This window comes from Corylus avellana, chromosome 6 (genome assembly GCF_965113065.1).
Source record: "Corylus avellana chromosome 6, dhCorAvel1.hap1.2, whole genome shotgun sequence".
In the NCBI taxonomy this organism is placed as follows: domain Eukaryota; kingdom Viridiplantae; phylum Streptophyta; class Magnoliopsida; order Fagales; family Betulaceae; genus Corylus; species Corylus avellana.
In genome coordinates, this window is record NC_142495.1 from 14,621,689 (window position 1) to 14,693,777 (window position 72,089).

Sequence of the window (72,089 nt, forward strand, 5' to 3'; positions counted from 1 at the left end):
TTTTTTAGTGATACGAGAGAAACATGAATAATGATACAAGGAAGACTAGAGTCTTTATAGCGTCTTTCAAAATGTGATGTAACATTTGAAATTACCGATAGATCAAAATTCAATAATGATCATCTCAAATTTAATGGTGATTTTAAAAACCACATCACATTTCCTAGAGTCCTCCTTATATCATTACTCGAGAAATACAATAGCAACTTCTAAAATTATTGTTTTACCGAGTAATGATACAAGTCCCTCTTATGTCACTCTTGTATTCTTCCAAGAATGATGTGTCTCTTAAAATCACTATTGATCTTGTGATTGATCATTATTAGATTTTGATTAAATGATAATTTTAAGAACCATATCAATTTTGGAGGGACATAAGAAAAACTTATAGAATTACTCGATTTTACCTTGTCGTCCCAGCACCTGAAAGGGTCTATAAACGAAATATTAGTGAAACCCAGGGGCATTTCTACAGCACTCCTCACTTTCGGGATCTGTATAATTTCTTACCAGCCACCGCTCTGATTCCTCGCACTTGCACCCAACGGAAGCGAAAGAGAAATATAATTGGCAACCGTAACCAGGAGGGAAACACTCAAAAGGACTGCGAAGTTGAAGAAAAAACCTCAAATGAGACTCGCACAATGGCTCTAATGGCAACGAGAACGCAGCTCCCCAGGCTTCTCTTTTCTGGTCTCGGTCCCCGTTGTCTGGGAGGCTCGGGGCCATGCGTTCTTCTTGCGATCTTTCAATTGTTTTTCGAAACCAGTTGTTCTGTGTGTGAGAGAGATTGAAAGGATGTCAAAATCTTTGTTTCTTGAAATTGCCTCAAATACACTCTTGGAAATTCTGTAAGTTCAACTCATCTCTGTTTTAGCTTTCCTTGTTGTCCTTCAAAGCTTCTTCCCATTCTGGAGTTAAATAACAAAGAAGTAGGGTGAGAGGAAGAACGAATGTGAAAGTTCTGAGGGAAAAAGATTCATTTATGATTTCCAGGGAAAAAAATATTATAAGATAGAACATGCTATTCAGGAATTTTGAGGAAATGTCCTTAACCCAAAAATGTATATAAAAAAAAGGAGGAAATGATCTTTATGTAAATGGGAAAATTGCTTTGAAATGCAGTAACTATGTGCATTTGTGCAGATCTAGTGTGTCTTAGCAGAAACATGGGCTGGAAATTTTATTTTATTTTCTCTCCTTATAATTGAAATAACAAATGAAAATTACTTTTCAAAGCCTGTTTACTGTTATGGATTTCCTTCAAACTTCCGATCACGTCATTGCGTCGTTCAAAGTGTGCTTACGGTTTCATCCATATTTTCTTGATGCAGGTTGCTCAGAGGATAAGGGTTCGGATTTAAAAGAAGCAAATGTTCTGAAGCGAGTTCAAGCTTGATTGAAGGATGCTCTAGATATGTACAGGTTTATTTTAGCTTTGTGTAAGAGGTGTATATATTCTTCTGTGGTGTAGTATGTGTAAGAGATGTGCGTGGCAGGGAGTGCTCTTCTAACAAAGTAGATAAATAATAGTGAGACGATTTTGTCCTTTCCATGAAATCCCTGTATCCAGAGTTTTTTTTCTTTTTGCCTGGGCAACGATTAGAAAGCTAACAAAGAATTTCCTATAAAATAATAATCAACTCTTTTTTTTTTTTTTTTTTTTTTTTTCCTTGCAACTGCAATCTTCATCCGGCACCCAAAAATTGGTATGGAACTGTTGAACGATTTTGAGGCCTAACGTAAGACATTTTTTATATTTAAATATTAATTAAATAACAATTATTTTAGCTTTTATATTATAATTTTGAGTAAAGTTCACTTAACCTTTTATATTACCACATCAATGACAATTTACCCTCAAACTATCAATTATGACAATTTATTTCCCAAACTACCAAAACAATGACAATGTACCCCTCAATGTTAGCAAAATAATGAAATTACCCCTATAAAATTCTCAATAAGACAAAAATACCTTTAAAATTTGAAAAAAAAAAATAGAATTTAGAATTTTTATTTTTATTTTAGTAAGGGTAATTTTGTCATTTTTTTAAAATTTGGGGTACATTGTCATTGTTTTGGTAGTTTGTGGGGTAAATTGTTGCAATTGATAGTTTAAGAGTAGATTGTTATTGAGGTGGTAGTTTGAAAGGGTTAAATGGACTTTACCTTATAATTTTTAATTTAATAATTCTTTTTTTGTTTTTGGGATGCAATTACTAATTAAGTTTTTTCCAACACCTTTTTTTTCAATTAATAATATGGCTAATCTACATTAAAATAATAATAATAATAATAATGTCTAGGGTTCTCAACTTCAGGAAAATTATCGTCTCTAATTCAACCATTTTATATACTAATAAATCTCTTATACATATTCATTGACCTGAGTCGGAAATATTTGTATGAATAGAAATAGATACGTCGTTAGCTTTTTTATTTTCTTCTAAATTTTCCTCGAGTTCTTCATTAAGAATTGTTAAATTGCATATTTTAGCACGATTATGAGTTTTTTTTTTAGGTACCATTATGATTATTTTCACTGTCATCTTTATATATATATATAACTAATATAAGTAATATTTTCATTGTCGTCTTTTTGTTGCATTATTTCATTATTTTCTAACTTTTTTTTTTTTTTTTTTTGGATGAATCTCGTGTTCATTTGTGAAATTTTCACCTAAATTATCTCTTATATTTTTATTTATTGTTAGTATAAGATTTATCTAACATATTTTTTCAGTTTCAATTAAATTTTTTTATTCCTCTATTTTTATATATTAAACACGCAAAATGTAAACATTGCAACTGCACGTACTTTTTGAAGTGGTTGAGATGAAGAACGGTCCAAATAATATTAAAACGTTCTTGAAAACTCGCTTCTCCACTTGGCAACCAGCACCTCTATGGTCAAATCGCTTCCTAAACCTAAAATATAATGTCACTTGTCACAATTTTAGCCTATTCTCTTAAAGATTATATGATATATGATTATCTAAAAAAAGGGACACCAAATTCAAGTAATTAATGATTTTTTTTTTAAAAAAAAAAAATAAACATTAGATATGCATAGGAAAATATTTGGCTTTAGATCCATTAATTACAATTCTAATGAATTGAGGTCCATTGCAATTTCTTTTACTCAAGCCGTTCATTCAAAATGAAGGGCTTAGATTAAATTACATAATTATTTAACATAATAATAATTTTTTTTTTAAAAAAAGTAAAATATGTTTCTTCTTTTTTTGATATGTCCGCACAAGAGGGGGGAGAGAGATTTAAACTAATGACCTCCGCTTCATTAGACTTGATCCAAGCTGATTGAACTATCTCTCGAAAACAAAAGTAAAAGATGTTAAGTGTGGCCAAAGGTGTACATACAGTTGCGATTGTGTACAATTATGTCACATCTATGAGTAATGAACAAAAGCTCTATCAAATACTCTCACAACCATAAAACAGTGCACTACAACCTAAGTTCCATATAAATCGATTCTTAACCTGAAATATTATCCTCGGAAATGAAATAAAAGGTAGGTCAATATAACAAATTATAAAGAATTGATAAAACAACTCTTAAGCCCATATAAGATAACTCTTTCAATTTATCTCACAAACGAGTCCTCTAGACTTCAATCTCTAACATCATTTGTAGAAAATGATATTTTTGATTCAAGACTTGTTGCATCTCAAACTTTAAATTCCCTCTATCTTCGAATATTAAAAGCTTTTATCTAAAGATCGTTATCTTCAACATTCTTACAAGAAGCGCTCACGGTTAACAAAATAGCATAGGAGTTGGTATTAAAAACCAAAACGACGTCATTTTCTATATTATTATATTTAATTATATATAATATATATAATAGTAGGCGGTTAACTGTTATTAATCGTTTTCACCTACCCTTAAAATTGCTAACCGCAATTGCTCTAAGCAGTTATGCGGTTATTAATCACTAATAACCACCCTGCTTAGGGGTGTTAAAAAATACTGGGAAACTGGGACCGGAACCGGTTCCGGTTCCAATTGGAAAAAACCGATAACTGGGTACCTCATTTCCGGTTTCGGTTTTTGGCATCCGGTTATAATCGAGTAATTGTGTAACACTCCTATCCCATATTGGGAAGTTCAGAAGAAGACCATATAGAGTGAGTGATTTATAAAGATAGTTATGAGTGCTAAGTCTCACATTACTTAGTTTTTAGATGAAACTAGGCTTTATATTGAATTCTAGGGAAGCTTCAACTTGACTAGTCTTTTTTGGATAATAACGCAGATGTAACTAACGCTTTTATTATATATATATATATATATAATATAAAAATGGAACCCTCCAATCCCACATATTTTTAATATATTCCAAGAGGGACCCATGCTAAGGAAAACGTGAGTGGTGAAGTGACTTTAGATAGGGCTGGCAAAACAGGTATCTGACACGACCCGATTACGACCCACGAGTACCCGTTACATGATTAGCCTATACATGAACACGACCCGTTTAGCTAAACGGGTAACCAGGTTTGACACGATTATGACACAAAAATAACCGGGTAACCCTACACGACTCATTTAACCCGTTTACAATAAGCGGGTCATATCGGGTAGACACGACCCGACATGACCTGTTCTCTTAATACGTAACCCGACCTGACCCGCTAAAAACCCTAAACCCTATTTTTATTTTTTATTTTATTTTAATTTGTAATAATAAAACATGAATACCAATACAATTGTTAATAAAAACATTCACAAAATTTGCAATTTTCAACTCTATACATATTAGAATATTATATAGTCCATTTTCATAATTCCATGTAATGCAATAATGATTTTAGTTTCTCTTTAAGGAGACTCATTTGCTATGATGACCAGTCAAGATGTTCTTTGTTTTACTGTTCATATTAAATTTCACACACACACACACACATATTTATAATGGTGTATATATGAAATGAATATGGATCAAATTAGATTTCCCACGACATGCATTTCCATCATAGAAATAAAGAAAAAGATAATAATAATAATAATAATAATAATAATAATAATAAAAGCTAACAAAAACAAAATAATAAAGAAAAAAAAAAACAAAACTCAAAACTACATCATCATTAGATTAATTACAAATTAGGTTCTCATAGGCCATTATGCCCGGTGTTATCTACTTGAAGTCTTGAAGGATCCATGATCCATCCCATGTAATCAAAGATATGAATTATGAAACACTACAAATATACTCATTTTTTGACTTTTTTTTTTTTTTTTAATCGGGTTTGGTGGGTACCCGTCAGACCCGGTTAGTACCCGCCAGACTTGCTGGGTAGACCCGTCGAACACGAAATTAACCGGGTCTTAAACAGGTAGACCCGATTAAGACCCGAACCCGATAAGGCCAAACCTAATACCTGTTTTTTCGTGTCGTGTTCATGTTGGGTTCACGGGTCGTGTCAAAATTGCCAGCCCTAACTTTAGATAATGAAAGTGGGACAAAAAAAGCCACTGACAAATGAAAATAATGAGGAGCTTTCTGGGCATGATACACATATATAACCAACCCATCCTGCCTCAACCAAGAAATATTCCAGAATTCAAAAAGAGATCCTTGCTGCTGAAAACCTACTTGGCAATGAAGTTTGTTCATCACAGGATGATATAGAGCTGGAAAGCATCGTGTCCAATGTGCTAGACCCTGGACCAAACTCAGAAAAAGAAAAACGAAAGTCGAATATATAACAAACAACAAGTTCAGTTGCAGTGGCTTTATCAGAGGTCCATGTGAAGGGTTGAGCCCAAGGGCTGGGAAGGATGCAACCAGTAGATGCGGGATTGACATCAGTAAAATAGACGACGAAAAGCCTTAAAAAGGAAGCATATCCTTTTTACTTTATAAATGGAACCCTCCAATCCCACATATTAATATAAAACTGTCCCACATTGCTAAAAAGATGGAACCGTCCAAACTTGCTTTTCTATAAAAAGGAGGCATATCCTTCCTTTTAAATCCAAGCTAGCTTGTTGAGCCCAAAAAGTTTTTTAAAAATTGGTTACCTGGTCTAAATAATTGGGTACAAACCGGAACCGGCTGGTTAATCGGAAACTAGTTATCCAGTTCCGGTTTCCCAAACTCAATAATTGGGGTATCCTAGTTCCGATTCCTGATTTTGGCCAATAACTGAAAATCGGGATCAGGTTGACACTCCTAGCCTTGCTTGTACACTCTTAATGGCAAAGTCATTATTTAAATTGATTAGTCACCCTTTTGAAGAGGTAGCCGACCACCCACCTTGGATTGGTTGACTGATGTAGCGTGAAGTCAGCAAGAAAGAAGCAATCATTCTAAAAAACGTTGAGTCTATCAAGGATCTAATGAATTATTCTCAAAACATAGAGTTTATCTAGTATTTGAGGATAAAATATAGAAGAAACTCAAACTCTAAGCTTTCTTATTAAAAATTTGACAAAATACATAAAAGCTATGTTCTTGAGGGTATAAACATGTATTTATAGGCTCTCAAACTCTTAACCCTAATAGCAATACGAAATAAGTCGGCTTTAACAATTATGCGCTGCCCGTTCGGACGAAACATTTCCCTGTTTGGACAGCAATAAAACAAAACTAAAAAAAAACATGAATTTTATTCTCCGTTTGTGTGCTCGTTCAAACGGAGGTTTCGGGACGTCTTTTAGATAGCTTGTTTGACCTAGTAAACATTGGAATTAGCTAACTCTCATGAAAATGATTTTGTAGATATTTGAGTTAGCTTTCCAATGCCGCAACTAGCTCCAATCCAAGGTCTGAAACTCTAGATATGACATTCTTAGTAAAATTCGCTAGGTGCGAATTTCTCCTTACATCATCCTCTTCAAGTTGGTGAGAATTCGCTCTCGAATTTGCCTTCTCGTCGGAAGAGTCGCCAATGAACAAAACTCGAACTATGACCTTTTTGGTAAAGCTCGTCATGGGTAAATTCCACCCTACATCAGTTGACCACACATGCACCCTCAACGACCTCAATTCAAAGATTAATGATAAGACATGTGCTGTTTATAACTTAGGGATGGGTGGTAGTGGCACCACTGGCACGCATCCGTAGAAACCAAAATGACAAATTCTAGAAAATTGGCTTTTTTTCCTGTACGTTAGTTGATGTAAAAAGAATTTATACTTTATTTTTAATTTTAGCTCATAACTATCTTACAGTAACAAATTAGAGTCTTAACCAATTTTATTTTATTCTTTTAATTTTTATTTTAACAAAGACGGATATAATAGTATAAATCAGCATTATAGTATAAAAATGTAGTTTCTAAATTATATTATACAAAAAAAGTCCTGCTTATTATCAAACGAAAAGGCTATTTAAGTAATCCGACAGTCCCACACTGTTAGTCAGTCCTCGAGGCGGGAAAACAAAATCATTCGGCATTTGCAAATTGCAGGTGCCCTCATTCACACTGCGCTGCACTCAGAGAAACTTGAGTGAGTGAGTGAGTGAGAATGGAGAGAATACACGTGGCCGTACGCGCGAGGCCGCTCTCAGCAGAGGAGGCCAAGACCAGCCCTTGGCGAATCTCCGGGAACTCCATTCTTATCCCCAACAACTCCTTCAAGTTCGAATTCCGTAAAATCCACGCATTATTTCCCTCTCAATTTTCCCTTTTCCCTTCAGACCTAACATTCTTTTTCTAAAACTACTCAAATTTCTGGTTCTTAGATTGGATTTTCGGTGAAGATTGCAAGACTGTCGAGGTCTATCAGGCTCGAACTAAAGAAATAGTCGCCGCAGCAGTTCGCGGCTTCAACGGTACGCCGAGTAATCTCTATCTAGTTTGGAACAACAATTTCTGCTCCGTTGGCTGTGATTTGTTTTTTTTATTTTGTTTAATTTTATGATTGGCATTATTTTATCATTTATATATGTTTGTTTTGTTGTAGGAACTGTGTTTGCTTATGGGCAAACCAACAGTGGAAAACGCATACAATGAGAGGCTTGGCCACGGAGCCGGGAGTCATTCCTCTTTCTGTCCATGAATTGTTCGAAACCATTCAACAGGTACTTAAGGCAAGACTTATTTTTGAAGTTCCGAAACGTATTTGACAAGATTCGTTTTTGGCTACCCAATCACCTTGGAAATGGGTATTGATTCTAATGTGACAAATTTCCATTGGATAATTTCTTAGGGATGTATTGGTACGATGTATATAGGTGATTGGTCTGGTGCTTGTTCTTACTACATTGCTTCAAATAATGAACTCTTCCTGTTCCACTTAAAACTTTCATTTGTTGAGTTGTTAGATCTTGCCTCGAGGAAAGCAATGATATTTTTAGATCATTTTATACCATAGGTATTGTGAACTTGAAGGCAACTTTTCTGTGATGCTACCTAATGATCTTGATTTCTAGCGCTTTGGATTTTTAATTTTGTTCAACTGTTTTTCCACATTGGGATATGCGGCTAAGTAAATGTTATAAATCTGTTTTGTACATTAGGATGTGGATCGAGAATTTCTTTTACGGATGTCGTATATGGAGATCTACAATGAGGAAATAAATGATTTGTTGGCTCCTGAGCACCGAAAATTGCAGATTCATGAAAGTCTTGAGGTACTGTGCTATTTACTATAATAAATTTATGGTAACTTGCTGTTACTAACTTACTGTTTATTCTGTTCCCCTCATGTTTGTAGCGGGGGATACACGTTGCTGGTTTGCGAGAAGAAATTGTTGCCTCTCCCAAGCAAGTCCTTGATTTCATGGAGTTTGGAGAATGTAATTTTTACTCTTTATATTATCTTACATATTTTTTTCTACATTTAAATAGTGCTCAAAAGCACTATTTTCACTTCTGTAATGCTGCCTATGTGGATTACATCCCTCCTCTTGATACTTTTCGAGTAACATGTTACGTAGCTTAAAATAATATGGGTGCTTAAGTTCAATACTTGACTTTTAAAGGCTCCCATTTCTGAGCTTTTTCTTTTTTATATCTTCACCTATTTGAACATTGATTAACTCAGTCGTCAAATATCTATAATCTTTCTCTCCCTGTTTCAAATCCCTTATACTGATGTCCCTTGCCATAAAATATACTGGCCAAGGGGGTTGCTTATTTTATATTTTTTTGACTTTAATTTCAGCTCATCGGCATATTGGAGAGACAAATATGAATCTGTACAGTAGTCGGTCACACACTATCTTTCGCATGGTATAGTTATTCATCCTTCCCTTCGTACTCGTTATAGGGTTAAATATGTTCATCTTCATTATCACTTATTTGAATAGATAATAGAGAGTCGGGACAAAAGTGAAGATGAAGATATTGTCAGTTCTTGTGATGCTGTCCGTGTATCAGTTTTGGTAGGTGATTACTGAAACTATCATTTATTTTCCTTTTTTTATTTTATTTATTTTTCTTATTTGGTGCCTTCTTTTTTATTTGTTTTTGTGTTGATGGTTTGTTTTGATTGCGCTTGGCATGATGGATGCTTTTGTTATGTTATTCACTTTCTTCCTAATTGCTTATTCTTTCCTCCAGAATTTAGTGGACCTTGCTGGTTCAGAACGTGCTGCAAAAACTGGAGCAGAAGGTGTTCGGCTTAAAGAGGGTTCCCACATTAATAAAAGCTTGATGACACTAGGAACTGTGATTAAAAAATTGAGTGAAGGTGCTGAGAGTCAAGGGTAGGTTCCTTGATTGCTTAAGAATGTTATCTCTTTCCATATGTAATTGAACTTATTCAATATTTGTTGCAGGGGTCATGTTCCATATCGAGATAGCAAACTTACACGCATTTTGCAACCTGCCTTGGGTGGAAATTCAAATACAGCTATAATATGCAATATCACGCTTGCACAGGTTCATAGAGTCATTTCATGCTTCATTGAGATTGTTGTGTAAAGTTTATTAAGCTTTACAACTCCTTTTATGAATCATTTACTAGAAGTCTTTCATTCATATAAGCGGTAAGTGTAGAACATTGCTTTTAGGATTCCAACATGTTTTGAAGACTTGACTTTTGCAACCTGCCTTGGGTGGAAATTCAAATACAGCTAGAATATGCAATATCATGCTTGCACAAGTTGATATTCATAGTCATTTCATGCTTCATTGAGATTGTTGTGTAAAGTTTATTAAGCTTTGCAACTCCCTTTATGAATCATTTACTAGAAGTCTTTCATTCATATAAACGTCAAGTGTAGAGCATTGCTTTTAGGATTCCAACAGGTTTTGAAGACTTGACTTTTCAAAGGATTTTATCATGCATGTGTATGTGTTGCATGAACTTGTTATACATCTTTTCTCTGGGACTAATTGGTTTCTGACTCATTGGTAAGTCACAAAAACTATTTGTTTCAATGTAAAATATTTTTCATGGAAAAATATTTTTTACAAAAATCACTGATTTTCTGCGGTTTGGGTGAAACCTTGAAAATGATTCTGAAAGTATTTTTACTGTTTAATTTGCTTTGAACATTAATCTTGAGTTCTTCTCCATGTTCTCTTATCTGCCAACGAATCTAACATCTTGCTCCAGACATGTGACTATGCAAGTGTCCACTTGCGCACTCCCCTGTTACCCTCTTCGCCTTCTGCCAAGACCCACTCAGCCATGTCATGGTCCTTTTCTGACTCCAATTCCATTGCCTCCTTTTTGCCCTAAGCCCTCCTGCTGCATCCAAACACCACCAACACCATTGTTGACATGAGCATAGGGATGCTACTCGCCTTCATGATCGTCAGATCAAACCCTTTACTTGGATGGATGAACCATCAGGACCCCCTTTTATCGAATTATCCCACAAGTTGTTGGAAAGTCTGCATCATCCATCCTTTTGCTAGCATAGGATGATGTCGCCTTTGGGGACATGATTGGGAAGAAATTTGTGGTGTTGTTGTAGCTCCCCTAGTGTTGGGGAGATAGTCTCCATGGAGATGGGGAGGTTGGAACAAGAGGTTAAGAGCTGGGCTGGAAGAGGAGGAGATGAGGGTGTTGTTAGTAGAGGGACGTGGTAAATTTGTTAAATTTAATCTTAATCTTCACTAACTCAACAAACAACCGAACCATGCAATCCTCAACGAAACATGCCGGAACGTGCCCTCACGCGCAGATAACACTCACGGGAATGGATAGGTGCACTTGAGTGCAAAGACCAAATAGTTGACATTATGTAGTTATATAGTGTTAATTTGATTATTACTTCCATGCAAAAGAAGGATGGCAAAGCCAAAAGAAAGCTTGTAGAAGAAAATGGAGAGGGAATGAATCTCAATGAAAAAACAATAAAAGCTGTTCTATTAGAAAAATGAAATACATTGATAGGACTATTACTTTCCTCGTACCTAGTTTGGATCCCCTTTGTTAGTGGAGCATCTAGATTGCTTAATTTTTGTGGTACTCTATTCCGCTTTAGGCCTTTTGTGTTTTTCTTTCCTTTTCTGGAACTGGTCATGGATTTGATCAATGCTGATGATTAGGGACGAAACCAGGAATTCTTTTTCGAGGGGGGCCAAAACATAAAGACATTAACTTTGTAACCTAGAGTCTTGTAGTAGTGAAGCTTATCTTCTTTGTGTATTATTTTTTTTCTCAATTTTTCAGTGTTTCTCGGTTGTCCGAATTTTCCTTTCTCAATTTTTGTCTTTTTAATTTCTTTTTTGTTATTGTTTATTAGGAACTAAAAACTATTATAGTTATTAAATAACAATTAGATATATTGAAGTATGCAATCAATTAACTTAAGACCTGTTTAATTTTTTTGGTTTATTTTAAGTTATTTTATTTTGGTTGTTTTAGTGCCTTAACTTAGTTGATACCCATATGATAATATATTTCACATTGTAGAATCATTTATTGACTTAAGACCCCGTTTGATTTTTGTAGAAAACTTATTTAAATTGAAAAAATCTTTCGGTGTAAAAAGTAAAAGCTTATGCTTTTCCGGAACTACCTCAATATGATATGTTTATTGGAGATTCTAAAATTTCAGCTTGTAATAATTCATTAACACTTCAATATCAATAGAATTCCTCAAGGCTATTAAGTTCTTCATGTCAAAAACAAACAATTAAACAAAAAAAGGGGGGGAAAGAACCATGCAATTATCCTATCTCAATATGCAAATAATAGCGTATGAAATTTTCATTCCTTGATGTGTTGCTAAAGCGGCTAAGATTGGGTCTTTTTATGAGTTTTTAAATGAAATTTGGGTATTTATAATTGGTCATAAAAAGGTTCAGTTCATAAGGGCCAAACTTAAATTTCTATCCCCAATATAATATATATTTCTCACTATATATATATATATATATATATATATATATATATACACACACATAAAAGTTTTGACTTTTACATCAAATACTTTTATTTATCAAAAAAAAAAAAAAAGTTTTGACTTAAAAAAAAAAGGTTTTGAGAATTTGGGTTGGCCATGGCCCCTACGGGCCACCCCTGTTTCCGTCCCTATTGATAATGATCTTGCGTTTGTTGTTTTTATTAATTTTTATTTGAATTCTCTTGAAGCTACTGAAGCATTTGTCATTTTAATTCTTTACTATTGCTATAAAACCTGGTCAAATCTTCATATATCCGGAATGCTGGGGTTCATTTATTTAAAAATGCTTGGTGGCATTGTTGATGAAAAACCAAAACCACTTTCAACTTAATGATTCTGGTATGTGGATAGATATCTCTATGTTCTTGATAAAAGCCATTGAGTTTATAAATGATAAATATGATCAAATTTATAGTTACTATCACTATAGTGAGGATTTGACTGAGATCTAGGCAAGTGTCTTGATTTGGTATTCTGATTGCCATCTGTTCGCACCAATTTGTTTTTGTTGTATATTTTTTTTATTTGGAGCAAGTCAAACATGTACATGGTGAGGTGACAACTTTGGAACGCTCATCCACTTGCTCTACGGACTTCCCAAGCATTTGTTTTCTTGAAAAATGTATCCACTTATTCGAACCATGTTATGTACATTTCATTTTTCTCAAAGTTCTCCGAGAAGGAATTTCATTAAATGCCAAAAGTTAGATTTTACAACTATCCGACTACTTTGGCACCATATGGGCACAGAAAAATTACTTTCTTTTGTGATTTATAACAAAATTGTAAAGAAAGAAAGAAATTGAAGATAAAACTGTTCTCATTAACTTGCCAAAATACATAGCAATACATGAGTTTATATACTCTGTTTTACAACTCAACTAACAGAGTATAGACTAACAACATAACTATCATAACAGTTTCAACTTACATAACTAACTAGCTGATATAACAAACTAAACTAACTTATATACACATATGTAAGATAAGAAAGAGTAATCTGTTGATGATGAGCTGCTGTTAATTTATTCTTTGCTTGGGTATTTGTGTCTTCTGCATCGTGTGCTGTTGTTTTGAGATGTACTCCCTATCTTGATTGCTTACCACCTTTTGTTTGGTGGCAGATTCATGCAGATGAGACTAAAAGCAGTCTCCAGTTTGCAAGCAGAGCTTTACGTGTTACAAACTGTGCTCATGTGAATGAGGTTTTGCGCTAATTTTGTTTGCATGCTGCCATGATCTCTTTCATTTGCATTCTTTCTTGCAGTCAAGTTCAAATTTCCTTCAAGATGTTTTATAATACGGACTTACTTTGGGCTTTTGGCTAGTCTTTGCATGTTATACGTTGCTTTTTCTCTACTTTTATTTCAACTTAGTTCATTGTTTCATGCCAGATTTTAACAGATGCTGCTTTGCTAAAGCGTCAAAGGAAAGAAATTGAGGAGCTTCGAGCCAAACTGCAGGTTTGTCCAATTGTTATTATAGTTATTATAGGTTCTGGTATTTGAAGGAAGTTACTTATGAAATGTTGGCCAGTTTAACATTTGCCTTGTTTTTGTTGTTCTTTTTTTTTTTTTCTTTTTCTTATTTTTTTTTGGGCTTCTGTGTTTTAGGGTTCTCATTCAGAGCATTTAGAAGATGAGATCCTCAATCTGCGGAACACATTGCTACAGGTTTGACAATGTCCATTTTATGATTTTTTATATCATTAGAATATGTGTCTCTTCTAAAAGCTGTGATGCTGGCCTGGCAGACTGAATTGGAGAGGGAGCGAATAGCTTTGGAATTGGTGGAGGAAAAGAAAGCCCAAGCTGAATGGGAGAAGAGGGTACAAGAGCAAGCCAAGAAAATTGAAAACTTAAGCTCAATGGTTTTGTATTCAACTAGGGATGAGAATCGTGACCGTAATAAAAAGGTTTGTACCATGATAAATTTTATGCATAGTTACATTTGTTCTATTGAAATATAAATAAATTACTGGTATTAGAAGTCATTTTGCCTTGTTATGCAGGCCATCAATTTTGAAGTTTTGATTTGTAGGCAATATAATTGAAAAATAATCCTTCTTCTCCCTAAACTCTCTCCTCTTGCCCTTGCTCTACTTTTTCTCTTTCCTCTAGCGGCGGCGCGTGTAGGCGCGTCCAGCTAGGGTTCGCCTTCCATTCGTCTTACCTGAGTGCGAGGTGGTGTGTTTTTGGCGTATTTTGGTTTAGTTCGGTCTTTTTCTGGTGAGCTCTGGTTTGGTTTTGGTTTTTCATTGCTGATTTCGCCTGGTGTTAGTCTCTGACCGTTGGTGGAGTGCCGATGTGGTGTTTTCTCTTGAGACTTGTTATGCGTTGCTGTTATGGAGCGCCGATTCTCCGTGGAAGCGAAAGCTTTCTTCTTTTCGGTGAAAGAAGGCAAGTTAGAGCTCCATTTGGAGGAAAGGAGGAAGGGTTTTGTTCAGTTTGTGTTTGTAGGGTTTCATTGTTCTGCCTGGTTGGTGGCTCCAGTGGAGGAGGCGTTGAAGTCTCCGGGGAAGGAGGATTTTGTCAAGTCTTTCCGGGAGGACGTGAAGGTGTTGTTTGTCCGTGGTGGCAGTAACAAGGCCGCCCGGTTTTTGGAGGTGGCTGTCTATGCAAAGGGTGGCGGAAAGGGATGATTTGGCTCCCTGAGGGTCGTGAAGGGCGGGGATGGAGGCGAGTAGCAGGTGAGCTTAGCAAGTTGGTGGCCTTTCTTGAACATTCGTCTGAATCGAAGGCTGCTGTTGAGGGTTCTTCCGTGGGGAAGGAAGTGCAGATTTTTTCTGGTGGGCATTTTTTTGGGTCTAATCGTGCTGTGGGTGGGGATTCTCTGTCCTTCGCAAAGGCAGTGTGCGAGGTCTACGTTCATGATGTCAAGCCTTATGGGTCCCCGGTTCTGAAGGTTGAGCTGTGGGGGCTGGATCTGCTTCCAGTGGCATTGTGTAGAGATGTGGAAGATGGGAGAATGGTGGTGAACTGCTTTGATTTGGAGGAGCAATTGTCTAGGTCGACAGAGAAGAGGATGAAGCATGTCTGGACCCATAGTGGCGGCAAGGTTAGGAAGAAGAATAAGTTAGGGTTTTTTCGCATGTGGAAGAAGATTCTTGTGCTTATTAGGTCTACTTTGGATCGGGTTTCAGCTTCCAGGTTAAGATATTTTGGGCTGGGTTTGAAACCCAAATTCTCTCTTGGGGTTAGATTGAAGACTGGTGGCAGCCGGGCTGGGCCTAAGCCCATGTTGAAGAAGACTTCTTCATAGGATCACGCGGGTTCTAGGCTTTCATTCGGGATCTTGGATTTTGGCTCTTTGGTTATTGGGCACAGTTTAGGTCATGTTTCGGGTCTTGTTCCAAATCCGGGTTTGGATCCCGGTTAGGATTTTCTTTATCCCTTGGAGTTTCGGATCCCAGAGTTTGTAACATCTCGGTGTCATATTGGAAATATGAGGAGTAGCCTACATAGAGTGGGTGATTTATAAAGATAATAATGAGTGTTAAATCCCACATTGCCTAGTTACTAGGTGAAACTGAGCTTTATAAAGAATTCTAGAGAAGCTCAAAATTGACTAATTTTTTTGAGGTGATAGCATAGATGTAGCTAGCGCTTTTCACTAGGTCGTTATAGGGAATGGCTAGAGATGTGGAAAGGCATGTGCAAGGTTTCCATGTGTGTCAAAAGGGGAAGGGAACAACTATTAATTCAGGCCTGTATTTGCCTCTACCTGTACCAAACAGACCTTGGATGTGCATTAGCATGGATTTTGTGCTTGGTCTTCCACCTACCCAAAGGAAGAATGATTCAATCTTGTCAGAAGACCATGGATGCTTCAAACGTTGCAAGTATTTTCGTTAAAGAGGCCTACAAGTTACATGGAGTACCTACTTCTATTGTGTCCAATAAAGATGCCAAGTTCCTTGCTCACTTTTGGAGAACTCTATGGAGGAAAGTGGGGACTGAATTGAGTTTTAGTACTTCTTTTCATCCTCAAACTGATGGCAAACTGAAGTAGTCAACTGAAGCCTTGGAAATTTGTTGGGATGTCTAGTTGGTGAGAATCCTAGAAGCTAGGAAATTATTCTTCCCTTGGCTGAGTTTGCCCATAACTCTTCTCTCAATCGGACTATCAATACTTCTTTTGAAGTTGTATATGGTTCGAACCCTTCAAGGGTCATAAATTTGACTCCTTTGCCACCTTCTAAGAAGACAAACACAAGGCTGTGGAGATGGCAGATTTTATGAAGAATGTTCATGCCCAAATGAAGTCTAAGATTGAAGAATCCAATGCAAAATATAAGCTAGCAGCTAACGTTCATTCAAAGAAGCTTCTTTTCAAAGAAGGAAACCTTGTGTGGGTGGTTTTGAGTAAAGAAAGACAACCTGCTGGATCTTATACAAATCTGAACGATAGAAAAAGTAGGTCCTTGCAAGGTCTCAATGATAATGCTTATCAAGTGCAGCTTCCACCCCACTTCAACATTTCTAATGTCTCCAATGTGAGGCTCTTATTGCCTTACTATGCGGCTGAAGAAGATGCTTCTGCTACTGTTCCTAGTTGAGGACAAGTATTCTTTTAGAGGGGAAGTCTAATGCAGAACATTTTCTATAATTTTCTGTAATGTTTTGAGTGTGCTGTCATTTTACTTGAGTAACCAAGATGTAAGGGTAGCATAGCCTATAGTAGCTGTTAGAGAATATAAATAATAGATTACCTGCCTTTTGTAATCAGTTTTTGACAATTGTAAAAGAATTTTTAATACCAATAACAGAGCCTAGATTTGGCTCTCTGTTTCCCAGATCAGCTGTTCTTCTTTAAACCCTACATCTCTCTTTTCTTCTTAAATCAGAAGCTTGAAGCATCACCTCACTGCACAATTGATTTTTCAATCTGAGATATATTTGAAGATTTCCTTTAAATAAGATAGAAAATTCTTGATCATAGAATGTACGTTTGACACTTAAGTGTTGTTTGGAAGATTGCTTGCCTAGTTTTCACTTCAGAGGTAATTTACTTGTAGTGCATTAAAGAAGATTATATCAATTGAAATTTACTGTGGCTCTATTTGTGTTTTGAACATCCTACAGGGGATGTCCATCACAGCAGCTGCTGGTCAAAACAAGAGAGATTTAAATACTTGCCTTAATGCTATTTTCACTTGGTCGTAGATAATCTATTTGTGTTTCATAAATGAACTAAAGAGTGGCACTTGTTTCCACGGAACCAAAGTCATGACTGGTTTTAAATAAAAAGGTGCCAAATGTTCTTTTTGCAGTATTGATTTGTTGGTTACTTGTCTTGAGAGTATTATAACAATAGGCATCTCTATCCAATGCTCAATTGCATTTTGTGCTCCCTTTGTGCTATTATGAATCACCTTTTTAATTTTCACTCCCTTCTTCAATTTCTCTCTCTGGTTCTTGATAAGCTTTCCTTTTTCACTTCTACAGGAGAAAAGGCGGGATACGTGGTGCCCAGGAAATCTTTCGCGAGAGGTTCTTAGGGAGGTGAACTCTTTTTTTTTCTTCTTCTGTCTGATGTATCATTCGTGAAACTGTAAATTACTTTCCTTTTTCTTTTATAAATTTATCATATGTTTTACACTGTACATAAAGTATATATTTCTGCATGTGCATTTATAACAACAAAAATGAATTATGTGTTGGAGATATGTGGCTGAGGTGATTTAGATTTGATTTCCTTTACACACATTTTCTCATTTATTGTAATTCCATATTAGGGTGTGTTGCTTCTCTATTTAAGTCGGTGTAGATGTATCATTGTATCATCGGGAAATAATAAGAATTATTCCTGATCTTTCAACTTTTTGTGGTGCCTATCATATTATTGTTGTTATCTCCCATGTGTAAGTAGACTTTGTTAAGCACTAACGAGATTTTGATGCACAAATACAAAGTACTTTGGGCAGTATAAGGAGTTCCTTTGATAGGTTACAATGTTAAACTCTTCATGTGCATTGGGAGTATATATCACGGGATCATTGATTTTTATTTTTGGTTGATATGTGTGGATGTATGTATAACAAGTACAGAGTTGATATGATCATGCAAGAGCAATTTTGTGCTATTTAGGGAGTGCCTTGATAGGTTATAATATGAATTTCTTCCGCTAACTTCAGTGTGTATTGGAATCAATAATGGCACCATCAATTTTGTGTTCCTTTTTTCCCCTCTCTCTCTCCGGGTGTGTACACAAGACAAAGTTGATATGACATTGTAAGAACTACTTGGATTATGTAGAGAGTGCCTTGATAGGTTATAATGTGAAATTCATAAGGTGATTTGAGCGGATAGGAGTCTAATGATGGCAACAGTGGATCCCTTTCTTTTATTACTGTTTTTACTACTATTGTATTTTTTTTTTTGTTGATGAAAGACTTTTGTGAGTGGGACTGCAGTTTAGTGGTTGATAAATTGCTTTCTTCTAGTCATATATCACTTGACTTCTAGGGTTTCCATGTTGATAATCTTGGTTTTTAGCATCTCTCTTTTGAATTCAAGACAATTGTTGATTTCCTTATAACGGAAGATTTTCACAAATACGACTGAAGTGTCTTCCCTTGTCTGGCTGTGAGTAGTGTCTTATAATTCTGTCAGTGTAATTGATCACTGATTCCAGTCCATCCAATTCCAACCATTGCTAGCTGATCTCTGTTTACTTGATCATTAACAGAAAGGAACATTTTGAGTGTACTGGTTCAAGCTGAAGGCATTCTAAGCATGGTGAGGGAAAAGATGGGATTTGCCAAAGAAAAAAAAAGGGAAAAATTTAGAACTTCAATTTGACAAGTTTAAGTTTTTGGACTATGTTCTATGTCACATGAACTTGGAAGTCAACAAAAAAGGTTTCATGGACTGGGTATGGACGTCATGTGTGGGTTTCTATTCAAGTGTTGGATTAATTTCCACCATTTTAGAGCATCAGACAGCAATACTTTTACCCATGTCATATATTGTAGTCATTAGCGTAGCTGGGTTAAGGGTTTGCGTAAACAGATTCTACGTGTCATACATAGCTCAGGCTGCATGTTAAAAAGAATATTGACGACTCTGGAAATATGCTTTGTTGACCTATTCCTTGCCATGTACTCTAAGAACTCTGGCTGTGCAGTTCAATATGTCAAAAAATGGACTACTTAGCTAATACTTATTTCTTTTGCAATTTAGGCATCTTTCACGGTCCAATCAACAGCTTCTGGTGTAAAACCTAAGAGACCCAAGCGTGATGTGGGACCACTTCTTCCTTTTGAAGAACTGGTGAATGAAATTGAAGTTGCTTTGGATTACTCCTGCAAACAAGATGAAGATGGTATAAGTAATGCACTGGAATACTGCTCTCTTCCGGAGCCATGTGCTTTACTACATGTAACAAATAGGCGAAAAATGCCACTCAGGAACAAAAGTTTACCCATGGTTTGCCACACACCTTTTCCTCTCTGTTTTCTTATACCTGGTTTTGGGACCTAATTTCTGCACTTCTGGCAGGCGGACAATGAGTTAGAGGAAATGCAAGTGGAATATGAAGATTTGTTTTTAAAATTTGAGACTCAGGTTATTATTTTATGCCTTTTTTTTTTTTTTTTTTTTTTTTTTTTTTTTTCTAATTTATGAATCATAATTTTCTGAAAAGCAACAAAAGGTGGCTACAAATACGTATACACTGGAATTGATACTCTTGTTCTTTTTAAGACATTAGCAAATTGTGGTTCCTCTGTTTATTAATATTATGTTTTGTTTTTAAATTTTTGGTGCAGAGAACTATGGATGAGATGCAAATTCATTTTTTAACCAGAAAGCTTATTAGGGCTAATTTTTGTTGGGTTGAAAAATCAAATGACTATTCCATGTATCATATCAATAAAGATTCTGCTACTAGGGACAAAAATGTTAGTATAAGGGAGTCGGAGGCTATTCTTGTGATCAAGCGGCTTCAAGAGCAGGTTTATGTCAATTTTTATTTTTTGCTTACCCTATAGGTTTCTTATTTAATTTAATTTTCGAAACTGTCTATCTCATAGATTAAGATGTTGGAAACGGAGAGGTCTTCGAGCCAGCAAAATTTGGATAGTATTGTTGAGATGGCAACAGAACATAACATATGCGCTAGGGAAAAGTGTGAACAGGTAATTATTGTCTAAATCATGCATGACCTTGTTGTGTGATTTAAGAGTGAATATATGCTTTAAAAATTTGATTGAAGTCATCTAGGAATTTGAAGCTTGAGTCTGTTATAGTGATAAACTTCACTGGATCATGAAAAAGTAAGTGTACTCCATATGAATTGTAATGAATACCTTCAACCCCATATGAGTTCTCAATTATGCTTGTCAAGTTAATTTTCCAAATACTAAAGTCAATGCACAAGGCAAGCAATTATCCTTTTATTATTATTATTATTATTATTATTATTATTATTATCATCGTCATCATTTTATAAGTAATTCAATCTTGTTAGAAAATCGCAAAGAGGCGCAACCCTAGTACACATGAGGTGTTGCTATCCATGTGTATAAAGCGTTGAACATAATCATTTTCAGCTCTACCACCAAAGTTTCTATGTCTTCAAAATTTCGTGCATTTCGCTCTCTTTAAAGATACCACATTAAAACAACGGAGATGTGGTGGAGGCCTTGGTTTTGAGGTATCATCTCTTCAAGGTCCAAGGTTCAACATCTCATGGGTGCAAACAATCCTTTGGGGCCATACCCCCTGGTGAAAAGCCAGCAATTTAACCAGTTCCGTGTAGAGAAACTTCCGAGGGTGCGGTACACGGGACTGGGGTTTACTCTACAGTGGTGGGTCCGAAGGGCCCTGCCTTGGAGAGGTTCCCTGACATAAAAAAAAAAAAAAAAATCCAATGGAGATAATCTCCAAACATATTCTATCCACGTCTCCTTGCCTTACTTTGAGAGGATACATGCCAAAGAAAGGGAAGATCACATCCACCTCCCAATCTTGCATGGGTCTAGTAAATATTATTTTTTGTTGAATATTTTCATCTCGAAATTGCATATAATTTGCCGCCTAGGCATCATTCAAAAAACTGAACAAGTCTAGGTAAGATATCTTTAATAGTTGATCTCCACATCACACATCATGCCAAAAATTGACTTTTGACCCATCACCCAATCGTTGGTACTTGCCTTTATTCACCAGAGAACTCTCATCACTTTCTTTTAACTTTTTATTTTGCTCTACTGGATTGTCAACAGCCTTATAACCAAACATCCTCGTTTCTTTGAGTAGATCAAGAACATATTTGCATTGGGAGAGGAAGATACCATGTCTCGATCTTACTACTTCAATACCCAAAAAGTATTTCAAATTGCCTACGTCTTTTATCTCAAATTCACTAGTCTATTTTTTTTCAACCTTTATATTTCCTTATTATCAGCACCAGGCAACTTGATTCAACCTATCGTTTTTCATTCAACCCTAAATGACCTGTCATTTTTTCGCTTCTAGAACTACCGTTGTAGCTGTTAGAGAACACACCATCGCCACTAAAACGTTTTTATGAAAGATAAGAAGGAAGAATTCTTGTTTTTTCTCGACAATTCAATGATACATCTACACTTGTTTATATATAGAAGCAACACAAACCAATGTGGAATTACAATAAATGAGAAAATGTATGGAAGGAAATCAAATTCTATAATAAAATCAAACCATATCAAACGCATATCTTCAACACCTTCTTGGGCACTACCTAGATAATATTAAAGTCTAAAGAGAGGAAAGAACAAGCGACACTGATCCACCACTATTACAAATTAGAGGATGGTTTGCTGTCTCACCACTATTCTTTTGCATGCCACCAATCTAATACTTCCTTTTTCCACTCTGTAAGATTGTGCAGTGTTAGAATTTTACCCAACTTGTTGGCCAATTAAAGGAAGCCACTCTAGGTTGGAATTTCGCCTACCAAATTCTTCTCAAAGGGAAAGAAGAATCTGCTCTTTCTTAGACTAAATTAAGTTCTTACCTCAACATCCTTGTCCCTATATGGAAATCATAACATCCTATCCTCACCAAACCCTCTAAAATTATTAGCATATGGTAAATCGAGAAAGGATACAAAGCTTCCAACTCCGAGTCTTGCACCACCCTAAGAAGTGGTGAAAATAATACACAATAGTTTTTGGATGTACTTTAGATTTGTTTGTTTGCGAAGTAGTAAATTAAGTGTCAGTAGTATATCCATACAATTTTGGAGCTAAATATGGATAAGTAGTTTCTTTGTTTTGTGTGTGTGTGCCTCTATCTATCTCTCTGTCTGTGTTTGTGTCTGTGTCTATGTGATTCTCACACTTCGTTGTTTTAGGCGTTTTAGGTTTTGTTCTTTCTGTCTTATGCCACATATGGATTTTTTATTGGTGAACACTGTTTAATTTTCTTAGCTCAATGACGAGCTTCTACATGCATGGGAAGAGGCTAGGATGGCTCATGAGCAACTTGCTTTTGGTGAATCTGAGAGAATTGATGTATCTTCTGCTTCCTTGATCTCTTACATATTTTTGGTTTTTTGTTATGTTATTATTGTAAGTTGTATCTATCATATATGCAGATTTCTTATGAGAATGGTCTTTATTACCTTCGTTTAGGATGGGAATTCCGATTTTGTTATTAAGCTTTCAGTGGAAGTCCAAGAATTGATGTCAGAAGTCGAAAACTCGAAAGAAGTAGTTGAGAGTGCCTCATCACTTATGGATGAGGTTTCTAAGAGTTTTTCTGACCTTATTGATGTGTTCCTTGTGAGTACTCTTGAAATATATTGTGAGGACTATTTCTAAGTTCAACTAGCATTGCAAATTAATTGTTTTCAATATTTTGTTTGCTGTTATCATTCATTTTCCTTTTAATGCAGTATTTCAAGACTTTGATCCACCAGAATTCTCTACGACAAAATTCAATTATTGGTAACCATGAGAAGTTAACTTGTCACTTGAGCCAAAGAGTTTCTAGCCTTGAGAATGAGAAGGTGCGGTCTTTTTTATACTTTTGGTACATGGGAAATTAGAGAACCATGGTCGTGAGCGTGTGAGGACGTGGTTAGTTGAGGCAGCGTGTGTGTGGGTGAGGAAGTGTTTGAAACAATAAGGCCCCGTTTGGTTTGCGGAATATACCTTTTGATTGAACTAGCTAACTCTAAGTATAGCTATTCTTTTGTTTGGTAACACTCTATTCCTGAAAATAGTTTATTCTCATGGGACGACTAATCCCATACACATAGGGTTGGCTAAGCCACTCAAAAATGAGTGGCTTAGCTAATCCTTTCCTGTGGGATTAAAAAAAAACCCCACCCTCTCACACTCATGCCGTCTCTCAAATTGCGACTCTTTCCTCTCTTTGATCTCTTTTCTTTGTTTCTTCTCTATTTCGTTCTCTATCTCTCTGTTTCTCTACAAAGCAACGATTTTTGATGCCTCTCTCTTTTTCTCTTTCTCTATCTCTCTGTTTCTTTGTTTCTCTACAAAGAATTTTTTTTTCATCCCCCCCTCTCTCTCTGTTTCTCTCTCTCTCTCTCCACTTCTGTACCAGTTTTTTTTAATGGCATCCTCTGATTATCACATACCAGTTTTTTCTTGGTATTTATATATATTGTAAACAAATTTTTTCCATCCCTCTCTCGCTCTTTGTGTTTCTCTATCTCTCTCCGTTTCTGTACCAGTTTTTTTTTTTTTTTTTTTTTTTTTAATTTTAATTCTGTTTTTTTGATTCTTTTCTTGCTCCTTTATTATTATTATTATTATTATTATTATTATTATTTTTTGATGGCATCCTCTGATTATCACATACCAGTTTTTTTGGTATGTATATATATTGTAAACAAAATTCATAACCATTGTTGTTGTATATATATTGTTAGAAGCAAAAAAAACCCATGAATGAAATTTGACTCCTGTGGGTGTTCTTTGTGTTCTTATACCTTATAATATAGATGTGTGTTGCTTGTTTACAGTTATGGCATGATTAAGTTTATTTATTTTTGATGAATAAGCAACTTCATTAAAAGCACAAAACAAACATCAAAGTAACGCCAAATACAAGCCTTGCCAACTGGCTAAAGCACAGCCTCACAAAGGCCTAACCAACCAGACTAAACCAAAAAAAAAACTACAGCAACATCAAACTGCAGCCAAAAAACCAACAAGAAACATCACCAGCAGGACAAACCTCCCAAAACCAGAGACAACCCTCACAGAGAATGATTAAGTTTAGCTACAAGGAACATGATAAAGTTCATTTTTTTGATGGTTAAGATGTTTGGTGATATATTTTTTTAATTAAGGACGATTGCTATGCCATTTTAATTGAATTCCTACAAAATGATATCTAGATGGTTGACGTGCTTTTCGTAGTTTAAAAAAAAAAATGGTGATATGATGATTATGTGATTTTTTTATATAAATAATTTTGTAGCATAATTGCAAAAAAAAAAAAAGGCCATGTACTTGACATAATTAAAAAAAAAAAAAATTATAGTATAGTTGTTTATGTTTCAAAAAATAAAGAAAGAAAGTCCTTAATAATATAAATTGTATTTGTATTATAAGGGTATTTTAGGAAATTTGATCACAATATGATTTCATTCACCAACATATTGCATTGTACCAAACGAAGGAATACATAATCAATGTTCTATTTTAACGTTACAACCAAACAAAGGAATAGAAATAACTAGTCTATTCTATACTCTTCTATTCCTAGTAGTAGCTAATCATTTTTCAATGGACTGGACATTATGTGAGCCAAACGAGGCCTAAGTCATCAGTTTTATTCAATTTTGTTGTGTCGATGAATATATGCTATTTGGGATTTTTCTATGTCGACACAAATTCATTCGAGATTCGATCTGAAGAGGGGAAAGGAGACATTTGTTTTGCCGAGAGCAAAGAAACCTATTGAGTAGTGACACTAGGCGAGCTGAGCATGATGTGGCTGAGGTCAATGGTGTAGGAGTTGGTTATGGGAGTGAAGTTGGGAGATTTTATAGGACTTTTAGGTTTGGGGATTTAGTGTATATAGCACAAAGGGGTGCAAATGGCGATTGGTAGGATTCTAGAGCTTTCAAATTATGATATAGGAGGGCCACGAAGTTTCATTGCTATTCTGGAAGGCTGAGATGGAAGAGGTGGGGTGACTATGCTGACAAGATGAGGAAGGTGGTCAAATTTCTCAACCTTATGTTATTGTTGGGAACAAGCAAGAGAACTTATGGCGGTTTAATGTTGTTATCGAGGTTGGTGGAGAATGGTCAACGGTTGTATGTGGAGGTTCTAGTAGGGAAAGGGCATGAGCAGAAAATAGAAGATTTAGATAGGGAAAAATTAGGTAATATAGAGGTTCAAACATTGAAGAAAATGGATGGTTTTGGGAATAAGGATTTTGTGCTGTTACTCGAAAATCAAGCAGGTGGTGATTATGTGATTTTCCATTTGATGGTAAAGTAGGATCTCCTTGATTTAAGTTCAGTAACAGATATGTTGGTGTCTCTTAAAAAAGAAGTGGAAAGATGCTTAGGTAGATTGGGAGTGGGCTAGTGGTTTGGGTGTTCGAAATATTATTCAGTTTAATCGAGTTCAATTGAGAAAATGGTTATGGCGTTATGCTATGGAGAGGGAGGATTTATGGAGATCTTGTTAAAGTATTGATTAAATGATTAAATTTACCTCTTCCTATCAGTTTAAGCTTTTGGAATAAGTGGTAATTTAACATGGTATCAAAATCAGAGGTCTTGAGTTCAAAACCTTGACTCTGTCATTTACTCCAATTAAATATTTCACATGTTGGGTCTCACCTATTAAAAGGGAGTTTGAGCCTACATGTAAGTGGGAGTGTTAAAATATTGATTAAATAATTAAATTTATTTCTTCCTATCAGCTTACACTTTGGGATGAGTGGTAATTTAACAGATTAGTGGTGGAGTCTAAATATGATAGTTTTATGGGAGGTTGGTTTTCTAAGGAGGTAACATGACCATTTGGTGTGGGAGTGTGGAAATATATATAGAGGGGGTGGGAAACCTTTTCAAAATTTGTTAGATATGAGGTGAGTGATGGCTTAAAGGTCAGGTTTTGGCATGATGTGTGGTGTGGAGAACAACCATTGAAGATATCTTCTTTGAGCTTGTATAGTATTGCATGTTGTAAGGATGCATGGTGACAAATTATATGCTGTTTGGAAATGGGAGTATTCAATGGAATATAGTTTTTACCATACTCGTACATGATAGGGAGGCGGATTTGGTCTTCTCTTTTTTGGAGAAGTATACTCTCTCAGTGTAAGGCAAGGAGATGTGGATAGAATATGTTGGATCCCTTCTAGAGGGAGCAAGTTTGAAGTGAAGTCATATTATCAGGTGTTTACTATACCTAGGTTCCTCTTTTCCATGGAAGAGTATTTGGAGCGTTAATGCCCCTTCGAGAGTAGCGTTCTTTGTGTGGATGACGTTACAGAAAATATTGACTTTGGATAACCTGAGGAAGAGGAACGTCATTGTGGTGGATTGGTATTGTATGTGCAAGAATAGTGGGGAGTCCATTGATCACCTTCTTCTTCATAGTGAAGTAGCAAGAGATTTTTGGAGTTCGCTTTTCAATCTGTTTGGTGTTTGGGCTATGCCTAGAAGGGTGAGAGAGTTGTTGGTGAGTTGGAGAGGTCAGGTCAGATGTCGACACATTTTGGAAGTTTGGAGGTTGGCTCCTTATATTTAATGTGATGTATTTGGAGAGAACAAAATGCAAGGAACTTTGAAGATTGAGGGATTTCAATGGTAGATCTGAAAAAAGATCATGTTCAATTCCTTTTTCACATGGGTAGTAGCACATAATAGTTTGCTTTTTTTAGTTTTCCTAAGTTTTTGGATGTTTATTTTTCTTCCTCCTTAAATGGAGTTCTCTTGTATATTTCCTATGTACTGGACGTTGATAATGAGATTAAATTACTTATCAAAAAGAGAATATGACACTTCTAACATTATCCTGAAGAGTTTTCTGTACACTAATATTTCATCTTCTCATGTACAATCAATCGGTTGATATCCAGAAACAGATAGAAAAACTAATACTAGATGCTCAACATTCTGAAGAGTCCTTAAAAGTAAGGTTTTATTGGTTTTATTCCGTGTTTTGTTTCAAGATGCGTTATAGTTATTGCTAAGTGACATTATCTTGCAGGAACTTTTGGAACAACGGGATTTGGAAAAGGCAGAATTTCTTTCTCAAATTCAAACTCTTGAAAAAGAAATATCAAGTTTATCATCTTATTCCTTGGCCAAGGAAAAGGAAAATTTGAGAAAAGATCTCGAGAAAACAAAAGCAAAGTTGAAAGAAACTGAGTTCAAGCTCAGGAATGCAGTCCAGGAGAAAACCAAACTTGAGGTCTCATAATATATTCCTTGATTTATTTTTGGTTAACAAACTTTTAATTTGTCATCTTTCACTTGCTTTTCTGTGCAATATAGGGTGAGAAAGCATCTGCTGAACGAGAGATAAAACGGTTGCTTGGTCAGAACTCTCTTCTTGAGCGTGATATTAACAAACGTGAATCAATTGTGGGTAGAAGGCGTGATTCGGTTTCTGACAGGAACTCAAAGGCGTTTAATCCAAAAAGGGCAAAGGGTTTGGCTGTTCCTTTTGAACACACATTGCAGGTGATGAAAGTGGGACTTAATATCCGTTTCTTATATTATCGTGTGTTGAACATGTGAATTGATAGTTGTATTGAATTTAACTGTTAATGCTGAAGAAGGATTATCCAACTTACTCGTCATTTAATTGTTGCAAGAATAAACAGGTTTTTTTGTCTTGTTTCAACTTATGATATCATAGGGTCCTACGTAATTCTACCAAGCACTAATTTTGTTGGGTTAGCTTTATTTTTTCTTTTGTGAAAAAACAAAAAAATTACTGGAAAGAGGAGAGTCCTTTCCTTCATAGGATTATTCAAAAGACTACCCTAAAGACTACAATCTACTATTCAAAAGATCTAGATATTCTTTTTTTTTTAAAAAAGGAAAGCGACACTGACAAAAGCAAGCATCCACTAATAGAATTGGTGTGTTACTTGAGATGTGTTAGTTGATATGAGCTTAATGTAGGGACTCGAACATACAACTGGTTTTGGTACTTTATTCACTAGATGGATCTCAGATAACTGTTTACATCATCAATATACACTTTTTTTTTTTTTTTTTAAGAATATTATATATAAAAATGATATGGCAACTTCATTGTGCACTTTGCACACATGACATCTAGGTTTTTCCTTTCTTTTTCTGGACAAGAGAGTCTCCACATTAGTTCACATGAAAATTTTGCATGCATGTTTTGAGCTTTTTCCATTCTTTAAAAGTAATGGCATATGGGTGTTATGATCTTATATCTACTCAGAACAGTTGTTTTTTTGTTTGCACCTTTTGTTTCATTATCTGCTTTGTGGCTACACCATGCTACACATTGTAAGCACATTTATTTAAATGTCTTTGATGGGTCTCCAATGTTTATAAGAGTTTTCTCACCTAGGAAAATTTGTCTTTACCGTGCAGTTCCATTTTGTTGTTGGCTAGAGTGTAAAACACTCCAATTCTTATACTACTCTAATTGTTGTTTTGCCTTTATTTTTTTCTTTTTCTGGTGTTCAGGAAGAATACAAACAACTGGAAGTTCTTGCATTTGAATATGAGACAGATATTGCTTCTTTGGAAGAGGAATTGGCTGCTTCATACAGGGAAAAAGAAGAGGTTATATCTAGAAATGAGGGTATGGCTTCAGAAATAGAAGCCCTGTCTGAACAGTTGAACATATCAAACAAGGAGCTGAATGTGTTGCAGGAAGAGATTTCAGCACTTGTAAGCTTCTGCATTTGTCTCCTTATATCTACCCGGTTTCACGATTCTTTGTTGATTATGAAATAACTAAAATGCTTTTCTTTTTTCTTCTCTGTCTCTCTCTCTCTAAAACCTCAAATTTGGAATCTTATTCTTCTCATTCTAGAGTAATTGTTTGGAAGAATCTAAATCCAACCAGCAAGAGATGGAAAACTCTATGAAAAAGTTGGTAGAAGAAAAGGAAGAGCTGGCAATGGTATTTCCTAAATTTGGGTTAAGAGTATACCCTATATCTGCTATATAATTTTGTGTTTTGTTATTGTAAAGTTGGTCGTCGGATTGTATCTTGGAGTTTGCAGCAACTGTCTGATTCTCTTTTGGAAATTGAGGAGGAAAGGGCAATATGGTCCGAAAAGGAGAAGGCTTCCATTGAAGTCATACAAGAGAATACTAAGCTATACAATGTGGAGATCATGATGTTATCAAAAGGAATGACAGAGGTATGATACATATTCCACCTATATTGATCTTGAAGAGCTTGCTGCATGGCTTTGAAAGGTTAAGAAATTTTTGTTGTTGTCGTTGTCGCCAATCTTCTTGTTATTATTATTATATAATTAGTATTATGATTCATGATTTTGTGGTACTATATGAAACTTTTAGAAATGGTGTCCTAATATATATATATATATATTAATTTATTCTTGTTTTACTTATTAAAAAAAAAATGAAACTTTTAGGGTTGGGCATCGACCTGATCAGGATCGAAATGTTCAATTCTGTTGTCTGACTCAGTGGTGGTCAAAAATCAAAAAAGCTATCTAAGCCAACCCATATCTTAGTGGGTGTCGAACAAGCCGACCCCGACAATGTCGCTTCTAAAGTTGGTGGTTGGTCTAGTAGCCACTGCAAAGATCTAGCGGCCATATGTTGGCGGCTAGGCATAGATCTAGTGGCCACAATGGCTGTTAGAGAGAGAGAGAGCTTAAGAAGGGAGTAAATTTAATCATTTAATTAATACTTTAACATCCCTCTCACGTGTGAGCTCAAATTTCCTTGTAATAGGTGATGCTCAACACGTGAAATATTTAATTGAATAGGGTGAATTGTGGAGTTCGGGGTTCAAGCTCATGACTTCTGGCTCTGATACCATGTTAAATCACCAATTGTCCCAAATTCCACTTCATTTATGGGATGATGCTTTCCTCATAGGCTGCTATTTGATTAATTGCATGCCCGCACCCATACTTCTTAATAAATCTCCATTTGAAACTCTCTTCAACACTCCGCCTGATTACTCTTTTACGTGTCTTTGGTTGTGCATGTTGGCCTAATCTCTGCCTATACTCGTCAAATAAACTTTAATTCGTTGTGTATTTATGGGCTATAGTCAACTACACAATGGCTATAAGTGCTTACACGTTCAATCAGGATAAATTTATTCTTCTCGTGAGATTTATCCTTTTCATACTTTTAAGTGTATATTTAGCAATCTCTCCCCCACGTCTAAGTCCAATACTACACTTGTACACCGTTGCACTCCCTCTCGAATGAAAGCTTTATCAATCTTAGGGGTATCTATTGGATCACTTGTGTGGGTTATGTAGGTTTTATTCTTGTCATGCACCTTTGTAATGATAAAGACTAGTAAGTCCATCGGTCCATATAGTTGTCCACCATCTTTGCTCTGCAAAGGCACCACTATCATCCACTATTTCATAACTACGTACTTTGATGTAATTTGTTAGGGAGATTGACATCTTAGGGAGTCTTCTAATGATTATTATTATGTGAAATTAATCACTCACACTTGTAACATCTATCTAATGTGAAACTTAACATTTTCTATACTCACACGTGTAACCTAATATTATATTATGAAAGATTTGTCTTCGTCATACGTGTGTATAAGTGGGTGTTCATAAAAACTGAGAACTCAACCCATCCATCTGTGCCTGACCAAAATCGACCAAATTTGGTCGGTCTTCAACCAAGTCGATTCTGAGTCATTTTTTAAATTCCAACTAGGCTTGGGTCTAATGTTGGTTTTAGGAGGTCGGAAAACTAACCTAACCTTAGTTTTAATATAATAATAAATAAAATATAAACGAATCTTGAAAATATGAGTAATGCTACATACTATACAAACATCCCATAAATATCCCACGAAGCTAATGTGGCAAGGTTTAGTAGCCATTGGATCAACCCTAGTTATATATAACTATAACTAGGGTTGATCCAATGGCTAATCGACCTTGCCACATCAGCTTTGTGGGACATTTGTGGGATGTACTTAAAATATATATACCTTCTTAAACTTTAACCTAACCCTAAGGTCCCGAAGCCCATTTTTGCCGCTTGAAATGTTCTCGAAACCTTCTCATACACTATGCTCTCTTGCCACTATTTCTCTCACTGGCTCCACTGTTCTCACGATCTTTTTTGTCCACCTTGCTCCATTGTTTTCATCATCGTTTCTCTCCACCATTGCTAGTTGCAACCGTAAGTTTCTCTTAGTTTCTTTCACTTTTTCATCGTCATTTGTCACACTTTCTCTCTATACTTTGTTCACATTTTCTCTCCAATTGACCTCGCAACAAACTACTAATTGAAGCAATCGGTATTGGGTTCGGCTTAGTTTGAACCGAGCATTTAGCTTAGTTTGGACTGTAGTGTCAACTTCCAACCCAGCTATGGTTTGAAGGTCAACAATGCCTTCTTTTGTACCAAAGGGGTCGTGTTACACCCATGTATAAGTTCCAACTAGTTCCATCTATTCTTATGATGCTTCTAGGGTAAAGTTCACATACTCCCCTCAAATTACCACCCAATTGACAATGTCTCCTCCCCCCCCCTAAAAAAAAAAAAAAAAAAAACTTTCAATTGAGACAATGTCTCCTCCAAAGTACAAAAAATTGTCAATGTCCCCACAATGACAAAACACCCTTAATAAAATAAAATTAAAAAAGTAAGACTAAATTAAAAAAAAAAATAGGGTCTTTTTTTCTTGAAGGTTTTTTTTTTTTCCCCAAATTTATTTAAGTATTTTTGTTTAATTGAAAAACATCTAGGGTCATTTTTTGTCTTTTTGTTGGCTTTAGGGGGACATTGTCTAAATTAAAAGTTTGGGGGGACATTGTCAATTGAGTGGTAGTTTGAGGAGAATATATGGACTTTTTCCATGCTTTTGCAACAAAATGTGGCTTAGAATGTTTAAAATGCAAAATTGTGTTGTGCTGAATGTTCAAATTTATGTACAAGACAGTTAGTAAGGGGTAATGTCATAACTCAAGAAAGTGAGTTACATCTGCACTATATCTCAAAATGATTGGTCAAAGTTACAATTCCAGTTCCATGGAATCACTAATAAAGCTAGTTTGTCCTATATTACATCTTCACAATTTGGGTATCACAAGCTCCTCTCAAATGCGTAACACCCTCATTAAGGCGTATTCTAGTATCACATAGCATTGTTACGGTTGACAATGATACTATTTATCATGACTCATACAAACGACAAAAGGACAAAGTCCTCTTACACAAAGAGAATACAAGAGAGCTGAACACCCTAGAGACTTCTACAATCTGAAAAATTTATGAAATCTACCAGATTCATTGAGTCAAAATTAAGAACATGTACAACAACCCAATCCAAAAGAGATCTCAAAAAAGAGGATTTTTGAGAAAGCATTTTTTGGACTCGCATTTCTCAAGGAGGAGTCGATTTCTTTCTTCCCAAATGCTCCACGTTAAGAATTTGGAAAGTTAGGGCAATTTGGAAAGAATTTTGAACTCGCATTTCTCAAGGAGGCGTCACCACTGCTAGAGGAGAGAGAGAGAGCGACAGAGCACACATACCTATATTAAGACTCACAATTATCCCTAACCATTTTTAATATTCTTCCAAATAGTCATCCTGTACGGCCCCCGTTCTTCCTCTGAATGCTAACCCCGTATCTGGATCAATCACCTATCTCCATAAAGAATTTTCCTCTTGCCTGTATCCATAGCCATTTTCCAAGGAGAGCTTTGTTGATCAACGTGAGATTTTTTATACCCAACTCTAAGGACTGGGGAGCAAACAATCTTCCAATTCACCAGGTGCATTTTAGGCTCTCCACCTGGACCATCCCAAAGAAAATGTCTCTGAAGGCACTCCAATCTCCTAGCTATGCACCCTGGAAAAGGGTAGAGGGATAAGAACTATGTAGGAAGACTGTAAAGCGTACTCTTAATGAGATTAAGATGCCCTCCCTTAGATAAGTAGATATTCCAATTGGCCAAACTTTTTTTCCATTTTCTTGACTACCCCGTCCCAAATGACTTTTGATTTAAAAGGATCACTTAGAGGGAGACCCAAGTATTTCAGATGAAGAAAAGAGATGCTACAATTGAGAGTACTAGCCAACTCTTCTTTATGTGGAACTTCCCCTAAGGCGACTAACTCAGACTTTTGGAAATTGACCTTCAATCCCGAAATGACCTCAAAACATAGGGAATGTGACCCAAATTATGAATTTGATCACTGACTGCATTACACATATTAAGTGTATCATCTACAAATAGAAGATGAGATATTTCCAAAGGCGTAGTGTTGAGGTTGTCTACTTGGAATCCTAATTAAAAGAAAAAACCCCAACCATCACTCTAGAAAATATCCTACTAAGAGCGTCCATGACTATCACAAAGAAAAGGGGCAAGAGAAGGTCCCCTTGGCAAATTATAATTGGAGTTTTTTTGGAATTACTTATAAGACTAGTTCCACCTAGTGAACAATCAATGTGGAACTTAGCACTTGTTCATACAATGCGCATGCCCATACAATGCCTTGATAAACCACCCATGACTAGTGTGTTCCATATCTCTGCACCCAATTATGTCAACTTGTCTAGAAAATGAGCAATGGTCAACGGTTAAAGGGTGGCATTTTGTAAATATTGGTTTGTGGTGATAGTCTACATGATCATTTGCCCTTACTTTCAGTTTTGGCCTAAAGGCCTTTCCACATCTTGGTCAGGTATAGATCATAGTCCAGATGCCTTTGCCTGGATGTGATACAAATGATTAAGAAACTTCTAACTGAGTTGGTTTGTCAACTCTTGTTACAATGCTAACTAGAGGGCCAGAGAATTGGATGGAAAATGATAAATAAAGAGTATTGTCGTTTGTCTCATTCTGTAATTTCAAATTGCTCAGGTTGCTTTTCCCTAAGACTTGTTTGGAGGCTATTATACCTTTTGAGTTCATCTTTAGGCTGCAGCATCCATGTTTGACAGACTCAACCATCAAGGTTTGGTAATTTGGATTATTTTTAATCTGTTTGGAACATGAATCTGAATTCGTGATCAATCATTTTTTGATGCATCCTGAGAAAGGTTAATTGTTAATATAAGTTTATCAATTTTCTTTTGGTTCTATCCTGCAAATCTCCTTGAACTTTTTGTTGAGGAGTTTAGTCAACTCTTCTATTATATGATAAGTACATAATACACTGTTAATAATCTTCATTTATTTCAAGGGTGTCCCTCAACTTTTTTCTGTAATTGATTCTTGTGCTGCTCCATTTCTGGTTGCTTGGGCTTTGACATCATTTTTGTATTTGACTCAATAAACCAAAATATTATGTTTCCATTTGGTATTGATGCAGCATGGAGAAGTCTTTGGAGATTGATCAGCTGGAAAATGACATAAAAGTAGCTAATGTCAAGAGCAAACAATCTCAAGAAGTCAGTTCTTTTGCTTTATCCTCTGGTTCATATTTATGGTTGAAAGACGAACTAGCTAGCTTAACTTTGTTTTTTCTCCTTAAGATGTTGAAGTCGAATTTGGAGATGCCCTCTGAAGAACATAATCATGCTTGCGACGATGTGCAAATGCTTAAGGAGCTTAATTTTCTCAAAAAAGAACGAGAAGAATTATTGATTCGCATTAGAGAGTTGGATACAAGATCAGAACTTTCAAATGACTTCCAGGTTTCATCCAAATGCATTTTTTGCAGAAGAAAATTATATCTAAAATGAGTAGATAACAATTATCCCTTGCAACTAAGAAACGATTATCAGTTTGTGAGAATTTGTGGATATTTAATGGATTGATACCTATACTTCTTTGGCAGAATCTTAAAGACCAACTTCTCTCTATGACAAAGGAAAGGGATAAATTGATGATTCAGATAGAAGAGCAGCAGAACCATGTTGTTGAAGTGAAATTCGTCAAAAAGCATTGCAATGACATGGTAGGTTGTTCAAAAAATTTCTTCTTATTTGTAGTCTGTCTGGGAATAATCTTATATTATGATGGGTATAGCACCAGTTATCTGAGGCAAAAATCCAAATGGAGGAACTGACTAGGAAAATTTCCAGCATGGAAGTCAAGATGCACAATGTAAGTGTCTCCATACTTAACATTTTTAGCCTGCTAGCATATCATTACGAAGGTAAACAATGAACACCGTAACCCAGTGGATTTTTACCAACAAAGTTGGGTTCTGCAAGGGTTAATCTGATAAGATGATCTTTAGCAATTTTTCTTGAATCGGACGCACTAGAAAGTTTAACTCGTGTACCTGCACTTGACACACTAAGACATGCTATTGCACCGAACATTGGCTTGTAGCTTTTCATTAGAAATGAAAATGTTCTTCAAATATAAAAATTACATTCTACCCCTTGTAGTTAGATTGTAACGCAAAACTTCGTTGAAATTTGGTCTGACACTTTCCCTGCCTTTGGTTAAGATTAAGCTAAAAAACAACCAACATACGAGGTGCACATGACCTTATAGCAAATAATATAATGCCACGTCACTGATTGTGTTATACCATCCCTCGTAAATATTAATTCTAGTTTTTATTTTTCATTTTTATAGAGGAGAAAAGGAAGAAAGATTGTATGGAAGATGGTGTTAAAATAATTAGTGATATGGCATTCTCTGATTGGTTATTAGGTCATCTACACCTCACATGTTGGATTTTTAAGTTTAGTTTAGTCCGCACCATAGGGAGGTTGAGTGTCACAAACCAAACCCTCAGGAGGTTTTATGTTGTACGGTGCAACCACGAGAGGGTAAAACATATTTTCCTCTAAAATATATTAGGAACCAAACATTAAGGTTAAAATGTTTTTCTTTCTTTCTTTTTATGAGATTTGTCAAAAGTCTCTGATAGATCTGTTATTTGTTGTATTTATGTGCTTGCACTAAAGGATTGACTATAATGGCATCATTTTCATGTAAAAGTTAAAGCTTCTTCATTATCGTTTGAATCTTATTGAACGTTGTGACTTCTGTTGAGTCTTTTTATTTTTATTTTCTGACGGCAGGTCCGACATGAAACCAATTTTAATTATAAAAAAATAAAAATTAAAAAAAAAAAAAAACTTTTTAATGCTTATTGTCAAATAGGAATTCCCAAAATTTTCTCCATATTTTCCATTTCTTTATGCCCTATTAGAAGAAATATCCCGGTGTGTATTCTTTTACAATTTATACTTAAACAGGATGAAGTTGACAACAAGAGGGAAATGGCCAAGCAGAGGATGAGACTCCGTGGGACGCAAGCAAAGTTAGATGCCTTCCGTAGTAGATACAGGGAATCAGTGGAGGAGTCGGATCTCATGAACAAGAGATATGAGGAGGCAGCAGGAAAGCTCAAGGACCGGTTGGCTTCCAAAGGAATTGAGGTCCTCAACCTCAAGAAGCAGCTCGCTGCTGCTATGGGGCAATAAATGGAATTTCTCCATGCAATTAAATTATCCAACTAGTTTTCTTTTCCAGCAAATTCTTCAATTAGCAAGCATTGTAAATATTTGGTGGGTGATACTATCGGAACCTCAATGTAAATGTCAATGCCAACCTGTACAAAACTCAAACAAACACCAATACCATGCTGCTGCCCTCACTAAACGTGCAAATTTTTTTTTTAAGCAATTTTGCCTGTCACATAATAGAGACCAGCTACTCTCTAGTTGATTTGTCATTTTACATTTTTTTGAACAGGTTTGCCCTTCACTTAAAAGAGATTAGCTCCTCTCCAATTAAAATCAACTAGGGATCTCGGGATCTCAGTTTACGACTCTCGAGATCATGAGACCTCATAAATGAGGAAACCAACTCATAAGAGTCCATATATTTAGGGAACAAAATCCTTATTTGATGCCCTGATCCCGAGATTCTCGAGATTTGATCATCATAGCTTTAACGGCACTGTGTGCCTATAAAATGAACATTCTATCCCAATAACATGGACTTTTCACTCTCTGGCAAAAACTCTTGTTCATTTATTCTAAAGAGCAAATAATTGATTTAGGCATTCGACTTATTCTCCGCGAAGGCGCCAGCACATTTTTGGCAAGCTCTAGTACTTATTTGGTTTCCTTGTTTTGCAAGTGTTCATCCCATCGAAAAACTATTCCAACAGTTTGGCGCTTGAAAACAACAATTTGTTTCCAAACAAAATCCATAATGATCAATGCCCAATCAAGGAGTACTAGGAACGAGAGTGTGCAACGAGGAAGAGGAGGAGCTACAGCAAGAGGTCCGATTGTTAGAGCACCCCCTAGAGGTCGAGTTGTGAGAGATGGAATGCCCAAGACTTCCAAAGATCCATACGGACGAATCGGTTCTTTAGAAAAAGAGCTGCCGCAAATGTCCAAGAATATGGACTCCTATCTTATGTAAACAGAAAAAGAAACAACTTTGGTACTTTAAGAAGAGCTGTTGCATATGTCCAACTCGGAGGCTACTAATCAAGAAGAAGAAATAACTTTGGTAGTTTAACAAAAAGTTATAACATAAATGGGAGGTTTTTGCTCATTCTAGTTACATGTTTCTTTTTGTATTATTTCTTGCGTACGTTTTTTAATAAAATTTTGCAATTAGTTATAAAAATTCCAACTAATTACTCATAAATTGATTCTCTCTCTCTCTCTCTCTCTCTCTCAATTTCCTCCGCTCTCAATGAATTAGTCTTTTAAGGCATCATAAAAAGGTGAAGGAAGGATTGCTTCATGCCGGATGTTGTCAGAATTTTCCATAATTTTTTGGCTGCAACTTCTGTCTTTATATGCCAATCTATATCAGTTCTTTCACTAAAGCTTTAACCAAAAGCATTAATAGAATCATTTAACATTAAAGTTGTAAATATAATTCGTAACAAAATTGTAAAATTTGAACAAAAAGAGAGAGCATCAGCTCCATATACTTTCTTTCAAAACATATGAACATCGAACTCAACAAGTCAAAGCATAACTGATGTAGATCAGAAAGCTAAGGATTCCATAAAGAAGAGCGATAATTAGGGAGAAACTCACACTTGACGAATTTTACTAAAAATGCTATATCTAGAGTTTCAGACCTCGGATTGGAGCAATTTTTGCGGCGTTGGAAAGCTAACTCAAAGATCTACAAAGTCATGTTTCACGAGAGTTTGCTAATTTTGACCGTTCTAACGCGTAGCTTTATTCTGAGTAATCCAGAGAGGTGAGAAGGCTTTGGTTGAAGTCCCGTTCGAAGCCTGTTTGAACGCTTATGTTAATTTTCGTATTTTTATGTTCTAGTTTAGTCCCCGTTCGAACGGTGGTTTGTCCCATTCGAACGCGTAGCTTTATTTGCTTAAACCGATTTTATTTCGTGTTTTATTAGGTTTAGGGTTTTGGGGGTCTATAAATACATGCTTATAGCCTCTGGAAACGCAACTTTTGATATTATTTAAGTTTTATGCAATAAGAATACTTAGAGTTGAGTTTCTTTGTATTTTTTCCTTAAATACTAGATAGACTCTAGTGTTTTGAAAAGAATTCTTAGATTTTTGATAGACTTAAGGTCTAGACATATTTATCTGTTCTTTCTGTTACTGTTTTCTTTGCATCCCACCAAGTCAGCCTGCATCAATAACCCTTTCTTTTTAATTGAATATGACCTTCAGTGGAATAATTAGGTCCTTTCAAAATAATAATAATAATAATAAGGAGCAGATTTCACCAAAAAAAAAAAAAAAAAAAAGTCCACATACCCCTCAAACTACCACCCAATTGACAATGTCCCCCAAACTTTCAATTGTGACAATGTCCCCCCTAAACTACCAAAAATTGTCAATGTTCATCCCAATGGGCAATGACGAAACTACCCTTAGTAAAATAAAAACAAAAAATACTAAAACTTATAGAACAAAAACCTAAAACCAAAAAAAAAAAAAAACTAAAATCCAAAGGGTAGCAAATTTAAAATTTAAAAAAAAAAAAAAAAAAATCCTGTCTATAAGAAAAAAATTAAAAAATTTTGAATTTTTTTTTTTGTTTTATTATAAAAACTGAAAATTTTTTGTTTGTTTGTTTTTGTTTTGTTTTGCTTGTTTTTTTTGTTTTGTTTTGTTTTGTTTTGTTTTTTTTTTTGTTTTTGTTTTTTGTTTTGTTTTTTTTTTTTTTTTTTTTTTTGTTTTGTTTTGTTTTGTTTTGTTTTTTATAACTTTTTTAAATAAAAATTTCCGTTTTAAAAAAATTAACAATTTTCGTTTTCTAAAACAAAATTAAAAAAAAAATGTTTTTTTTTTTTAAAAAAAATTAATATTAAAAATTTAGGGTTAAATACCTATTTGCCCTAAGTGGTTTAACAACTTTATTTTTTGACCCATAGGGTTTAGTTTTTATCACAGGAGGTACCTCGGCTTTATATTAAAATGGAGATAGTACCTCTGTCTAAATTCCGTCCAAAATTTGACAGAAAGCCACGCCAACACTATTAAAAAATCGACACATGTCCATATATTAATTAAAAATACAAAATAAAAATTTTAAAATTAAAAATATTCGAAAATTAGGAAAGAAAAAAGGCGCAAATTCCTCAGACCCACAAATTGATGAGGCACCAGGCAAATTCGTTTGGCCTTGGCCTTGGGGTGGAGTCATTTTTGCCGATTTGGACAAATCGGTGCTACTCCAGTGGAAGACATCGGTCTCAGACCCCTTAGGCTTGCTCTCGAGCTGGGACACTGGAAGTTCCGATCATTGCTTGTGATTTGGCGTCTCCTGCGACTCGAATTCCCGTGTCGTTGCTTGTGATTATGCGAGTCGCCTCTTGGTATCAGATATATATATATATATATATATATATATATATATATATATGTGTGTGTGTGTGTGTGTGTGTGTGTGTGTACATATATACATATATATGTACATACACATGTTTTTTTTTTTTTTTTGATAAGTAATGTTTTATATCAAAAGCGCAGAGGGACGCAACCCTAGTACACAGGAAATATACAAGGGAAACGTCTAACTAGAAGAAAAGAAAAGAACAAGGAAATCAAGATAGCTAACAACTAAAGGAGCGAGCCAAGCCGCTGTCCAAGTGTAGAGGGTATGGAAAAAGAAGGCCGTGTGTTCCTCCAAGGATCGCTCAGAATCCTGAAAGCATCTCTCGTTCCTTTCTGACCTTAGGCACCACACAATGCATTGAGGAACCATTTTCCAAACAACGCCACTCCTAGAACGACCTCCCGACCACCAACAAGCAAACAAGCCCTCCACCTTGCTAGGCATGACCCAAGACAATCCAAAACGATTAAAAATAGCATACCATAAGGATCAAGCGATCTCACAGTGAAGGAACAAATGATCAATAGACGCCCCATCAATTTTGCACAAACAACATCTATTGATCACGATAAGATTCCTTTTTCTGAGATTATCAATAGTAAGGATCCTCCCTAACACCGCTGTCCAAGTAAGGAAAGCCACTCTCGAAGGTGCCTTGGTGCACCAAATACTCTTCCAAGGAAAAGAACCCGCCTCTTTGCTTACCAGGACATTATAGAATGATCTAACATCGAACTTCCCTTTTCTAGACGGGATCCACCAAATTTTGTCCTCCCCTCCCCTCCTTATTCTGTGGGAATATAACAGAGTATAGAATGAGGCTAACACTTCCAATTCCCAATCATGGACCGACCGAAAGAAACTAACATTCCATTGAAGAGTTCCACCCGATGGACACATATTTTGCATTAGCTATATTGTAAAGGCCTGGGAAAGTTTCCTTTAGAATCGTATCTCCACACCAAACATCATCCCAAAATCTTATATGAGACCCGTCTCCTTGATCAAATTTAATGTGTTTAGAAAACACACGCCACCCTCTCCTAATATTCCACCAAAGACCCATATATATTGTTGGAAGTCCCACATTGCTTGGGTATTAAGGAGATGAGCCATTTATAAGTGAGAGGGGAAACCTCAACTCTTGAGTTAGCTTTTGGGTTGAGTTAGGCCCAAGACCCATTTCTATCATGGTATCAGAGCATTTTGGCTAACGCCAGTGTCCAATCCAATGGTCCTGTGAATTTATTTATTTTTTTTAATTTTTTAATTTTTTTCGATTTCTTGTTATTGATGGTCAATACCTTTGCAGATCTTTCACCATAGAACTTGCACAGGTATATGACCAGATTAAAAAAAAAAAAAAAAATCAACAATGCTTCCTGTAACCTTTGCCGCCTCCAGTGACCAATTTCACCTGGTCTTCATCGGCAATCCAACAGCAGGTCACTGCCTCCTGTCACGAACAGCGTTGGGTTCTGCCACTGACAGCTCGGTTTGATCTCTCTTCCACTATGCCCGCCTCAGATCGACTGCCAGCGTCGACTTCCATCGCTAGCAGCAGCCCACCGTCCATAAAGCGCTGTGCCGTTCGCCGCCGATATTTACCGCACCCAGCCATAGATCTACTAACTCTGGTCGCCAATCCAACCTTCCAAGCCCAACGGCCAGCACCGACTTCTGTCATTCTTAGAGGGCTCGGTTTTGCTGGCCTCCAGCCGTTCATGTCTCACCATCACGCCGTCAACCGCTGATCTACCACCATGACGACCACAAAGCCACCGCGTCATCCCTGTTGTTCGTCGCTGTCATCAGTCCACCGCATCCAGTAGTCCCACGCCATCACCAGCACCTGCAACACTTGATGTCAATCTGGAGAGGAAATTGAAGAAGATGAATGGTGTTTGGTAACGGGTTTAATTTACCTTATTTGAGTTTGCGGATTTTCTTATTCTAGTTTAGGGATATGTTATCCTGATTTAGGTTTTTACACCTGTATTTGGTTATGAGATTAAGGTAATTCTTATCCCAGTTTAGTGGAAACGGGATATTCTTATAAAAAAAAAAACAAAAAAAAAAAATCAAAAGAGGCCAAAAATGCCCACAAAAGAGGCCAAAGATGCCCACTTCTTTTATCATCCATCAGACGTTCCCGGAGTACCTTGTGTCGGCGTCCTTTCCTCCATCGGACGTTCCCGAAGTACCTTGTACCGGCGTCCTTTCCTCCATCGAGAGAGTTTATTGCAAAAAAAAAAAAAAATCTTTTTGACCTTGAGGTAATATCTAAAACCCAAGGTTCACTTCAACCCATAGTTTGTCAGTTTCAATATGGCCCATTGTTGGCCCAATGTCTTGGCCTTGTGGTAATACCTAAAACCAAGCCTTTTTCATGTCTCTAGCCTAGGTAACAACCAGAACCCGGGCTCATTCAAGCCATGTTGGCTCTTCTCTTCTTGGTCATTACTCATCCTAGTTTCAAGTTTTTGGTAGTTTGTGGTGAAAGTTTGACATCCATTAGTGGTTTTGCGGTGTGATTTGACCGGCTCTTGGTATTTGCGGCATGATTCGACCGACCCTTGGTAATTTGCAGTGAGATCCGTCTGCCCAATGGTGTTTTACGGCGAGACCCGACCGCCCCTTGGTGTTTTTACTGCGAGATCCGTCCGCCCCCGGTGGTTTATGGCAAGATTCAATCGACAAACTACCAATTGCTTTTTGGTTATCAAACTGAAGGAAGTTCCTACCATCAGTTTGCAGGGAAGTGTTAGAAGACAAAATCTAATCATATCAAGCATATCCAGACAAGGCAACAATCCCATGATTTCCTCCTCCATGTTTTATGGGATTGTGTATTAATGTTAAGAATATTATGTTAGGGTTATTTATTATTATAGGGTTATTTACTTCCTTATTGATTCTAGGGTTTCCTTAGCATACTAGGTTTACTTTTTCTTAGTCTACTAGGTTACTTTCCTATCACTCATAGCCTCTCTATAAATAGAGGCCTCTGTAATACTCTTTAATTAATTAGTCTCAATACAATGTAGTCTATTACATACTTCCGCTCTCTCTCTTCTCTCTCTCTCTCTCTCTCTCTCTCTCTTTATATTATATTTAATATAGTTATAGATTTTATCATGGTATCAGAGCCTAGCCCAATTAATTAGCTATGGCCCACCGTCACCCATTGTTGCACGTGTTGGCTTGGATGTCCTCCCGCCACACGTGAGGGGGCGTGTTGGAAGTCTCACATTGCCTGGGTATTAAGGAGATGTGCCATTTAAAAGTGAGAGGGAAAATCTCAACTCTTGAGTTAGCTTTTGAGTTGAGTTAGGCCCAAGACCCATTTCTATCATATATATATACCAAGAGGGGACTCGCAGAACGAGTTGACATAAGTGGAAGAATTGAAGACATAATGATAAATTTAAATAGAGACTGCAGATAAGATTGTAGGCTGAATATGAACAAAATATCTAGAAGGATACACAAAGATATAAACATAAATATGAATATGAAATGTTGAATCTACTTCAATTGGAAACATATATTCAAGAATATACATAATGAAAATAAGATATATGAAAATAAAAACTTACGAAAATATGATGCTGTAAAATTAGCTTGAAGAAGCTTTCATTGAATGAAATAGTCTGTAATACATAGATGAAACTCTGACATACATATTGTGAGATTTCACTAATGATCAGAGAGGGAGAAGAGAAAGAGTAGTTCAAAGTTTGGAAGAATCCGATCTGAGTTTACAAGAGCTGAAGGGGCTTTAAATAAAAATTTAAAAGCTGAACACTGTAGATGAACAGTGATTTGTCAGGTGAATAGTGCTATGAACAGTAGTTGCTGACATGAACAGTAATGGCCGCCAAACAGTAATGACCGCCAAAATAGTGACATGAACAGTGCTGTATTTGGGAACAATGTTTGCTGTATTTTGGAACAGTGATTGATGTATTTGGGCTTCCCTAAGTCTCAATCTTCACCAAGATCATAGGGGTCTTGGGCATCCTGATAAATGGGCTGTACTTGGTTTGTCGAAGAGGAGGACGAAGCTGGGCTTTGTTCTCCTTGTTCTTCAATGCCTTCTGCTTTAAGTAGAAGGCTTCTGCAAAGGTCCTTGAGGTCTTCTTTACATTGGACCTGTGCCATGGCTGCTGCAGTTTCTGTCTATAGATGTGATTTGCTTGCCAAAAATTGGTTTTGAGTGGTGAATGAAGGAAATTCTCTTTGTATTGATGAAATGATTTTTTGAATGTTGTATTTGTCCCACTAGCGGACATATCTGTTTCTTCTGCAAATTCCTTGATAAATGACATAATCCCATTTGAAGAGCCATGAGATTTTATATTTCTTTGCCATATGGAGCAAGGAAGGAAATTGACTTTTTGCTTAATTAACTCTGTAGGCTATAGAGAACTGCTGTAATGCATCTGCAAGTTCTGGGGGTAAAATCTCGGGAATCATCCCATAACTTTGCCACCATTTGTTGAACCAAATAGGGAGCTGACTGCTGAAATTGTTATCAAAACAAAGATACTAGGAATGACTGTTATTATTGTTTTGATAAAGAAGTACTTTTGACCATGCTTCAATGTAATCATAGTAGCTGTATTAAACTTGGTGACCCTGCAGGACTCTGAGATTAGCTGGGTGACCCCATTCTTTTGCTGAAATGATTTTTGTGATATACATTTTTATCAAAGATTATTCTCTTGTGTTCTGGATCATATTTGTCTGGGACAGAGTCTTTGGTAATTGATGCTGTTTGGAGTAAAATGTCTCTGTAGAAATTGATGGATTTAGATGGGTGAAATGGAATGAAATTCTATTTAGGAGGGAAATAATTCTTTACAAGATCCAAAGGATTCTTGAGATGACGCTGGTCATGTTCTACAAAAAACAGGTTTTCTATATAGGTTTTTTGGACAAACTGAGATCTATTGATATGGGTAATTGGCTAGTTGGTATAGAATTTTTTCTGCTGTATGAGTTTTGAAGAGTTCCGTTGGGTAGGAATAACGGTTGTTGTAGGACATTCTACTAACTGGTAAGGGTCCGGATGACTTGGGGATGCTAAAGTGGATGAAAAAGTAGGTCTTGGGGAACCAAGAACCTGAAACTTGTTTAACATGTTAATGGGTGAACATGTGTCATAGGGGTTTACATTTCCTGGGCTCAGAACTATATGGTGACTTGGTTGTGACTTGATGGAAGGTGTTTTATCTTTGTTTTTACTGGATTGTGGCTTTTCAATCATCTTTTCCTTGCAAAAATTCACAAGTGAGAAAATCAGGTATAGAATTTTGATCTCCTTTGATGTATTTAATATCAAAATCAAAGATACTTAAAATTGATTGCCATCTGGCAAAAATCTGTTTACTTGCTATATTTTGAACATCTTTTTCTAAAACATGTTTTGCACTTTTGCAATCGACTCGAAGTAAAAAAAATTTGTTTAACAAATCACTTTGAAACTTTGAGATGCATAATACTATAGATAAAATCTCTTTTTTAATAGTACTATAATTACTTTGTGTTGAATTCCAAATTCTTGAATGGAAACAAACAATTTGTTCAGGAAAATCTGGAGAGATTTTCTGTTTGAGAATACCCCCATATCCAATGTTGGAGGCGTCTGTTTCTACAATTTTGAAAGCTTTTACGTCAGGAATGCCAAGACAGGGCAAAGTCTTGGCAAATTTTTTGATTTCTTGGACAATTGAAGTATGAAGATCTGTCCAAGGTGAATGGTTGCTTTTAAGACGATCATACAATGGTTTACAATGTTTTCTAAGATTTTGATAAAATTCAGCAACATAATTTAAAGATCCTAGGAACCTCTGAAGCTGATTTTTTATCAAGGATGGTATCAGGAAATTTGTCTGCAAATTGAATGGGTCGGTCAATGGGTTTAACCATTCCTTGACTGATGTTGAATCCTGGAACAAATTGATTTTTATATCTGAAACAACTAAACCACTAACTTTGATGATACTGAGAAACGAATGAAGATGTTTCTAGTGTTCATCAATTGACTTTGAAAATATGAGGACATCATCTATATAAACAATTGAGAAATGTGCTATAGGGTCAAAGATTTCATTCATGATGTTATGAAATTCACTTGGGGCATTTTTTAACCCAAAGGGCGTGACATTCCATTCATAGTGGCCAAATGGTGTAACAAATGTTGTTTTGTATCTATCTTGTTCATGGATTTGGATCTGCCAGAATCCACTCTTCATATCAAATTTTGAAAAAAACATTGGCTTGACCTATTCTGTTTATCAAGTCCTTTTTGTTTGGAATTGAATATCTTATCCACCGTAAGACTTTATTTAGAGGTTTGTAGTTTATTACTAATCTCGGAGCTCCTGTTTCTAATTCTGCATTTTTCTGTACGTAAAAGGCTGAATAGGACCAGGGGGACTTGCTTTTTCTAATTATTCCCTTGTTAAGCAATTCTTTAATTTCAATTTTACAAAGTTCCATTAAATCTTGATTCATTTGGATGGGTCTAGCTTTAGTAGGGATATTTCTTTCGCTGAAATCTTTTACATAGGGGAGTTTTACAATATGCTTTTTCCTATGCCAAAAGGCCAATGGGAGATCAGAACAAACTTCATTTTGTATTTTCTCTTTGAATCTTTCAATTTTCTGTAAAAGAATGTCACTTGATAGTTGTTCTTCTATTCTTTTATGTTTAATTTCTTCTTTTAGGGAGTTCAAATGCTTGCTCTTATTCTGTAAAATGTTAAATGTTTTAGAAATTGAAATTTCTTTTAATATATTGAGATCTTTAATATGTGGCCTTTTGAAGAATTTAAATTTTACTTTCTCTCCTAGGACTTCTACAGTAATTCCTTTGTGATCTGCAGTAAAGGGATACAAAAGACATAAAAAGGGATTTCCTAATATGACTTTTGAATCAGGCATATTTTTTATTAAGACAAATGAAGTTTTGAAACAAACATCATCTTGACAGACATGTGCTTTAGGCAACTTGTAATCTATCTGCATTTCACTGCCATTAGCTGATGATAATTGTTCTGTAGTTTTTAAATAGTATTTGGTAGGTATCATTCCTTCCTGAATACAGTTTAAATCTACACCTGAATCTATCAAAGCTATAACTTCAAATTCGAATTCACCATTAATAATTATTGTTACTCTAGAGTACCATTTTTGGAAAATGATTCTATCAATTATGTTTAAGTATTTTTCATCTGTATTGTCTTTGAAGATTAAACTTTTGGTTGAAGATCTTGTAGATTTTTCGTCTTCTGATTCTTGTTCACTCTCAGATTGACTTTGTTCAGAAAATTTTTTATCAATCTTTAAAATCATTACTTCTTGTTCTAATTCTTTGTTTTTGGCTTTTAAATCTTTTATTTCTATTTTGATTTGATTGACTTCATGCTGTAAGTCTTGGAGGGTTACTTCCCTTTGTTTTGATTTAAATCTGTTGAGGATTTTATCAATACTAATTTGTGGTTCTGCAATTTTTGTTGGTCTATTTTTTGTTTCATTCTTTATTAAATTACTCATGAATTTTTTAAGGTATTTGGCTTTAGTTTCTGGGTCTTCTATTCCTTCTATCAAATCAATTAGCATTTCTTCATGTTTAGTTAGTACATTTATCTTAAGTTTTGTTTTACAACATGAATCTTTGCAACCTAGTTCTACCTCTGAATTACTAGAATTTTGACTTGATTCATAATCTGTTGAGGTGTTAAAGATTTCATCCTCATTATCACTAGAATATGAATTTTTGAGTTCTAAGATTTTATACAAATCTTCTTTTTCTTTGTTGGAAATTTTTAATTGATTGATTTTATCTTTTACTTTGCACGCATTTTTGTAATGGCCTGTTTTTTCACATTTGAAGCATTTTACTTTCTTTTTGTCATATTTTGTGTTTTTTGGTTTTTTGTAATATTTTCTTGCTGTTTTATTTTTCTTGTAATATTGATTTGGTTCAAAGTTTTTGTTGCTTCTATAACCTTTTTTGTTGGGCTTTCTAGTTTTTGCGTATTTATCCTTATGTTTTCTTCTAGAGGGTGGTATAGGAGGTAAGCCATATTGTTCACAAAAATTTTCCATTTTATATTTTGCTTCTCTTTTTTCTTTGTTCAAGTTTTTATTTATCTTCATATCTATACACATTTTTAATCTTATTTTACTTATTGTACTTATGATGTCTCCGTAGGTAAGCTTATCATATTCTATAATTCCAATTTTATTACTTAATTCTTCACGGATTTTATGGGCAAATAGATTGGGTAAACCATTGATAAATTTCTCTTTCCAGAAGGCATTTTTACAGTCATCTCTTAACATTACTCTTGATATAAAAACATCTTTATACCATCTAAAATCACTTAAGGTTGGACACCTAAGGTTACTTAGTTGGTCATAAATTCTGGATGTAACATTACTAGGGATTCCTGTAAAATGTTTCGTTATGGTGTAAATTCAAACACTAATTCCATCTGGGATTCCTCTGTTATGTGCTTCATCATAAATTGTGATTCCTTCTTCATCTTTTTGAACTTCATATTTTATTTCAGTACGATCTGCTTCAGTTAGATATTTTTCCCACCAAGCTTTTAGTGTTCCTATAAATCCTGATGTTAAAATGTCTACAATTTCTGCATTAGTTTTTTTTCTGAATTTGTGAGGTAATTATTAGTAACCATTGACATATGCTGTAGTTTATTTAAAATTTCTTGTTCAGACAAACCGTCAATATTCATTCATAAATCTTGTCAGTAGAAACTGAGAATTGATTCAAAACATTTCGTTCTTCATATTGAATATCTGGTGGTGTAGGTCTAGAGTACCAAGTGAGGGCGTTAGGCATTGGTCTAATCATTCTATTAATTTGGAATTCACTGAATTGTTGTTCAATTTGTTGTAATTCTTGATCTGTAGTTTGTTCAGATTCTGAACTTTGTGTTTCACTTGTTGTTTCATATGTGATTATTTGTTTGTCTTTTCTAATGACTTGGACCGTTTTAGAGGGCGAGGTTTCATTTTTAACGTTTTCAAGTTGTTTTAGCGCGTCATTTTTGACATTTTCAAGTTGTTTTAGCATATTATTGACCTTTTCAAGACATGTTTCGTCTTTATCCTTTAAGTATAACATTTTTGGTTGTGAAATTTTTAAGAGGGGTTGTTCGTAATGGGGTTTTTTCTTTTCAGTTTGAGTTTTAGTTTGGGGTGTAATTCTGTTATATATATATATGTGTGTGTGTGTAATATATTCATATATATAATATTTATATATAAACACATATACAGAAATAACAAAAAACAAAGGTATATAATATATTTGTTATTATTGAGTAATGTTTACTATATATTGTTATTTGTTATTTATTAAAAAATATACGAGCTGAGCCTAATAAACAAGACAAGCCCTACACGAGCTTGCTCACGAGCTATTCAAGAGTTTAGCCGAGTCGAGCTGAGCTTGCTTCGTTTAATATTTGAGTCAGGATTCGTGTTCACGAAACACTTCATTTAATGTTTGAGTCGAATACGAGCCGAGCTTATGCGAGCCGAGCCTGAGTTCACTCGCGAGCGGCTTCCTCTCTTAACACCCCTAATCCCAGTACATTTTGCATAAAACAACTTTCATCTTTCTACGATTCTACCTTTCCATTCTTTTATACCCATTTCAGAATATCTTCCTTAGCAGTAGGAGAATCATCGATTAAAAACTTCTTCATAACCTCCCTCCTAATCCTTTTACCAAAACCATAAGCAAAAAACAAGTAATTCCTCCCCTCAATGCAACTCCTACAATACAAGCACAATACTACTCCATTAAATCCCCACTGCATCAGTCTTTCACCCGTTGTTAAACCATCCCTCATAGCCAAGACCCAAAAAAAACATTACAACCAGAGCCAAAAGCCGTTGATATGGGCATACATATTCAATAGTACAGCATGCCCACTATAAAACTACAAAATAAATTTGAGCCTGAAATCCAAAAGCACAATCATAGCCCAATAACTATTTAGACAGGGGAATCATAACAAAATATATATATATATCACTGTCGCTCCATGAACGATCGGAAAGTTGATTTTTGGCAATCCATTGAAGGCTAGATAGGAACTAAGGAAGACCACTTCCATGAATATCTCCAATCAGAGTAACCTAATGCCAACTACAAGCTTCCCCACCCATGCAATAGGCCCAATCCCCATAGAAATTAAAGAAGGCAACAAATGCAGGTATAGACGGCAACAATGCTGAGAACATCAATACCATGCATATACAATCTCAACAACAACAATTCTTATACCCAACAAAATCAGCCCCAATTCCACTAAGCAGAGGAACCACAACTCAAAATCTCAAAAAATATCAAATTTATGTATCAAGCTAGTTTTTTTTTTTTTTTTTTTTTTCCATAAAAACAGAGATTCAAACCGCCAAAAAACACATCTAAAGAAAGGTGAAAGTACCTAAGATGTAGAAGCCGAAAGATGAATGATGGAGAAGTTGAAGAGAGGCGAGATCTAAGATGTAGTAGCCGAGAGAGACGAGATTCTCTCAAAGTTAGAGTGGCAGTGTGAGGGAAGAGCTGCTTGAGGGAAGAAGAGCAAGAACTGCGTGAGGGAAGAGAAAAAGGTGATGTCGGGTTGAGCATGAGAGTGAAGGGGAAAAATGTAAGGGATTTTTTTGGAGAGTAAACACCGTCAAATGTCGAAAATATTTTATATCTCGAAACAAACGAGCCTTAGATAGTCAATAATTTCATTTCTTGTATTGAGGTTCATAAGGAAGACCAAAGGACGTTAAAACCCATAATTTCTTTACCGGGATTGAGTGATTCCGGGGAGCAACTCCGGCGTTGTCTTGGGTGACAAATCGAAACCCTTGGTGCCTAGCTCGCTAGAGTAGGAGGGAGGGTTTATGATCGGGGATGGTTTTTTTGACGAAAATAGCCCTCGAATTCCTCATAATGTAATATGAGGAATTGTTTATGTAACAACTTGTGGGAAGTAAAAATTGTTAAGTTTTTACTTACTGCAAATTATGATTATAATATTTAAATTATAAGAAACACATTAGTTACTCAATTATTAATCATATAATTTTAATTTAATGGTAATGCTGAAACTCTAAGTCCTAAATTCCTCACAATCTAATAGTGATACATTCATACTTAAATTATATGATCATATTATCTCACAATCTATATTAATACTATCTTAGATCTAAGATCATGTGATATACGTTTTCTAAGAATAAAATATATAATTATAATGCATTGATTAAATAATACAATAACTTATGCAGATATACCATATGATTATATAATGATTAATGATAATATCAAATATTTCTTATTATTTACTATATATATGTGTGTGTGTGTGTGTGTATGTACACACACACACAGATATATATACACATATATGTATATATGTATACATATACATATACATATACATATGTGTATATATGTACACACACACACACACACACACACACAGAGATATATATATATATATATATATATATACACACACACACACACATATATATATATATACAAGACGAGCCTTATACGAACTTGCTCATGAGCTATTCACGAGTTTACCCGAGTCGAGTCGAGCCGAGCTTGCTTTGTTTAATATTCGAGCCAGGATTTGTGTTCACGAAACACTTCATTTAATGTTTGAGTCGAACACAAGACGAGCCCGAGTTCACTCGCGAGGGGCTTGCTCTCTTAACACCCCTATATATATATATATATATAAAAAGAGATACAACAAAACAAAACCCCAATGTTTTTCCCCTTTGCATTTAATCTATTGTCACTTATATTGCATTCTTAGGAATGAATATATTGGTTAATGCCTCACAAAATACAATTTCTTGGTGAATGAGAGTTTATAAAAAGCATGTAAAAGTACGTGAAAATCAATTATTTTTGAATCAAAATGCCTCTCAAACTTCAGTGACAATTCCCTAAGTTCATGCACTTTGACTTGGGGTGGATATATATCTACATTCAATGTTGAATCACAATAAATGATACATATTGTGTAATTGTTACTTTACTTGGTTTACTTCTTTCTTCTTTTTTTTTTTTTTTTGAAAACAAAGTTATCTCGTCATACAAGATCATAAGTATAAAAATGTGCTCCAAAAGAACCTAATGCTATAAGAAACTCCCCATTAGGAGTTGCCTTTATCTTGATGGTTGCAGTTTCAAACCTCAAATCCTGTATCAAGTCCACCCTTTGCATGTAATCTAACAAATAAATAAAAAGGAGACATGACATCAACAAAATTAATGAACATTTTAATGAATCAACAAAACAAAGTACAATTTTTTTTTTTTTTTTTTTTTTTTTTTTGTTTTTTGTTTTTTTGTGTTTCATTTTCTAAGAAGTGTTTTGTCGTTTTTTAAAATAATGTTGTAGTTTGTTTTGAAAAGTGTGTTGATGGTAGGGCACATCCAAACTGCCCAAAAAAAAAAAAGAAGTACTATGACAAATATAACATAAAGCAACATGAAAATTATAGGGAAAAAGCACAAGGATAAATTGGAGAAACAGAGAAAAGAGAAGGTTGTAGAGTGGTCACTTTTGTCCTTGCGAAGAGTTCAAAGCTTCTTGGGATCAAGCCAGGAGGCGAGAGAGCACTTCTGAGATGCCACAGTGTACACCTTCACCCCAGATGCAGAGGTCAACTTGAGGGTACCTCCTTGGTACGCCATCTCTTTTTGCTTGCTTTGCCAATGAAGACAAAGTGATGGATCTCAGAGAATGAAAAACTGAGAATTTTCAGAGAGAAAGACTGCCTTAGAACGAGATATAACTGTCCCTCTTTTGAGAATCTGTCCTAGTTAAGAAATATTAATTAACAATTATAAAGGTTGTAAAATAATAAATGCATTCAGTACTAAACCTAATGTAAGAAAACAACTGTAAAATCCATAACTTCCAATGCATGGTTGAGGCACAGAGCTATAATCACATATTAAAAAGTAGATGAAGAATTATTATATAATATTCAAACCTACAGGACTACTGGACTAATGATATGTATTACTGTAACAGGGGCGGAGGGAGGAGGATTCACAGTTAGCCACGGACTAGATTATTTCAGGTGTTATGAGAGAGATTAGGTCAAATGAACGTAGAAGGAGAAGAAGAGAGGAAGAAGACTCTTCATTTTTTACAAAATGACACCGTTTAAGTAAAGTGAAAATGCTCTGTTTCAATAACGTTGAAAAGTAGGGGTGGGCACAGGTCGGATCAACCCAAGTTTTACCCATTTTCAGAATATGGTCCGAACAAGGTGGGTATGGGTTTTGAATTTTGAAACCCGGTTTTACAGAAACTGGTCCGCCAGAGATTAGGTCTTCGGGGTCAGGGCGGTTTCGGGTACGGGTGGGTATTACTGAATGGCTTTTCTGTAATATATTTTCATCAAATTTGGTTGGGCCCAAAACTTTTGGGCCTATTTTTCAGGGCTTTGTAACTTTGTTTCCCATTTTAATTTTTTATATATACAATGTAACAAGATAAAAATTAAAATGGGCATTTTTTTATGTTAACCAAGTTCAATGTTTGTGCTTTTTCATGCTAAATCAGATTCAAGACATTATATATATATATATATATATTTGAAATTGATGGAATCAAAAATTTTCTGCTTCATACGAATTGAATAGAAAAAGAAAAAAAAAAATTGCTAAAACCCACTGTTACAAATTGAAGACAAACAAAAAATCTAACCTAAACTTAAATTATATCAAATAAAACATAAAGCTTAAAGTTCAGCTCATGTACTTAAAAATTCCAGCAATAAAACAAATCCAACACGGACGACATTAAAACTTTAATATTTAGCACACACAAACCTAAGAAGTTCGTCAGTTCAACACAACTTGATGGTCCAACCGTCCAGCACACACAAAACTTAAAAGATTACATAAAATTTAAACCAACAATCAAAAATAGTAACATAGAAGTTGCAAGCAGCAGCCATGAAGCAAAACGCCCAGCATAGCAACACCTTTAAGGCCTTAGCCTTCAACTAATCTTCCTCAAGTAAAATGCTCATGTTCTTGAAATTGATATCTACAAAGATAATGAACAAAAAGGAATTACAATCATAATTTAAATGGATAAATGGAACAAGTAAATAGCTTAATAAATTAATAAGTTAAAGATAAAAAGCTTACCTGATTCGAGCCTATAACTATCAGCATCATCAATTATCTCTGAATCATAACCATTGTCATTGCCACTAACTATTGGTTTTGACCTTAACTAGTTTTGTGAACATATCAATGCTACAACGGTTCTTGGAGACAATGAAGTTCGAAAAGGATCCAACACACGCCCTCTGGTGCTAAAACCAGACTCTGAAGCAACTGTAGTAATGGGTATGGCCAAAACATCTCTTGCTATTTGAGCAAATATTGGGAATCTAATTGAGTTAACCTTCCACCAATTTAAAATATCAAAAGTAGTACTCGCTTTTTCAACAGCCTCCAGCAAATACTGATCTAACTCCGATTTGTTTTTTACATCACTTTTAGAAGATAGGTACTTATGAAACTTGTTCATGAAGTGAAGTGAAAGGTTGTCGTTCTCACTTTCATCTATTGTCATTGATGAACATTTTGTCAATTCATTACAATGTTGGAATTGAGATGAACTCCCACCAATGGTGTTGTAGCTATCCTATAAGTTGTTCATGTGGTTCTTCAATTTAGTAATCATATGAGTTGCTTGATTATTATTGAGAGATTCTTTGAACCAAAAGTCTATTGCATCTAATTTGGTGCGTGGATCAAGTACAACCGCAACAAACAACATCATGTTAACATTATCAAGATCTCCCCAATACTTATCGTACTTTGTCTTCATTTTCTTTGCCATGGCACTCAATACATAATTACTACTCTCACTAAATGCTTGTAAATGTGATTGAATGCCACAAATTTCTTGAAAGTACATATTAGATGTTACATACAAAGAGCCTGAAAGTCGCTTTGTTACATCATAAAAAAGTTTGAGAAACTTGAGAAAAACTTTAACATTGTCCCAATCATCAAAAGTAGGAGGTTCCAAACCCCTTCTCCCTGGCCTTCCCTCAAACAACGTAGAAACAAAGTGCCGATCTTTTTTTTCCATAAGTTGGAAAGCACTTTGACATTTTTCAGCACCTTCCAACATCTTATATGTAGAGTTCCATCTAGTTGCAACATCAAGACACAACAACCCTTAAACGAAACTTGTTCACTTTCTAAAAAAACCCTTAAAGTTATCGAATCTTGAAGGTGAAGACTTCACATATTTCACTACATTTCGAATCTTCACAATGGAGTCACTAACTTCTTTCAAACCCTCTGTCACAATAAGATTCAGTATGTATGCACAACACCTCATGTGCATAAACTCAATATCCAATATGGTGTTCATCTTATCTCCAGTTTTCCTCTTCAAGTAATCAATTGCAGTGTCATTGGCACTAGTGTTGTCAACTGTGATTGTAAATATGCTACTAATACCCCACTCAATCATACACAACTCAATCTTCTTCCCTATGGTCTCTCCCTTGTGATTAGGAATTAAAGAAAAGTTTATAATTCCTTTGTGTAAGTTCCAATCACTATCAATAAAATGGGCAGTGATACACATATAATTAAGATTTTGCACTGAAGTTCACGTATCAGTGGTAAGACAAACTTGAACACCGATTGTCAAGAACATTGCCCTCAACTTTTCCTTCTCAGATGTGAATAGCTTAAAACAATCTTTCATCACAGTGTAACGAGAAGGAATTTGAAACCTAGGCTCAACTATCGTCATGAAATCATGAAAGCCTTCACCTTCCACAAACTTAAATGGCAACTCATCAATAGTTATCATCTTAATTTGCTATCTTTATTTTTTTACAATTGAATTTCGCAATCACAAGATTACCAACAGAACCTTCTCCCAATTCTCCTTCCTTCTTAGCATCAAAACTCAACCTTGATTGTGACTTATCCAATTTACCAAACCTATCAGGATATTTCTTGCAACTAACCCTCAAGTGTGATAGCATGGATGAAGTACCTAGCCTTTTGGAATGACAACTAAACAATTTGCCACAATAGTTGCATTTTGATTTAGATCCTCTGTATCACCCCCCTCTATCTTGGTAAAATATTTCCATGCAAGTGATTTGTGCTCATATTTGTTAGGTTTTGGTGGAAGTCCTAAACTAGGATCCTGAGTAGCAACAGTTGTCGTATGCCCACTACCAACACATTCAACATTTGCATTATTAATGGGAAGCATAATGCTATCTAAAAGAGTAGGAGTAGCCTGAGTAGGTGAAGCCGAAGCACTAGCAATAGAGCCAATATTCTTAGCACTACTGTTTGAAATACCATCCTTGAATCTACAAATAATTTTTTTTTTTTTAAAAAAAAAACATAATCAACAATTTATAAAAATATTGCAAATTTTTTTAATAAAAAATAAAAATAAAAATATTAATTATCAACAATCAATCCATAACTCATCCAATAGAATATCAATGAGATATATATCCCTCTAACGACTAACGATAGTCTGATTATATATGATAGAAAACCATAGCAATTAAAATTATACAATGATGTCATAGAACAACAGAAATATTGGTCAGAATTCAGTGTAGCGTTGGCCATTACAGTTGTCTTAGATCCTCGTTACAAGCTTCGCTTTGTAAAGTACTACTATACGAAGATTTATGGAGTTGATTCTAAGGAGTATGAGAATGTTTATAAGAAGTTAACAAAACTTTTTATGGAGTATAGTGTTCCTACAACTTCAAGCTCCACAGTTGTTCGGCCACAAGAAGACTCAGATTGGGAAAAGGTGAATAATATCATAATTTTCTTAGCTTGTTAGTAACTTACTAACTTAGTATATTATATATATACGCATAACCACTTACTAATTTTATGTTTATATTCTCTCTTTCCATGTAGGAATTTCTAGCATTTGATGGAGTCGATTCTGATGCACAAAAGACTCAATTAGAACTTTATTTGGATGAACCCAAGTATGTGGATAAGAATGCGACATTTGACATCCTTTCATTTTGGAAAGGAAATGAATTTCATTATCTTGAAGTAGCTACCATGGCTCGTGATATTTTGAGTATTCCTATTTTTACTGTTGCTTCAAAATCCACTTTTAGTATTGGTGGACATGTGATTGATCAGTATAAGAGTTCACTCAAACCTGATATTATTGAGGCATTAGTTTGCACTAGAGATTGGTTATATAGAGAGCAAGGTAATATTAGTTATTTGCATATTTAATTTTTTTCATTTACTTGTACTTTATTATCTTACTTTAATGACATTAATTTCTCTTATCTTTTGATATAGACAAGCTTTAATGAAGGTGGATAACGAAGAATAGGATGTTCTAACATTGGATAGTATCAATCCTGTGACATTCCAAGTTCATCTGGAGCATGTTAAAATGAGCATATTTGTGGATCATTCAACTATTCAAGAGTGGACAACAAGTGGCAAAAATGGAAACCCAATTTGTATTTGTAAATTTGTAATGATGATGTAGCTTTTTTGTTTTTTTTGTTTTTGTTTTTGTTTTTTTGTTATTTGATTAGACAATTAAGCCTATTAACTTATAACTATTAAGTGATTTGGTGCTACTAGCTTGCTAGGACTGTAATTTCAAGAGATAATTGCTAAAACTATTATTATTTCATTTAAAAACAAAAACAAATCACTTTTTTAGTTAAACGGGTAAACGGGTCGTGTCGACCTAGCATAACCCATTCTTTTAAACGGGTCTCATGGGGTCTTGTCAGGTGACCCGTGAAAATTGCTGTGTCCTATCGTGTCGTGTCGTGGCTAGTGGGGCCGACTAGTTAACTAAATGGGTTGTGGTTGGGTGTACCTTAAACGGGTCGCGGGTCCCCACAGGTCGTAAAAGGGTCGACTCGCAAACCCGTTTTGCTAGCCCTAGCCCAAACTCTCTTTTGGTTTAGGCTCAAAGCTGGACGCAAGGCCAAATCTACTAGGCCTCGTCTGGGGCCCAAGCCTCATACCTTGGGTTCATTGACGCGGCCTATCTCTGGATCTTCTTCTTCAGATTTTTCTAGTCAGCAATACTAGAATGTTGCTAAGCTGGATTCAGGTCAACTCAGTGGAGCTTGCACCTTTGATGGTATGTATGACAAGTTCCCCAAGCTTGGTGACTATGGACCCAGGTCAGGGTCTGGGGAGCAGAGTCTCGAAGCCTTCCTCTGGGTCTCTTTTAGGTCAGCAAGCTAGTACTGAGTTAGGTTTGGATCCGGATCCGATTCTGGATTGGGAACCACAAATCGGCGCAAAATGTGTTTCAGGCCTAGAAGAGGTCCTGAAACCCATCTTTGGGTCTTCGATGATTTCTTCTTTTGAGTTTTTGGGATTGTTGGCATCATGCGCAATTGTCGAGTCACCGATGTCTTCCTCGACGAGCTCAACTCCTCTCTTTTCGATGTGCCTGGTGTTAGAGACGTTGGACCCGAATATCACGGGATCTCTGCTGCTGTTGTGAACCCCGATGGGGTCTTCAACGTCTCTAGAGAAGGTCTCTCCGTCGAGGTGGGGTGTCCGGCCAGTATTCCTGGGCCGGAGGTGAGGGACTCAGTGTGAGTATTCCGTGCTGTAGAAAAAGACAACAAAAAGATAATTGTAGAGAAGAAATTTGTATTTCTGATATATATTCAATTGTACAATGGAATGGCCTATTTATAGTTGAATGAGGCCCTAAAAGAAAGGAAATACAATAATTACAAAATCATATAAAATCGGCATATTTACAATAATGAATACGGTATCAAATATTTTCGTAATATATTGAGAATATTACGAGAATATAATATTGCGGAAATATAATATTCTAACATCCCCCCTAAAACTCTAGGGGTGAAGCCAACTTGAGTTTGGAGATAAGACCAATGAGTCGTCCTAGTGGATAAGATTTGGTAAAGATGTCAGCCAATTGATCTTCAGAGGTGACGGAATGAAGATATAAAATACCATGTTGAAGATGATGGTGGATGAAATGACAATCAATCTTGATATGTTTTGTGCGCTCATAGAAAACATCATTATGAGCAATCTATGTTGTTCACAATTACCTACCTAAATTAACAGCCAAATAATTGTGTGTTTTACCCGCAAGTGCACGAGGTCAACACAGTAGCATAGTGTGCAAATACGGGGTCATTTCCATGAAGATTGCTGAATCTTGCTTAAAATCAATTTCAAAAGTAAAATAAAACAAAGATTGGGTTGAGTTGATAATAATAAAAAGGTAGGGCTTTGATATCCACCACATATTTAGCTAATATATCAATATACCAATATTTTGATCATGTTATGAATATCTAGTGTTTTTCAACCTAAGGGCATTGGTGTCTACTCCTTAAGCTATTAATTTCCCTAAGCAACAAATTAGGCATGAGTGTCTACTCTAATTCTTTTCTTTCTTAAAGGATTTAGCATGGGTGTCTACTAAGTTGTTCTTTAAGAAAGCATAAAAACTGTGAAAATTGACAAACACATAAGGCCTAGGGCATTGGTGTCTACTCCCGGTTTCCCATATTGATTAATCCAAGAACCTGGTGTGGATTACTTTTGTTATTTATGTTAAACCCAGGACTCGGTCATCCAAATTGATTTAACTAACTAGTCCATACCATATGCACATGTTGATCAGGCACATATGAAGAATTCATGCAAATAGGCATTAATCAATTTAGATATCACAACAAGATCATCACAAGGGCACCAATATTGAATATCAACTAAACATAATTAGGGCTTCAATCTAGCCCTACTAATTAAATTAGTTACACATAGAGTTGATGTTAAACATCTTCATAAAATAAAAGAAAAGAAAGGAAAAGAATAAACTCGAAACTTGAACTTGACGAGCTCCTCTTCTTCTCCTTACAAAGCATACATACTCTAGAGGCTCAAGGTTCTATTTATTGGCTTTAGAAGTAAACCTAGGAATTTTGTAAGGTTTCAAAACCTATTACAATTGGGAGTTGGAAAACCCTAATATGGAAAGAATAACAATCTGACCACAGCTTTGATGTGTCTCCTGCGTACGGGTGTGATCGATCGCAACCAGTGTGCGCTCAATCGCAAGTCTGCGATCGAGCCTTTTCTATTGTGTGCTCGAGCGCTCGTGACCTGCTTCATGCTTTGTCTTCTCTGGTACTGTGCTCCATCGTAGGGAACCTGTGATCGATCGCAGTGTTAGGGGATCCCATTTTTCCCATCTTCTCTCTTTGAGCCCAAATCTTCCATATTTACTTCATTTTTTTTTCCAAAAGCCTACAAAAGTATCGAAAACACAAAAAGGAATTTAAATGACCTAATTAACTAAAACCAAAGGATTAAAACATGTAAGTTAAGGGCTGAAAATATGAATATTTTAGAACTTAACAATCTGTGTGGGACTCCGATTGTCACAATAAATTGGAGAACTAGTGGACTGAGAAACACCCATGTCAGACAAAAGCCAATGTAACCAGAGAAGTTCAAATGTAATGTCAGCAAGAGCACGATACTCAGCTTCAATACTAGATCGAGCAATAACAAATTGTTTCTTATTGCGCCATGAAATTAAAGAAGTTCCAAGTAAGAACAATATCTAGTGGTAGAGCGACGATCAGTATGATCACCAGCCAAATCAGCATCAGAGTAGGCGCGGAGCTTAAGAGATGAATGAGAAGAGAAGTGAAGACCATGAAATATAATGCCCTTGACATAGCACAAAATGCGAAGAACAGCAACATAATGAGTAGATCGAGGTGCACTCATAAATTGACTCACCAAATGAACAACATAGGCAATATTAGGCCGTGTAACAGTAAGATAAATGAGACTACCTACTAATTGCCTGTAGAGAGTAGCATCTGATAAAGGCTCACCATTCGTGGCTAGAAGTTTGACATTCGTCTCAAGGGGGTTGCTCGTTGTTTTACTGTCTATCAGGCCTGCTCGGGAAAGTAGATCAGATGCATATTTGGCTTGAGAGAGATAATAACCATCATTACTCGAGGTAACCTCAAGACCAAGGAAATAGCTAAGTGTCCCCAAGTCCTTTATTTCAAAATTTTGGCTAAGGAAGGATTGAAGAGTACGAATGCCTGAAATGTCATCACCAGTAATCATCATATCATCTAGATAAAGAAGGATAAGGATAGTACCACTATCAATAGTCCGAAGAACGAGAGCCAAGTCATAAGAATTAGAAACAAAGCCTTGTTGAGTATCCACAGAACTGAACTTGGCAAACCAAGCACGAGCAGCCTGCTTGAGACCATAAAGTGCCCGACGGAGTCTGCAAACTTTGTGTGGCGGATGGTGATAGCCAGGTGGAGGGTGCATATAGACTTCTTCTGTAAGATCACCATTGAGGAATGCATTTTTAACATCCATCTGAAATAACTACCAATGACGAACAACAGCAACTGCAAGTAAGGATCTAATAGATCTAATAGAGGTCAATCTAGCAACAGGAGCAAAAGTCTCCTCATAGTCAATACCATACTCCTGAGCAAATCCTTTCGCAACAAGACAAGCCTTATAGTGTTCCACAGATCCATCTGCACAAGTTTTAATTTTATAAACCCACTTACATCCTACTACAAACTTCCCAGAAGGCAAATCCACCAAGTCCCATGTATGGGTTTTAGAGAGGGCATCTAGTTCATCAGACATAGCTTTCTACCAAAGAGGGTTAGCACTAGCCTCACGATAAGAGTGAGGTTCGTGAAGAGTAGCAAGAATAGAAAAAACAATGATAATCATGAAGATGGGCAGGTGGTGCTCTTACCCTATCGAAGCGACGAGGTTCATGAGAAGGCTCGAGAGTGTGTGATGTAGCAAGGGGATCCGTAGTCGAATCAGACAAATTAGGAGCAACCGTAGAAGGTTCGTCCAATGAGCTTGTGTTATCTGCAGATGATCCAGGAAATATGACGTTAGTGAAGACAGGAGAAAATGCGGAGGAGGAATGCGAAAAATGCATTTAACTGGTGAACATTTTATGTTCCCAGAACTCCACATGGCGAGAGATCCAAAGTCATCGGGCAATGGGGCCATAGCAGCAATAACCTTTTTGAGTGATGCCATAACCAAGGAACCAACACAAGCGAGAGCGGGGTTCAAGTTTGGTACGCTCATGTGGAGGAAGAGTGACAAAACAAATACAACCAAAGATGCGAAGCAAATAATAGTTAGGTGTGCTACCATACAAGCGCTCATAAGGAGTTTGGTTGTGAATAGTAGGGGAAGGGACACGATTAATCGTGTAAATAGCAGTGAGAGCAGCCTCACCCTAAAAGCATTCAGGAAGTGAGGCAAAGATGAGAAGAGCTCTTATAGTGTCTAAGATGTGACGATGTTTGCATTCTACACGCCCATTTTGCTAAGAAGTGTAAGGACAAGAATGATGAGAGAGGGTCCCATTTTGTTTTAAAATTTTTTGAAAAGATTTCTCATTATACTCCATAGCATTATCTAAACGAAAAATTTTGATGGTACGAGAAAATTGGGTTTGTACCATTTGATGAAAATTTTGATAAACTTGAGAGAGTTCAGAGCGATGCTATAATAAATATATCCAAGTATAACGAGAATAATCATCAAGAAAAATAACAAAATAGCGAGATCTCCCCTCAGTGGGAACAGGGGCAGGGCCCCAAATATTAGAATGAACCAAATCAAATGGTGCAGAAGATGAAAACGCACTTTTATTAAAAGATAAATTTGTTTGTTTTCCAAGATGACAAGAAACATAATCAAAAGATTTTACATCTATTGATCCTATATGACCTTGAGATGCAAGAAGTTGGACACATGGTAGAGGGGCATGACCCAAACGTGAATGCCATAAGTTGGAAGAGGTAGTGAGTGTTGTGACAGCAGCTGTTAAGTGAATAGGAGTTTCCAAGAATGAAAGCTCAAAAAGACGTCCAATCTTATGGCCGGTCCCAATTAGTTGACCCGTCTGTGGATCCTGCACATCAACACCCCTGTTAGAAAATGTCAACTCCAAACCTAGTTCACAAAGTTGGCCAACTGAAAGAAGATTTAATGACAATTGGGGAACAATATATGTATTATCAATAGACAAATTAGGTGAAGAAATAGACCCACTATGACTAACAGGTAACCTAGAACCATCAACAGTATAAATGACAGGATTGGGAGAAATGGCAGACTTTTGGAAAAATAAAGTGGGGTCAGAGGTCATATGATTACAGCAAGCAGATTTGATGAACCATGAATTTTTACCTGATGTGATGGACAAGGCAGTAGAGGAACGAGATAAAACCTGATGGATTAATGCCTCAATGTCAAATGCAGTGAGAGCAGAGGATTGAGATGGGTTCTCAGTGTAAGATGCAGGTGCAAAGGAACCAGATGAAACAACTACGGCTGTTTGTTGGAAAGGAGCTCGTGATTGATGTCTATTTTGGAGCTTGTAGCAATTAGCAAAATTTAGTGACCAGGCTACTTGCAATAGTTGCAAATTATCTTCATGGAAGTTCGTTTGCCCCCCCATTTTCCTTAACGAAGGATAACTTTTTGTGAAAATGACAAGTGCCCCGAACCCGGCCAAAACGACTCGAATTACACTTCGAGACCCGCCGACATGATCGCCACGATGCACAGAGCACCCTCGTAAATTTTCGGGACGTTTCATTTTTTCACAACCTGGACCGAAACCCTAGGCCGAACAAAATGGTCGGATGCGAAGTGAAATTTTTTCGCTCGAAATTTTACGAGCTTGTGCAGAACTTCTAGGCAATCATATCGGAAGGTGACACGAAGTGATTCGAGTTCGTTTGCCCCCCCATTTTCTTTAACGAACGATAACTTTTTGTCAAAATAACAAGTGCCCCCATCCCGGCCGAAACGACTCGAATTACACTTCGAGACCCGCCGACATGATCGCCACGATGCACAGAGCACCCTCGTAAATTTTCGGGACGTTTCATTTTTTCACAACCAGGACCGAAACCCTAGGCCGAACAAAATGGTCGGATGCGAAGTGAAATTTTTTCGCTCGAAATTTTACGAGCATGTGCGGAACTTCTAGGCAATCATATTGGTAGGTGACACGAAGTGATTCAAGTTCGTTTGCCCCCCCATTTTCTTTAACGAACGATAACTTTTTGTGAAAATAACAAGTGCCCCGAACCCGGCCGAAACGACTCGAATTACACTTCGAGACCCGCCGACATGATCGCCACGATGCACAGAGCACCCTCGTAAATTTTCGGGACGTTTCATTTTTTCACAACCAGGACCGAAACCCTAGGCCGAACAAAATGGTCGGATGCGAAGTGAAATTTTTTCGCTCGAAATTTTACGAGCTTGTGCAGAACTTCTTGGCAATCATTTCGGCAGGTGACACGAAGTGATTCGAGTTCGTTTGCCCCCCCATTTTCTTTAACGAACGATAACTTTTTGTCAAAATAACAAGTGCCCCGATCCCGGCCGAAACGACTCGAATTACACTTCGAGACCCGCCGACATGATCGCCACGATGCACAGAGCACCCTCGCAAATTTTCGGGACGTTTCATTTTTTCACAACCAGGACCGAAACCCTAGGCCGAACAAAATGGTCGGATACGAAGTGAAATTTTTTCGCTCGAAATTTTACGAGCTTGTGCAGAACTTCTAGGCAATCATTTCGGCAGGTGACACGAAGTGATTCGAGTTCGTTTGCCCCCCCCCATTTTCTTTAACGAACGATAACTTTTTGTCAAAATAACAAGTGCCCCGATCCCGGCCGAAACGACTCGAATTACACTTCGAGACCCGCCGACATGATCGCCACGATGCACAGAGCACCCTCGTAAATTTTCGGGACGTTTCATTTTTTCACAACCAGGACCGAAACCCTAGGCCGAACAAAATGGTCAGATGCGAAGTGAAATTTTTTCGCTCGAAATTTTACGAGCATGTGCGGAACTTCTAGGCAATCATATCGGCAGGTGACCTGAAGTGATTCAAGTTCGTTTGCCCCCCCATTTTCTTTAACGAACGATAACTTTTTGCGAAAATAACAAGTGCCCCGAACCCGGCCGAAACGACTCGAATTACACTTCGAGACCCGCCGACATGATCGCCACGATGCACAGAGCACCCTCGTAAATTTTCGGGACGTTTCATTTTTTCACAACCAGGACCGAAACCCTAGGCCGAACAAAATGGTCGGATGCGAAGTGAAATTTTTTCGCTCGAAATTTTAGGAGCATGTGCGGAACTTCTTGGCAATCATATCGGCAGGTGACACGAAGTGATTCAAGTTCGTTTGCCCCCCCATTTTCTTTCACGAACGATAACTTTTTGTGAAAATAACAAGTGCCCCGAACCCGGCCGAAACGACTCGAATTACACTTCGAGACCCGCCGACATGATCGCCACGATGCACAGAGCACCCTCGTAAATTTTAGGGACGTTTCATTTTTTCACAACCAGGACCGAAACCCTAGGCCGAACAAAATGGTCGGATGCGAAGTGAAATTTTTTCGCTCGAAATTTTACGAGCTTGTGCTGAACTTCTAGGCAATCATATCGGCAGGTGACACGAAGTGATTCGAGTTCGTTTCCCCCCCCATTTTCTTTCACGAACGATAACTTTTTGTGAAAATAACAAGTGCCCCGATCCCGGCCGAAACGACTCGAATTACACTTCGAGACCCGCCGACATGATCGCCACGATGCACAGAGCACCCTCATAAATTTTCGGGACGTTTCATTTTTTCACAACCGGGACCGAAACCCTAGGCCGAACAAAATGGTCGGATGCGAAGTGAAATTTTTTCGCTCGAAATTTTACGTGCATGTGCGGAACTTCTAGGCAATCATATCGGCAGGTGACACGAAGTGATTCCAGTTCGTTTGCCCCTCCATTTTCTTTAACGAACGATAACTTTTTGTGAAAATAACGAGTGCCCCGAACCCGGCCGAAACGACTCGAATTACACTTCGAGACCCGCCGACATGATTGCCACGATGCACAGAGCACCCTCGTAAATTTTCGGGACGTTTCATTTTTTCACAACCAGGACCGAAACCCTAGGCCGAACAAAATGGTCAGATGCGAAGTGAAATTTTTTCGCTCGAAATTTTACGAGCATGTGCGGAACTTCTAGGCAATCATATCGGCAGGTGACACGAAGTGATTCAAGTTCGTTTGACCCCCCATTTTCTTTAACGAACGATAACTTTTTGTGAAAATAACAAGTGCCCCGAACCCGGCCGAAACGACTCGAATTACACTTCGAGACCCGCCGACATGATCGCCACGATGCACAGAGCACCCTCGTAAATTTTCGGGACGTTTCATTTTTTCACAACCAGGACCGAAACCCTAGGCCGAACAAAATGGTCGGATGCGAAGTGAAATTTTTTCGCTCGAAATTTTACGAGCTTGTGCAGAACTTCTAGGCAATCATATCGGCAGGTGACACGAAGTGATTCGAGTTCGTTTGCCCCCCCATTTTCTTTCACGAACGATAACTTTTTGTGAAAATAACAAGTGCCCCGAACCCGGCCGAAACGACTCGAATTACACTTCGAGACCCGCCGACATGATCGCCACGATGCACAGAGCACCCTCGTAAATTTTCGGGACGTTTCATTTTTTCACAACCAGGACCGAAACCCTAGGCCGAACAAAATGGTCGGATGCGAAGTGAAATTTTTTCGCTCGAAATTTTACGAGCTTGTGCAGAACTTTTAGGCAATCATATCGGCAGGTGACACGAAGTGATTCGAGTTCGTTTGCCCCCCCATTTTCTTTCACGAACGATAACTTTTTGTGAAAATAACAAGTGCCCCGAACCCGGCCGAAACGACTCGAATTACACTTCGAGACCCGCCGACATGATCGCCACGATGCACAGAGCACCCTCGTAAATTTTCGGGACGTTTCATTTTTTCACAACCAGGACCGAAACCCTAGGCCGAACAAAATGGTCGGATGCGAAGTGAAATTTTTTCGCTCGAAATTTTACGAGCTTGTGCAGAACTTCTAGGCAATCATATCGGCAGGTGACACGAAGTGATTCGAGTTCGTTTGCCCCCCCATTTTCTTTCACGAACGATAACTTTTTGTGAAAATAACAAGTGCCCCGAACCCGGCCGAAACGACTCGAATTACACTTCGAGACCCGCCGACATGATCGCCACGATGCACAGAGCACCCTCGTAAATTTTTGGGACGTTTCATTTTTTCACAACCAGGACCGAAACCCTAGGCCGAACAAAATGGTCGGATGCGAAGTGAAATTTTTTCGCTCGAAATTTTACGAGCTTGTGCTGAACTTCTAGGCAATCATATCGGCAGGTGACACGAAGTGATTCGAGTTCGTTTGCCCCCCCATTTTCTTTCACGAACGATAACTTTTTGTGAAAATAACAAGTGCCCCGATCCCGGCCGAAACGACTCGAATTACACTTCGAGACCCGTCGACATGATCGCCACGATGCACAGAGCACCCTCATAAATTTTCGGGACGTTTCATTTTTTCACAACCAGGACCGAAACCCTAGGCCGAACAAAATGGTCGGATGCGAAGTGAAATTTTTTCGCTCGAAATTTTACGTGCATGTGCGGAACTTCTAGGCAATCATATCGGCAGGTGACACGAAGTGATTCCAGTTCGTTTGCCCCCCCATTTTCTTTCACGAACGATAACTTTTTGTGAAAATAACAAGTGCCCCGATCCCGGCCGAAACGACTCGAATTACACTTCGAGACCCGCCGACATGATCGCCACGATGCACAGAGCACCCTCTTAAATTTTCTGGACGTTTCATTTTTTCACAACCAGGACCGAAACCCTAGGCCGAACAAAATGGTCGGATGCGAAGTGAAATTTTTTCGCTCGAAATTTTACGTGCATGTGCGGAACTTCTAGGCAATCATATCGGCAGGTGACACGAAGTGATTCCAGTTCGTTTGCCCCCCCATTTTCTTTAACGAACGATAACTTTTTGTGAAAATAACGAGTGCCCCGAACCCGGCCGAAACGACTCGAATTACACTTCGAGACCCGCCGACATGATCGCCACGATGCACAGAGCACCCTCGTAAATTTTCGGGACGTTTCATTTTTTCACAACCAGGACCGAAACCCTAGGCCGAACAAAATGGTCAGATGCGAAGTGAAATTTTTTCGCTCGAAATTTTACGAGCATGTGCGGAACTTCTAGGCAATCATATCGGCAGGTGACACGAAGTGATTCAAGTTCGTTTGACCCCCCATTTTCTTTAACGAACGATAACTTTTTGTGAAAATAACAAGTGCCCCGAACCCGGCCGAAACGACTCGAATTACACTTCGAGACCCGCCGACATGATCGCCACGATGCACAGAGCACCCTCGTAAATTTTTGGGACGTTTCATTTTTTCACAACCAGGACCGAAACCCTAGGCCGAACAAAATGGTCGGATGCGAAGTGAAATTTTTTCGCTCGAAATTTTACGAGCTTGTGCTGAACTTCTAGGCAATCATATCGGCAGGTGACACGAAGTGATTCGAGTTCGTTTGCCCCCCCATTTTCTTTCACGAACGATAACTTTTTGTGAAAATAACAAGTGCCCCGATCCCGGCCGAAACGACTCGAATTACACTTCGAGACCCGCCGACATGATCGCCATGATGCACAGAGCACCCTCTTAAATTTTCTGGACGTTTCATTTTTTCACAACCAGGACCGAAACCCTAGGCCGAACAAAATGGTCGGATGCGAAGTGAAATTTTTTCGCTCGAAATTTTACGAGCATGTGCGGAACTTCTAGGCAATCATATCGGCAGGTGACACGAAGTGATTCAAGTTCGTTTGACCCCCCATTTTCTTTAACGAACGATAACTTTTTGTGAAAATAACAAGTGCCCCGAACCCGGCCGAAACGACACGAATTACACTTCGAGACCCGCCGACATGATCGCCACGATGCACAGAGCACCCTCGTAAATTTTCGGGACGTTTCATTTTTTCACAACCAGGACCGAAACCCTAGGCCGAACAAAATGGTCGGATGCGAAGTGAAATTTTTTCGCTCGAAATTTTACGAGCATGTGCGGAACTTCTAGGCAATCATATCGGTAGGTGACACGAAGTGATTCGAGTTCGTTTGCCCCCCCCCCCCCCATTTTCTTTAACGAACGATAACTTTTTGTGAAAATAACAAGTGCCCCGATCTCGGCCGAAACGACTCGAATTACACTTCGAGACCCGCCGACATGATCGCCACGATGCACAGAGCACCCTCGTAAATTTTCGGGACGTTTCATTTTTTCACAACCAGGACCGAAACCCTAGGCCGAACAAAATGGTCGGATGCGAAGTGAAATTTTTTCGCTCGAAATTTTACGACCATGTGCGGAACTTCTACGCAATCATATCGGTAGGTGACACGAAGTGATTCGAGTTCGTTTGCCCCCCCCCATTTTCTTTAACGAACGATAACTTTTTGTGAAAATAACAAGTGCCCCGATCTCGGCCGAAACGACTCGAATTACTCTTCGAGACCCGCCGACATGATCGCCACGATGCACAGAGCACCCTCGTAAATTTTCGGGACGTTTCATTTTTTCACAACCAGGACCGAAACCCTAGGCCGAACAAAATGGTCGGATGCGAAGTGAAATTTTTTCGCTCGAAATTTTACGAGCTTGTGCAGAACTTTTAGGCAATCATATCGGCAGGTGACACGAAGTGATTCGAGTTCGTTTGCCCCCCCATTTTCTTTCACGAACGATAACTTTTTGTGAAAATAACAAATGCCCCGAACCCGGCCGAAACGACTCGAATTACACTTCGAGACCCGCCGACATGATCGCCACGATGCACAGAGCACCCTCGTAAATTTTCGGGACGTTTCATTTTTTCACAACCTGGACCGAAACCCTAGGCCGAACAAAATGGTCGGATGCGAAGTGAAATTTTTTCGCTCGAAATTTTACGAGCTTGTGCAGAACTTCTAGGCAATCATATCGGCAGGTGACACGAAGTGATTCGAGTTCGTTTGCCCCCCCATTTTCTTTCACGAACGATAACTTTTTGTGAAAATAACAAGTGCCCCGAACCCGGCCGAAACGACTCGAATTACACTTCGAGACCCGCCGACATGATCGCCACGATGCACAGAGCACCCTCGTAAATTTTTGGGACGTTTCATTTTTTCACAACCAGGACCGAAACCCTAGGCCGAACAAAATGGTCGGATGCGAAGTGAAATTTTTTCGCTCGAAATTTTACGAGCTTGTGCTGAACTTCTAGGCAATCATATCGGCAGGTGACACGAAGTGATTCGAGTTCGTTTGCCCCCCCATTTTCTTTCACGAACGATAACTTTTTGTGAAAATAACAAGTGCCCCGATCCCGGCCGAAACGACTCGAATTACACTTCGAGACCCGTCGACATGATCGCCACGATGCACAGAGCACCCTCATAAATTTTCGGGACGTTTCATTTTTTCACAACCAGGACCGAAACCCTAGGCCGAACAAAATGGTCGGATGCGAAGTGAAATTTTTTCGCTCGAAATTTTACGTGCATGTGCGGAACTTCTAGGCAATCATATCGGCAGGTGACACGAAGTGATTCCAGTTCGTTTGCCCCCCCATTTTCTTTCACGAACGATAACTTTTTGTGAAAATAACAAGTGCCCCGATCCCGGCCGAAACGACTCGAATTACACTTCGAGACCCGCCGACATGATCGCCACGATGCACAGAGCACCCTCTTAAATTTTCTGGACGTTTCATTTTTTCACAACCAGGACCGAAACCCTAGGCCGAACAAAATGGTCGGATGCGAAGTGAAATTTTTTCGCTCGAAATTTTACGTGCATGTGCGGAACTTCTAGGCAATCATATCGGCAGGTGACACGAAGTGATTCCAGTTCGTTTGCCCCCCCATTTTCTTTAACGAACGATAACTTTTTGTGAAAATAACGAGTGCCCCGAACCCGGCCGAAACGACTCGAATTACACTTCGAGACCCGCCGACATGATCGCCACGATGCACAGAGCACCCTCGTAAATTTTCGGGACGTTTCATTTTTTCACAACCAGGACCGAAACCCTAGGCCGAACAAAATGGTCAGATGCGAAGTGAAATTTTTTCGCTCGAAATTTTACGAGCATGTGCGGAACTTCTAGGCAATCATATCGGCAGGTGACACGAAGTGATTCAAGTTCGTTTGACCCCCCATTTTCTTTAACGAACGATAACTTTTTGTGAAAATAACAAGTGCCCCGAACCCGGCCGAAACGACTCGAATTACACTTCGAGACCCGCCGACATGATCGCCACGATGCACAGAGCACCCTCGTAAATTTTTGGGACGTTTCATTTTTTCACAACCAGGACCGAAACCCTAGGCCGAACAAAATGGTCGGATGCGAAGTGAAATTTTTTCGCTCGAAATTTTACGAGCTTGTGCTGAACTTCTAGGCAATCATATCGGCAGGTGACACGAAGTGATTCGAGTTCGTTTGCCCCCCCATTTTCTTTCACGAACGATAACTTTTTGTGAAAATAACAAGTGCCCCGATCCCGGCCGAAACGACTCGAATTACACTTCGAGACCCGCCGACATGATCGCCACGATGCACAGAGCACCCTCTTAAATTTTCTGGACGTTTCATTTTTTCACAACCAGGACCGAAACCCTAGGCCGAACAAAATGGTCGGA

General features: G+C 37.0%; 1 protein-coding gene across 1 annotated transcript; it reads left to right on the top strand.

The window, feature by feature from the left end:
- Positions 1–7,421: 7,421 nt before the first annotated feature.
- On the top strand, positions 7,422–37,112 carry LOC132187912 (kinesin-like protein KIN-7O). The gene is given in 35 exon segments (XM_088517583.1): positions 7,422–7,626; positions 7,720–7,809; positions 7,941–7,973; positions 7,976–8,058; positions 8,497–8,610; positions 8,694–8,775; positions 9,144–9,211; positions 9,289–9,363; positions 9,542–9,687; positions 9,760–9,862; positions 13,467–13,547; positions 13,737–13,805; positions 13,956–14,015; positions 14,096–14,257; positions 17,790–17,846; positions 19,527–19,772; positions 19,845–19,910; positions 20,114–20,299; positions 20,378–20,482; positions 22,760–22,843; positions 22,964–23,113; positions 23,227–23,340; positions 27,408–27,461; positions 27,539–27,742; positions 27,826–28,014; positions 29,005–29,211; positions 29,357–29,446; positions 29,550–29,690; positions 34,174–34,241; positions 34,387–34,485; positions 34,838–34,916; positions 35,001–35,162; positions 35,306–35,425; positions 35,503–35,574; positions 36,687–37,112. Coding segments are annotated over 35 exon segments (4,011 nt in total). The 5' UTR covers positions 7,422–7,502; the 3' UTR covers positions 36,915–37,112.
- Positions 37,113–72,089: the final 34,977 nt, after the last annotated feature.